Source organism: Mercurialis annua, linkage group LG7 (assembly GCF_937616625.2).
Source record: "Mercurialis annua linkage group LG7, ddMerAnnu1.2, whole genome shotgun sequence".
Lineage (NCBI taxonomy): Eukaryota > Viridiplantae > Streptophyta > Magnoliopsida > Malpighiales > Euphorbiaceae > Mercurialis > Mercurialis annua.
In genome coordinates this window covers 42,965,128-43,020,526 of record NC_065576.1, presented here as the reverse complement: position 1 = coordinate 43,020,526, position 55,399 = coordinate 42,965,128, and the positions used below count along the sequence as shown (strand labels likewise).

Genomic DNA, 55,399 nt, shown 5'->3' with positions numbered 1-55,399 from the left:
ATTTGTAATATTAAAATATGATTGTTTGTCTAATGAATTAAAGTAATCTTGTTTTTTTTTTTGAATATTTGGTATTATTAATTTAAATTTATATATTTTTATGCTTAATCATCAAAAAAATATTTTATTTTTTAATTTTCTATATTTATTACAAAATTTTAAAATAAAAGATATTAAAAAAACTACTGCTAATGATTAAATTTTTATTTAATTATTTAATTTTACGATAAATCTATACTATATATAAAAGTACAGATAAGGGGGATATGCACTTTTATCTTATAACTCTTTTTAAATTATTATTAATTTATAATATAATAAAGGTTAATTATTAGTTAGAATATTAAATAAATTAAACTACTAATATATTTTATAATTATTTTAAGTGATAGAGTACAATGAGAATATTCGTACTACTTTAATATTAGTAAATGGGTTCAATATTAAGTTAAGTATCACTAATAATATACTCCGTTTAAACTCACGTCTTCACTTATGCCATATGAGTTTTGTACCGACTAATTTGCGCATCGGGAAATCTGCCAAAATATTGTATTTATAACTTCATCATGTTCACTCATTTTCTTTTACTTAAATTTAAGAAGAAGAAAAAAAATTAAATGGTCCCACGTCATCATCTTCCAAACAATAGAAAAATGTTTAAAAGATTGCAACAAATTTCACCCACATTTTTCTTGCATTTTATGTTATGTCAAGTACACTAATTCCCTACATCTGAACACACATTTAAATTTCTACTCACCTTATCTATCTCTTCTCCAATCTCTGCCGTAGCCGCCGTGATAACAAACATGCTTACAACCATGTCCTCCTCCTCCTCCTCCTCGCAACCGCTACTACCGCCGACGCCAAAACTCTCCACCGGCGCTTCACCAGCCACCTCTCTGCCGGTACGTACAGTTCCAGGATCGCACGGATGGCCGGTGCTGGGACCTATATTGGACAGGCTAGACTATTCGTGGTTTCAAGGTCCTGAAACATTCTTCAGGAAGCGTATGGAGAAGTACAAATCCACTGTTTTCCGAACAAATATTCCGCCGACGTTTCCGCTGTTCACCGGAGTAAATCCGAATATTATCGCTGTTCTTGATTGCAAATCTTTTGCTCATCTTTTTGATATGGATATTGTAGAGAAGAAAAATGTACTTGTTGGTGATTTTATGCCTAGTTTGAGCTTTACTGGCAATATCAGAACTTCTGTTTATATGGATACTTCTGAACCTCGGCATGCTCAGGTAAATTATCTTTACGGAAAATTGTGGAGTTCTATTTTTCGGCATTTTTTTTCGTTTTTTTATTTAATATTTGCCAAATTTTAAATTTATTTTCTAAAATTATCATTTATTTTCATTGTTTAGCATCTTTCTTTCTTTCATTTAACTAAATCTTAAAAAATCATGATCTGGACTAATAATTTCAATTATATCCAAATATTTTTCATGATTATTATTTTTTGTAGACAAATTAAAGAACTTGTTAGATCATAATATCATATTATTATTTATGTAATTTACTAATGATATACTATATATTTAAATTTTTAACGCAAAACATATTCTATTTCGATTTATAATACTAGTATTATTTTCTTGTTAGCTTTTTATTATTATTTTATATTGATAGAAAACTTCAAAGATTTAGAAAGAAACATTTTTAACATTAATTAAAATTATATCATTCTAACTATAAGATTAGATTTTGGCTAAGTTTGATTTGATGTTTCAGTAGTTTATCATGTGGGAACTTCTTGTTTGTTTGTTTCATTTGCTTTGTGGTTCTAAGAATTTCATGTACTATTAAGAAGTAACACCTGGCTTGATTATTTCTTTCGTTTTTCACGGGATGATATTATAATAATTATTTTAGAATAAACTTTCAATAATCTTTTATAGATTTTAATTAATAGGTTAGGAAGTAAAATCCTTTCAAGTTCACTTCAATTTAAGGAGTAAGTTCAACGACTCTACATGATTCCTTATAAACTAAACGGTGCCAATCAACAATACTTCAATTTTAAATACATAAGTAAATTTAAATCATTCATTTTATAAAAAATAGTGCAGGTTTGTGAATTTTATCCTGAAATTGAAATGATCTTAAAAAAGACTTGATCCATGTAGAAGTGTGGAAAATGCATATTAAAATAAACTTGGCGATTTTAGAAGATTGTAGTAGAATCAAAAAGAGACCAGAAGGTGAAATATTAAGCCAACATTTAAATAATTAATAATAATTTATTAATATTTAAAACAATTAACAATAACTGTTTATATATTCTTTTTTGTCGTATATTTTTAATATTTTCGACTTGTCTAATATTTTTCATTATCTAATAATTTCTTGATTCATTAATGTAAAGGTGAAAAACTTTGCAATGGACATCTTGAAAAGAAGCTCAAAAGTATGGATAGAAGAGCTTTTAGGCAATCTGGACACATTTTGGGACCAAATTGAAAAGGAAGTTTCAGAAAAGGAAAGTTCAAGCTATTTATTCAGTCTTCAAGGGGCTCTTTTTAAGTTCTTGATGAAGTCCATTGCTGGGGCCGACACGTCAGCATCTCCAGAGATGGAGGAATCTGGCTATGCCATGTTGAACAGGTGGCTGGCTCTCCAGCTCCTCCCCACCGTACCTATCAGTGTGGCTCAGCCTCTTCCAGAAATATTTCTTCATTCTTTTGCCTACCCTTTTTTCCTTGTCAGTGGAGATTACTCAAAGTTGTACCACTTCATCAAAAATCAAGGTAATTTTCAATATTTCAATTAATATATATATTTAAATATTTTTGATAATTAAATCGATAATTTGTTCGATTTAAATCATTTCATCTCCTAAACTGTAACATCGAGTAAAGTTAAATCCAATTAGATAAAAAAAAACTGATTTCACATATGTATTAAATCTCAGTCAATTAAGTAAAAATGAAAGAATAATTGAGATTTAATTAGTTTTACTCGTAAATTTTAGTCTGATTTAAATATTTTAATCAATGAAGGTGATATTCACTATTTAGAAGCCAATAAACCTTTTAACTTGTACAAAATAGACGAGTTCTTAGACTATGACGACCAAATTTGAGGTTAATTGGTCTAAAAATACACAGTATCATTCTTAATTAATTAAAATATAAAACTAAATGAGAATATATTGACTATAATATAGTCAAATTTGATAAATTGTGGATTTGATTTAATTATTAGTCAACAGTAAAAACAACTATTTTGTGCTTTTTGCGAAACTATTTATCGATCATTTCGCCCTCAACCTTCATATGATTCTTAGATTTCGTATTTTTAAACAAAAGGAAACATCTATGCAAGTTGATGGGGTGAATCGATTCTTTCTACAATTCAAATTCAAATATTCTGAGTCAATATTTTACTGTTTCTTAAATAGGTAAAGAGGTGATACAACGAGGTGCAACCGAGTTTGGACTCAGTGAAGAAGAAGTCATACACAACATTCTCTTCGTAATGGGTTTCAATTCCTACGGCGGTTTCTCCATCTTCATACCTAATCTCATCAGCCGCATCGGAAGTGACACCACTGGTTTACAAGAAAAACTACGTAAAGAAGTTAGAGAAAAAGGCGGTCCGAGTTTAACCTTTGACTCAGTAAAACAAATGCCACTCGTTCAGTCACTCGTTTACGAAACTCTACGAATGAGTCCACCTGTCCCTCTTCAATTTGCCAGAGCCAGAAAAGATTTTCAACTAAGTTCCCATGACTCAGTCTTTGAGATCAAGAAAGGCGAGTTATTATGTGGTTTTCAACCTTTGGTGATGAGAGACTCTAAGATTTTTGATGACCCGGAGACTTTTAAACCAGACCGGTTCATGGGTTCGGGCAGTAAGTTACTGGATTACTTGTACTGGTCTAACGGTCCACAAACCGGGTCACCCAGTGAGTCAAATAAACAATGTGCAGCCAAGGATTACGTGACTCTTACGGCTTGTTTGATTGTGGCTCACTTGTTTACAAGGTTTGATTCTTTTACTGGGAGCTCTAGTTCAATTACTGCGGTTAAAAGTAAGTCCGAGTGATGTAAAGTGTAAGGGTGTTTTGGTGATTTGTGTGTTTATGTTAAGACTTAAGAGTGTATTAAGTTTTTTTATAATTAAAGGCAATGATATTGAGTCCCTATACTTTTATTTACTAGATTGAGTCCCTATAATTTTATGGGTTAATTTCATAAAAAATCATAACCTTTACACGAAATTTCATCTTAATCACGACTTTTATTTTACTCATTTTACAATTTCAGTGGCTAAATTTTCCATTACACTTTTAACATCAACACCAAAACAACCAAATAGAGACATAATAAGCAGTTTACCATGTGTTATTATTTGTCACATATTATCATTTCTTGATACAAAACATGCTGTGGCAACAAGTATTCTCTCCAAAGGATGGCGTTACGCTTGGACTTCTCTGTCCGATTTCAGTTTCGACGACAGATTAGTCCATGCTGATCAACTATATAGCTTCAGAAAATTCTTAAACTCGGTCTTGCTTAATCATTGTGGCACCCTTAAAAATTTAAAACTACACTTCGAAGAAGTACCCCATGATGACATAAATCGATATATTTGTGCCGCGATTATGCGGAATGTTGAGGGGCTTGATTTAACCACAAAGGCTAATCCTATGAAGTTTTTCTTCGACTTGCCCCCAATTTTTTGTTGGTTGCAAGACCATCAAGTATTTAAGGCTTTGTTCTGATGTTAAGTTAGTGGTTGAAATTGATGACTATGTGTTGTTTCCAAATCTCAAAGTTGTTCATCTATTTTATCTCACCAATTTTAATTATTTTACAATAGAAAAAATCGAGTTTCGCCTTTCGTTATAATTATTTTACAATAGAAAAAATCGAGTTCTTCATCTATTTTATCCATAATAAATATAATTACTATATTTGACGAGCACGAGCCATGTATAAAACATGTAGAACATCACTAGTACTTTTAAAAAGATTATAATTTAAGAGAATATAATTTATGGAGATCACAATGCCATTACCATATAAGGGCAAGTGGAAAACAAAAAGGAAGAACCAAAAATAAAGCTTCCAGCAGAGATCTAAGTAATTGGCATCCAAACAAAGTAAAATAATGAGCTTTTTTACTTCCAGATTTTACATTTAAAACATAACTACAAAAAGTATAACACCACAGAAATTTGGCCTTTGAAGCTTTTGCTTTGGTACACTCCTCACAGTGTGCTAATCATGTTCCGTGTTTACTCTTACACGAAGCATTTATGACCCGCATACCCGAAGAATTGCAGGTCTAGATAAACCCTATATATATCATGTCTGACTTTTTTGTTTAAGATTTTTCAACTTTGCAAGAAGAATCGATCAGATTGTATGATCTCTTACATGGACTCAACGTTTCCCAGAGACTGGGCATGAGACCTGGAAGTCCCTTCTTTCCATCCTCTCTGTCGAGCCCTCGACTCCCATAATACTGTCAATTTCTTTTGTGCTGCTAATGCAGCTTCGGATTTTTCCCGTGCTTCCTCGCAGGTTTCCATTCCTGAATTGCATTTGTCTGCTTCCTTTTGATACTGGGATGTCATTTTCTTTGCCTCTAGCAGAGCCATGTCAGCTCGCCGCTGATTCTCCAAAGCTTCACCCTCTCGCAGCTTCAGTTCCTCTGTCAGTAAGTCGGCAAAGTTCTTTTCTGTATCTTCACTCACCTCGGGATCACGCTTTGCACAATCTGCGTAATAAACAAAATTTGCAATTACAATCTGCGTAATAAACAAAATTTGCAATTAGGAACCTAGTTCCGCAATTATGTTTATCCCTACTGCCAAATGGCCCAAACCTTGAGATAAGCAATACTGAAGTTTTGAAGATAACAATGCTAAAACAACATGTCAAGTTCCATTAAATCTACTACTATTATTTAAAGCTCAATTTATGGATTACTAACAATAGAAAATAATTTAACACGTCCCAAAAAGAGAACCAATTAAGTTTCATTAAGACAAAATTAACAACAGAAAAGTGAAAGGGTTCTTCAAAGTGCATCTCAAGAATGCAGATTAGAATCAAATTCCACAATAAATTTGTACGTTATATCCTTTTTTTCTTTTCCCTATTGAGGCTTTTGGCTTCTACAACTTTCATTTAAAAGGAGTTAAATCGAAGAATCTGTCATCTAAGCAGAAGAATGAAAATGAGAAGCATAAAACTGATTAAGCTCTATGTCACCTTAAGTCCTGTTCATTAGATGCCAATAACTTTTCTAGTGGTATGACATGCCATAGAAAAAAAAATCATCACTGAGCTCTAAAATCATAAAAAAAGACATAAAAACCTAGGTTGCTCCTTCATGAGTCCCGAGTTATCACCTATAATGGTTAAAGTGGAGCAAAGAATACAATCTCAAGCATCTCCAGTAAACAAAAATTGAGCTTGCAACCACGTAATTTGGAAGGTAAAAAAATTTCAATTATATATATCTTAAAAAACTATAACTGAATATATACAAACTCTCACATAGGCGAGTTTATCACTGTCTCCAATTGGTGAGCAAATGTGTATGATTAATTCTTTTGCCAAATGTATGTAACAACTACAGCAAGGAATTATTGCCGTTACTCAAAATATAATGTTTGTCTTCCTAAGATTGATGGAGACTAATGTAATTTCGTCAAATGAAATGACTTGCAACAAAAGATATTGATGCACCATTAACTGAAAAGTTTCACTGCAAGCAAAGTGTAAAGAAGGATTTTCAACTTCTGTTTTGATGCATCTACTAGGATCAAAGATTAAGAAAGTGCTTAAAGTCAAAAGAACTATAAGAAAGAAGAGGAAAGTGCTTAAATTATTCAGTTTTACCATGAAAAGAAAACCATTAAGTCTAAAATAAGTCATGGTAGGGAAACTAACCAGCAAAGGAAGCATTGCTCAAACCTGCATGTCAAACAGAGAAAGAACATTAAGCATTTGCGTGAGTAATATATCTAGCAAATCAAACAATGAGCACAACCTGAGAAAAAAAGAACTGGTTTTCACACAAATGTGCACATAAACAATTAAATATTCAGAAATCTCGAAGGATAATTCACACAAATGAACATGTAATGCTACTCTAATCAAGAGCTTCATCAAAGCATGCGTATGTGCACCCACTAAGAAACACGCGGCGTGCTCATATGAGCGAACACATAACAAGAAATGTTTAAATAAGAAAAGCCCGGTTTGTGTAATGGTTAACGCCGGTATTCCAAGTTGGACGATTCCGAGGGCATAATGAAAATCCTATTCTCCTCTACCAGGTGACCGCAGCTTATGTAAGGAATAAGTTCAAATGCAATTTAACATGCATAGATCTGAAATTTCACAATCTCTCGATGCAAGCAGCTGAATCATATGTTAATAATTTGGAAATAGTTGAATGAAGGGCACCAGTGTTCCTTAATACACAATGTTCCATTGAAATCTAATCTAAATAAAGCTCTAGGAGAGTAGCAAACGTCAGAAAATCCTCAATACGTCATTACAGCATGGAATTGCCAGCCATCCCGGGGTATCCCGGGGTTTGACAGTGATCCTGTACTTTGGCTCGGGGGAGTGAGTCCTCATCACCAAAAAAATCCATTATCTAATAAAAAAACCTAACACAGCGTAATTTCATTTTCTACCATAATCAGCATAACAAATTGGAACTAAACAAAAAAAAATGAATCACTAAATATCACACCAAAGCCAGAGCCCACCATTTCAAAGAGCAATTAGAACAACAAAATGCTAAAATTTGCATAATAAAAAGCAAAAAATAAAAACAAATTAGGATCTAATCAGATCTAAAAATAGAAGGGACCTTGAGGAATGGTAAGAAGAGGCTGAGAGGAGCAATCACAAACGCAAGGCGAACATGAATAAGAGGAAGCAGAGTGGCTAACTGCGGCGGCTAATCCTTCTTTGAAATGCCAATAAAGAGGAGGACCCATTAAATATCCGGCCAAACTAAGCCCTAATAAAACCAAACCCACCTTCACCACCGTGCCTACTTGGTTCATGGTTTTGGTTTTAGCTTTCGATTGGAAAGAATGGGTATTGGGTTTTAGATCAGATCAGTAGAGATTAGTGGAGAAAATGGAGGTTTAAGGGTGTGTTGAAGATGAATTTGAGCTTTATAAAAGATGGCGGAGATTGGATCAGATCAGATGAGATGATTTTAATTGAAATTATTAGCAACTGTGGTGTGGACTGTGGAGATGTTCTTAATGGCAGTCGATGACACGGCTTTGCTTTCAAACCTTTTATTTTTATTCTTTATAGTTTATTCCCAACAAATTATGAATAATGATTATTTATATTAAAATTTTAACTTTTTGGATATTTTTATAATTAAAACACATTATTTAAAATATTTTGGCATAACAAAGTTTAATTTCTATGTTTTGGCATTTATGTCTCAAATGTTTATATGATGTCGTTTTAATCACTCAACACTCTAGAAACGAACAACGGGTCGGAGAGCGATATGCAGAATCGGAAGAATGCAAGAGTAGGATTAGAGGAGGGCTTCTCTAACATCAAAGGGCTAATCGAAAGTTTGAGACAAATATGAAGAATATGTTTAATTTTTTTGTGAACAAAAAATTTATTTTAAAAATTGAATACAATAAAAAGTGAAAGGTGAATTTTTTGGTTAAATATAATAATTTTACTGATATAATTAAAAATAGTCGGAAAGATAAGTGTTGTTTTAAGATATTTTGCCAATATAATTTTTTTAAAATGTTCATTTTATTTTTTATAAAATCTCAATGGAAAATGGAGAAAATGGACTAGGCCTATGCGAAATCTAGTCCAGTTAAGAAAAGCTAAAACGGCAGCGTTCCACTAATCATGATCCAAAAAACACCGGGAGGGAGCTAACATTTCAATTCTGCTAAAGATTGAAGCAGGTAAAAACAGCAACAATGGCGTACGAAATACCGTACGATCAGATAAGAGAATTACAGATCTCACTACGTAAACAAGCAGGTCTCGCATCATACAACCCAGACGAAGAAGATATTTCACTTCCCAATTTGCCCTCAATTAAAGACGCAATTTCCCAGCTCGACCCATCTCCTTCATATCTCAGATGCAAGCATTGTAATGGAAGATTACTCAGGGGGGTTAATTCTATCATTTGTGTCTTTTGTGGCAGACAGCAGAATAAGGAGGTCCCTCCCGACCCAGTTCAGTTTACTTCCACTTTTGGTTGCCGTTGGTTTCTTCATTCTCTTGACCTGGATGGCTCGGTAATGATTAATTTCAATTTATTTATTTATTTTGTACTTTTATTGAATTTTTGTTGAATTAAGGGTCGAATTAGTTTAATGATGTTATTTTGTTTCATTGTTGATGAATTTGTAAAGCTTGATTTGTTGCCCACGCGGGATTAGTCTAGTGATCTAAGTCTTAGCCATATGGGCGCCAATTGTCGGTTCAAACCCCGGCTATGCCCTTTCTATAGATGGAGTGGTTGGTATTGGGCTGCTGGCCATTATAACCTGGAATTGCCATGTATGAGGGCTTGTGGGCGGTTAACATTCCGGGATTTGACGTTGATCCTAGGCTTCGGCTCGGGGGAGTGAGTCCTTGTCACCCAAAAAAAGAAGCTTGATTTGTTTTTTTTTTTTGTGTTTTAGGTTAGATCTTATTATGTGGACGATGAATTTAAGCATTAAAGATTTAGGCTTTATACTGGAATTCTAGGCAGCACAACACAGATGTAGCAAAACAGTGTTATTTTAATTTAAGATTTACTATGTGAAAAAAAAAAAAGTTTCGTGTCCGAAACGGGACACTATTGATTGAATGAAGTGTCCGTGCTGCCTAGGTGGAATCTACAGGACCTTAAATGAGAAGATTCCCTTTAGTATTTTTGCCAATTTTGGGAGATGGTGTTGGTTTCCTTTTGGTGCTTTCATTGCTACATTTAATATGTTCTTGTAGCTCCTGTATGAGTTTGGTTTTTTTGTTATGATACTGTTTTTTGTAGAGAATGTGTTATATTGTTGTTTGTTTTTAATCCAAAGATAGGATTTTGTGGCATGTGGGGCTCCGAGTACAAAACATATTTGGTAATTAGTTTATTGTAATGTAGGAACTTGTGGCCCCGTCCATAGAAGGGAATGAATCTAGCAGAGGAAAGAATGCACCTGAAGTTGAGTTCCCGTTGTCTGATCTTTTGAATTTGGAAATAAGGTGGCCTTCTGAGCCTGATAAAATCGAGACTAGTGTTTCAGAAAAGACGCTAAATTTGGGAGGTGTTGATATTGACAACTATTTTGCTGAATCTAAAAATGAATCTGTTTCTGCATCTACTGAAAGACAATTTGCATTGAACAAACATGAGGATGCTAGTGGAAGTAATGCATTTCAAGGGCATGATAGTCTTAGCTTCTTTGAAAATGCCGAGCCTTCTAAAACAGCTGCGATGTACAAGGAAGATGAGAGTAGTGATTGGGAGCCTGATTTTCAATCTTCTAATTCTGGATCTCAACCTCAAGAACCCAAATTTTCTGACCCTTTTGTGGGATCTTCTTCAGTTGATCTTTCTTCTCATATGGATGCTGTCTTTGGATCTGGAAAAGATTTAACTAATGAAAAAATACAAGAAAACATGACTTCAGCGTCCAACATGAATGACTGGCTTGAAGGTGACATATGGAGTAATGCGAATGCTGGGGGTGCTTCTCAGAATTATGAGTTTGAAGTACCCGTAAATGATGAGGGTCAAGGAATAGTAGGAAAAGCAGACAATTTTCCTCCTATGAATGTGGATTGGATTCAAGGCAATCAGTGGGAAACTTCCGGCAACAGTCACAAGGAAGCTGATAAAAAAGCCATTAATGAAGATGATGACTCATTTGATGATTGGAATGATTTTACAAGCTCAAGTAATGCACAAGTTCCTTCTAGTGATGCTTTGAAGGATGATAATCAGACAGTGTCCTTTGTCGAGCAGGGATTGGGAATGAGCTTGTTCAGTGGAACTGATGACTCAAAGGATGCTTATTTCTCTAGCTTTCCATCAGATTTCATTTCGGCAGCTTCTAGCAATCAAAATGGTTCTACAGCTGTCAATAGTTTTATGCCAGAGACTTCTATTCCAAATAGGTGTGTACTCTTAGACTGCTATTTTTATTCTAAATTCTGAAGCAAGTCTCCAATAACTTGTTCGTATAGCTTCTAAAATAAATTGACTGGCTGCTAGATTTAGTGACGGTTGCCTAATATGTAAATTTTTGCCTGGTTTCTAAAGTAAAACTTCGTATTTGTTGAGATTAATGTTTTTCCTAAATTTTCTAATTATGGGAATGTTTTTTTTTTTGCTCAAAACGTCTTTTATATTTTTGGGCATCTTGATTTGTTTCTTCTTATAAATCACATTATTGGATATGATCTTGGTTATATCATGTAGCTAAATTTTCATTTCTCCTTTTAGCCTAAGTTTAAAAACAATTCATCAAGAAGTTTGTTGCATGCTTCAGGATGGCTAGTATAGAAGGAATTGATGGAGGAAGTTCTGAAGAATTCGGAGAAAGCAGAGATTTCTGTGATGGAAATACGAAGTCAAAAGCTAGTAATGTAGAAGCCTTGATGTCACAGATGCATGATCTCTCTTTTATGCTCGAAAGCAATCTTTCAGTGCCTCAAAAGAATGATCCACAGACGATAGATCCATTTAGTCCATTTACTAAAGATTAAGTTCCTTTTTTTTTCATTTTTAAAAAGTTTTGCCATATAAACTGTTCTTTTATCTGACTTGTAGTTTTGGTGTTCCTATAGGCATCTATGTTGTTACGATATTCTTTTAGAGGCCATGCGGTGTATTCTTTTTATTATTTCTTTAATCCGGTTGAACTCTACCCTGTATTCAGGTGGTTATATATCAGATGAGGCAGCTTATCTTTATATGTGGGTACTCTGCTCAGGAAAATTGTCTTTTCTTCCAATCTGTGATTCAGGATCTGTTAGCGTAACTATTGCAGGTAAAAAACTGCACTCTGTAGATGATCTGTTGGCATATTTCTTTGGCTTAGTGCTTTACATTCAACATGCACATAGTTGAACTTTTTGTTTGGTTCAATTCTACTATATTAGTTCATTTCATTTGCAAATGAATTCATTTCATTTGCAAATGAATTCATTTAGTAATTTCTGTTCTCTTCTGGAAAATCTCAACTTGATGAAACATTATGAGAAAATATGATTGTCAATTTGTTAGTCTTCGATAAAAAAAAGGTTCAACTAGTTTAGCAGTATCTATTTTCTATACGAATACGATGTACGTATATGTTATCTCTCTAGCACCTTGAATCTATTGTCTAATCAACCCCCATGTTTCTACCAGATTGGAGCCAATCTAGGCTAGGTCACTGTGTGGGTTCAATAATTTTAACTAACATCCGTAAGCGCTGCAATGTGTATTAATCATTCTGGAAAAGCAAATCACATCTAAGTATTAGTACTTACAGTTTGACAGAATAACTTATTGCATGCGTTCATGCTCAATCGGCACTAGGGATGCAATTGAGCAGAGTTGAGTCAATAATTGTCAAGCTCGACCCTAAAATTGGAAACTTGAAACTTCATTCGAACTCAATTGAGTTTATTTCTGAAAGTTTTAGTTTTAGAATAATTGAGTCGGCTCGAGTCGACCCAATTATCTATATAAACATTTAAAATCAAAAGTTAATATCAAAATAAGTGTATTAGAGAAAATATATATATTTATAAAGGATATAAAAGTAAATTGATTAGTTTGATTAGGCTCACAAATTTTTTGAATCGAGTATCTTGATGCTCAAACTCAACTCGGTAATTGACTCGAGTAGCTCAAACTCGAATTTGACTCGATTAACATTGAATCAACTTCTAACATTTTTGAGTCAATTCCGAAATGCTGGATTCGTGCACTGATATGTGCTCATATTATGTTGTGATGTGCTTGCGTCAGCCTTAGCGTATACATAGTCTGTAAAACTTGCCTGAAAGAGGTTAAGGAAGAATGGGTCTCGTAATATCACTGGAATGTATTCTACTGGTTGATGACATGCCCTGTATTTGATGTGATATTATTAGGTTTGCTCAAACATTTACCGATGGTCAAAAATGTCAACCGTCCAAAATTGACAAAGTGGGTTATTTTTTGTATCTATTTTACTAGTTTACAAGGTATCTACTTTCTGTGTGAATACAAGTATATGAATACGGATACGAATACAATGTGTGTATATGTTATCTCTCTAGCTAGCATCTTGAATCTATTGTCTAATCACCCCCCGTGCCCGCCCCGCCCCCCTGATTTGGCTGCACAGCTTGGTTAGGTGACTATAGGGGTGCAGCAATTTCAAGTAACTGGTGTAACTGCTGCAATGTGTTTGCATCATTCTGAAAAAGAAAATCACATCTAAGTATTGATACTGACAGTTAAACAAAATAGCTTATTGCATGCATTCATGCTAATTCATTGTAACTGAGTCGAGTCGACTCTAAAATTGAAAACTCGAAACTGCATTCGGGTTCGAATAAGTTTTATTTTAAGAGCTGAAATTCAGTAGAATAACTAAAGAATGAGACTCACTCGGGTCGACTCGATTATCCATAACCAAAGTTCGATTAGGTCCGTGAACTAGTCAATCTGAATATCTCAATAACTTGACTTAATAATTGATTTAAGTAGCTCATTTCGAGTTTCACTCAATTAATATCGACTCAGTTTCGAATATTTTTCGAGTCAATTAGAAAAGCTGAATTCGTGCACATGTATGCTAATTTCATGTGGTGTGTGCATGTGTGTGAACCTGAATCTATATATAGTCTTAAAAACTTGCCTGAAAGAGCTGAGAGAAATATGAGTGGCTTAATATCACCGGAAAGTATCTTTGTAGCCCAGGCACTGTCCTGCATTTGATGTGATTTTATGAATGAACATCGTATTTTAAAAAATATCAGTTTTATATATATATATATATATATGTCTAGTTGCCTACAATTAAAATGAACATATCGGAATTAGTTTAAAAGTTGAAATATAAATTAAAAAATCGAAAATGCTGAGGATATATTAACCTTGGATCTGCTGATAGCTTATGATAGCACCCGATTACGAATCTTAGGAGTTCCCATATCTCATGCCTGGCTGCAGCTCTATCGAATCCTAGAACGACCTGTCGTAGGGATTTTGCTAAGTAGATAAATCGGTTCGTTTGAGCACAGCAATGCTGTAAGCCCTCTTCATTGGCTAAGATATGCTGGACTATAAAAGTAGATGCCTGTATAAAATTTATATATACTTAGTAAAATTTCAAAGTATGTTTAAAACTTTTGATTTCTTTTTTTAGTTTTTAAAAGTAAAACCAAACCGACTAAAATATTTTTAAAATATATATAAAAAAATGGATCGAACTAATTATTTTCAGTTCGAAACGGTTCAATTCTTCGGTCGGTATCGTTGGGTCATGCATGCCAGTAAAAGCACAAAATGAAGCATAACAGGGTTAAAACTCACTGTTTTTGAAATTAAGCTGCCAACTTCAATGCAAAATATCAAACTATCGAACATGTTATCCTCGATAATTAAGTGGATAGCTTCTGCATCGGCATTCTGTAGGGACGACTAGGGAAACAAATAACGCAAATTAACAATTTTAAAAAAATTTAAATTTAAATGGAAACAATAAAAAAAAAATTGTTTTTAAATTAAATTTAGTATTAGAACTCTAATTTGGTTTCAAATTACCAATTAAAAAACATCTTTTACTTTAACCAATGGTACCTCTTTAATATTGGGACTGGATATAATATAACCATAGAATATATTATCTTGTTGGTTGTCATATCAATCATCATTTAACGTGCTCATATTCTTAAAATACACTGCTATTGATTTTTTTTTTTTGTCAAAGGTGATAATCGACTCTTTAGAGTCTCAATTGTTAGTTTGTTAATTATCAAGGCGTGGTCATATCAGTTTATTTTTGGAATAAAAATTTAAAATTTGATACAATTTTAATTATAAGATAAATAGAGTACCTTTACAAGAGCTGTAATTACTCTCAAGGCACTCGCTCTTAGTTCCTCGTGATTCCTTCCCGTCAATTTGTTGTCGAGAAAGGGTAGCATATAGAGATGCATTTTACCTAATGTAAAATAAATTAAATCATAATTTAATATGTCAGCAAACAACTACAAAGAAAAATTAAACAAAAAAGAGAAATATATTCGTAAAGATCGATTAACTCACAAGACATATTTTTAGTAATTTTAATCAATTAACTCCTATACTATACAAAAGAACGCGTTTACGAAGTGACCTAATTTGGAATATAATTGACCTAAATTAAAATGTATTGTTTTTAATTGATTAAAATGATTAAATACTAATTAATTGATTCACAAATTCGGAAATGATTTTTAAAAAAGAAAATCTTACTTTGGAGATAAAGCCTCTTTATACTGTAGTGTCCAGCTACCATCTGCATAAATCAAAAAGAAAAATATTTTCAGTTGCAGTGTCAATAGGAATTAAGATGTGGATTAAACCCATATTAAATATCTGGTTTATATATCAATTAATTATCAAAATATTAACTTTTATATCAGAATTAATCAAAAAAATTAAATAAAAAAGAGTTTATATATGTGAGTGACAAACATATTAAAAAAATACATTTCTATGTCGGCCATCACATTGTCAAATAACGAGACACGATAATCGACATGGTAATTTATTTTAAAAAATACTGAGATATCATCATCCACAAGAGAAATGAAATGTTTAATATTATTTTGATATGGAATTAAAATTTCAGTATTAAATTAAAATACGCTATATAAAAAGATTTGGTACGACTCGGGATTTTAATGAGAAGAAAATTCAGAGAAAGGACCTGAAATAAAGTAAGAACATTGCACAATCGATCTGTTAATTCATTTGTAAGTTGGTCGCCACACACTAAACGGTATGCGTTAGCCAGTTCCTGAGTGATGTGTTAGCAAATTAAAAGATTGTCTCAAACAAAATGTAAAACAGTATGCGTTTGTGAATTGTACCTGTATCAGCACTGTCATGATACATGGTGTGAACCACAATGTTGGTGCGAATGAGTCGCGACGTTGCGTACTTTCCGTCTGGATCAATGGAGCATCAGATTACGGGTGTGCAAAAACTGAATTAAACCGAATAATAGAATCGAACTAACAACTTCAGTTCAATTCTTGAGTTCTACATATGCATGATCACAAGAAAATGTTGAGTTGTACGGACTAAGTGAACAAGAAAATATTGCATTCAAGCAAATTTTGGATTGTGCAGACAGATGAACAAGAAAAGCTTGCATTCAAGAAAATCTCGAGCAGTTCGGATCAATGAACAAGAAAAGTTAGCCTGCAATCAAGAAAATCTTAAAGAGTTCAAGAAAATGTTACATTACATTCAAGAAAAGCACGGATAAAAGAAGAAGAAAAGCTTGAGTTGTAGAGATAGATGAACAAGAAATTGTGGCATTCATCAAGAAAATGTTGTAAAGATGAAGAAGTACCTCGTAAATTCTGATAAGTTCACGAAAAGTAAGGTCTCGATAGAGATTATCTGTAAGGGATGGAACCAAATAACTTAGCTTCCAAAATTCTGACATTGTATACAGATACGGTGCCAAGATCGAGAGTCTTTAGCCAACTAACAAACACTTTTCTTATTAATTCGTTGAGAGAGAGAGATCAGAGAGCACTGCCAGGGACAGAACGAGAAACTATATATAGGGGTCGATTTTCTTTTTTTCTTTTTGATAAAATAGAATGACATATTGTCAATGTTTTGATAATCGGACTAGGGAGCGAACCGGCTTCATCGGAGATTTATGGTTCAACCGATTAGATCAATTTTTTTAATTATAATAAATATGAATTATGTAAATTAAAAGTATATAATTTTATAGATAAAAGTATGTCAGTATATTTATATAGAAATAGCTTTTTAATTTTATTATGTAAAATGTAATTATAAATGATCAATGTTCAAAACTATATAGGATAGTTCTCTTTATGAGAAAAAAATAAGTTTTTCATTTTAATAATAATAGTTATCAGATTAAAATTAATTATTAAAATTAATTATTAAATTTTGAAAATATAATTCTAATTGATCAAGATTTAAGTGTGTATAAAATAATTAAATTATATGAAAAAATAAATTTTAAATTTTTACAAATAGTAATTATTAAATCGAGTTGTCAAATTAATGAATAAAAAATGTGTTAACAAAATGTAGTAAATTATAATATGTGAAATATATTATTGATAGTAAGGCTAATAATCACTCACTGCACCTCAATTTAGGGTTTCCTATCACAAAGTCCTCTAAATTTTCAAAACGATCTCTAAACTCCCCGAGTTCAATAGCGGCGCTCACTAAATTCCTTTTTTTCCTAAAAAATGACAGACACTGATCTTAAAAATACATATTTAAAAAAAATAACATAACGCAATCAACCCAATCCATTCCAATCAAATATGAAATAAAAATAAACGAAACTAATAAAAAACGATTTTATGATAATTTTATTATTCAAAAATTAGGCAAACATAATTTTTAAATTAATTTATTAAAAATATCAGTTATTTTTTTTAATTCAAGTTTATAAATCTATTTCTTTTTCCTGAAAAGGAAATAAATTTAGTTTAGATGAAAGATGGATAAATGATCAAAACACTTAAATTTGTTTTTATAATTATACATTTTGCCATCTCATCAAACAAACAAAAAAAACCAATCGTCTCCATTTTGACCCCAAAAATCTCATCTTAATCGAAAACCAAAATTTGCAACCTAATCTGAAAAAATACCAGCTCAACTATTAGTCGGATTTATTGGATCAACAATCAATGAGTTTAAGGTGACGTATATACTCTTTTTTTTTATTTGAGGGCTATATTTGCTTCATTCTCAAACATACGTGGTGTTATTATACCTTTTGCCATTAAATTAAATCACCGCCAAAACGACAATATTCCCGCATCCAATTGATTGTCGTTTTGTTGGTAAAAACAACCCGATGGATATATTTATTTCTCTATTAAAGAACTGTTCTAGGGTTCGAACACAGGTTCTTAAATTGAAAAGCCAAAAACGGCAGTTGCTGTTTAGTTTTTCAAATTACCGTTTGATGCGAATTCCCACCAAATTAAACGAATTCAATGGAGGGAGATGGAGAACACAAAATTAGGGTTTCAATTTTTGATAATTCAATTGAGAATCACTTCACGGCAATCGATACAATTTCTAAGCTATGCGGAGAATCAGAAACAGTTACTGATTCTCCTGAACTTCAACAATTATCTTCATCGATTACGTTCTTAAGGTAACTTTATCACTTAACTCAGTCCATTAGTAGTCGTTTGGGTTCTAATTGTGTTTTGTTTAATAATTAGAGAATGGAAACATTATAATTATGAAGCGAAAACAGTTAGGTTTGCTTCTGAAGTTGAAAGCTGTGGGATTAAAGATAAGGAAATTCTTGGGCAAGTGAATCTGCCTCATTTTTCTTCAGCTGCTGTTCCTGAGGTAATTAAAGAAATATTCATTTGTAATTTTATTTTTTTCGATTCGAGTTGTGTTTTTTTAGAGTTTGGTGTTCTTGTTATAGAAAGAGGAGCTATATGGAGGCAACGGAGCTTTGAAATCCAGGTTTTGATTTTATGACTTTTCTTTGTAAATTTTCTTTTAATGGCTTGATAACCAATACTTATAAAATCGTCTCATTTAGCTTAATTTGTTATTTGTCGTGTTGATTATAGCGATTTTTGAAAATTATTTGAAATTTTACTAGTCGTGACTCGTGTCATAGATGATTCAGTATATCTTAATCAAAAGTGTTGATATGTCACTTAGGTTTTTTATATTTTAATAACGAGTACGTGAAGAAAGATTCGGTTTGGATATTTTTTTCGGGTTGAGTGAGAGATGGTTTGGTTCGGTTTAAGTGGCATGTTAGCATTTTTGGTGGAAAAACGCTGAGTCATGTGACATGAGGTAAAATTTTGAAGCATTTTTTAAAATTGCTCTAATTGGCACAACAAATATCAAATTAGGCTAAATCAGACTATTTTGAAAGTATTGGTTATATTTGATCTCACCTGCAACATTTTGGCTTTTTGAATACACTAAGCCTTTTTAATTTAGTTTAATCATAGTCGGATTTTTTTTGGCAATGAGGTGTGACAAGCTTTGCAATGTGCTCTTTCAAACTTATTTATTTCCTTCTTACTGTAGCAAAGACTTTGTTATGCATGTTGGAGGGTCTGTTTGGGGATTAGATTGGTGTCCCAGGGATCAAGAAAGGTCTGCTGGTCATGTTAATTGTGAGGTATTAATTTTCTGCTTTCTCATTTTCTGGTGGATGTGATTTCTTGTAAAGTACTTAAGCTGCCATACCGTACAAATTATGGCAACTATATGTCGTTGTGGGTTTGTCTTAATATCACTCTTATTTATGCCATATACCTACTATATCCTTTTCTCTTTTAGTTTGTTGCTGTTGCTGCTCATCCTCCCGACTCTTGTTACCACGAGATAGGTGTGCCGGTTGCTGGAAGGGGTGTTGTTCAGATATGGTGTATTTTAAATGTCAGTGGAGATGATGAAAAGACATCAGTTCAGCTACAAAGGTCAAAACAGGTGGCTAAAAAGAGCAATGACAAGTCTATTATTGTAAAGCGACCCCAAGGACGACCTAGAAAGACACAACTAGAAGAAAATTCGGATGGTAAGGCTACAAACCAGAACTGCACTCAGATCAAGAGGCCAATAGGTAGACCTAGGAAGAAGCCAATAGAAGAAACTCTTAATGATGAAACCACACAGGATAATTCAACTCAATTTAAGAAGCCAAGAGGCCGACCCAGAAAGAAGGCAAATGATGAATCTCTTCAAGCCCTTGCTGTTCAATACCCAGAAGATTCCTCTCAAGTGCTTGCTATAGAACCGGTTTCGAAGAATACCGAAGAACATATGGTACTTAAAAACAAGGGAAACAAACGTAAAAGTGCTACTAAAGCACTGTCTGCAAGTATTTCAACTCATGAAACTACAAAGAAATGCAGAAGATTGAAAAGTAAGGCAACTGTTCAATATTCAGAAGATGGGTGTCAATTTCTTGCTATAGAAGGGGTTTGTGAGTTTAACCAAGAACAGGCCCTGCAGAAACACAAGGGGAAGAAGCAAAAAGGTTTTTCCAAAGCACTTTCAGCATGTAGTTTAACTGTTAAACCTGTTGGTCAAATCAAAGGAGGGAAAAGTAAAGCAAAGGCTGGTGGTAATTGTTCTGGTTTTTCATGTCCACCATTATTGGCTCGAAGTGAAGATGATCAATCTTTTTCTATAAACCACCGAATACAGGAGAACACATCAAAGGATGTTGCAGTGCTTGATTGTGGTTTAGATAATGTTTCCGGGGTTATCAACTCGGATTCTTGTATTATTCCAGCAGATGTTGCTTTGCCAAGAGTTTTGTTATGCCTGGCTCATGATGGAAAAGTTGTATGGGATGTAAAATGGCGGCCGTGTTATGGATCCGACTCCAAACGCAAGCATCGAATGGGTTATCTTGCTGTCTTGCTAGGAAACGGATTTCTAGAAGTGTAAGTCTATGTTTAACTTATGATTTACTATGTGAGTTCTTATGTAATTTCCTAATATGAATCATTAAGGATAATAGAAAATAAGGATATTTATTGTCCTAACTTGCAGGCTGCAAATTTATTGGATTTAATGCGTTCATCGTGAAGTTTTATAGAACTTGGAAAATGTCACAGAGACTATATTACTTCTATAGTTTAATGTTCGGAATGAATAGATGGGTGATAAATATGATGAATTTGAAAAGTGGTATTTGGAATATGCATCAAACTGTATGACTGCATTTATTCTATTTCCTTTTATTATCAATATTATTGACGTTTTCATAAATGGTAGCCTTGGTTTTTAGGTGTGCCAGTCCCTATGAGTTGGTTTCCATTTTATTTTACTTGCTAGTAGCTCATGGTCTCCGTTTTAATTTGCAGATGGGATGTTCCTCTTCCTCATGTAACAAAAGTTATTTATTCTTCTTCTCATAGAGAAGGTACTGATCCTCGATTTGTTAAATTGGAGCCTGTATTTAAAGGCTTAATCAGCAACCACGGGCATATGCAGAGGTAACTTACTTGCATATCTAGGTAATTTTACTTTCTTTATCAGATAGTCAATCAACCCAAAAGTTTAAACTATTTGGTGAGTCTAAACAATAGTTTTATCATCTCTAACACACTCTGTGCCTATGAAGCACCGACACTCCGTCGGAGTGCCGTATCTAGGGAGTCGACACGGGGACACGCGGGGGACACGGCGGGGATACGTACCCGATACGCCACGTGGCGTGTCCCCGTACCTTTGACTGGTCAAAGGGGGGGACACGCCGGGGACACTTCGGGGACACTTCTAGTGTCATTTTAGTTATTTTTAAATTTTCTTTTGTATGGATTTTCTTTCATAAAAAAATTAAATAAATAGGTTCAAACCCAAATACAATTAGATAATAACATAAACTAAACCCTATTTTTAATTCAAAAAAAATACAGCAGCCCTATTTTGAAAAAATTACAGTAAAAAAAAGAACCCTAACTTCTATATGTTGGAATTGTTAGTTCAACTAACTTACGTATTACTTACGCATCTTATGACATAATATTTATTGTTTTTGCATTTTGAAACTTTATATACGAGTAAATATATATTTTAAAAAAAATAAAAAAATTGCCGTGTCCCCGCCGTACCCGTGTCTTATTTTTTTCTAAAATGCCGTTCCCCGTACCCGTACCCGTGTCGGTACCCGTACCCGTACCCGTATCGGTGCTTCATAGCTCTGTGCACATGAATGCCGTCTTGACGCGTGAACAAGCATAGGTGCACCTTACCTTGTGCTCAAATATTTTACTTTCCAAATGGGGGTTACCAATTATCGAACTCTAGACTTTTTGATCATAGTGACTTTGATACCCTGTCAAATAACAATCACTTCAACTATGATTTTATTATCTCCAACTCACATTCTCTATCTACTATCTTCTTGATATTTCTCTGGAATTTAGTTGTGATTGAGGAATTGTTCTTTTCTAGATCTAGTAAAGTTAATTAATCCTTTCATTTCTCATGTGTTAGCCTGTTACAGTAATAGAGGTATGGAATGTCATACATGAAAGCTAGGATAGTAAGCTATTGTGTTATAGTTTCCATTGCAAATTAGAATTAGAATCTTATGTTAAAGATTCCAGAAATTTCGTTATATAAATCAAGCTTCCATGGTGCATGGTCTGAAAAAAATTCACATAGAAATTGAGGAGAACAAAGTTTATATCTTTTCCCTTATTGATGAGCTAGCAGACCATATATTCATTAACCATAATGTGGCAATGTTTATCTGTTTTGTTGTAATTTCTGAACACTACTTTCTGTGCAGCGTCCCATTGACAGTAGAGTGGTCAACTTCATACCCCCACGATTACTTACTTGTTGGATGCCATGATGGAACGGTAATTTATTGATTATTTATTTTGTTATCATATTTAATAATATCATGCTTTGGTCTGCATCTTAGTGATTAGAAGACTGCTGTTGGTTGCTGTCGTAATTGTGCATGTAGTTTGAATAATATATTAGATGGTCAGGTGTGTCTTTGAACAAGGGTAATATGCTAAATGTGTTTATTATCATTTATCAACAGGTATTCCATCCTTTAAATTGGCCTATGCAGTGAACACTAATATGTTTTTCTAGATCTTATTGGTTGACTCGGTTCCATTTTTCAGCTTTAAGCAATCTTATCTTACTTGAGGTGCATAACCCCAAAAGTTAATAAACCATTTTAATACTTGGTTTATGTCGGAAGCTAATAAATGATGTGCATAACCCCAAAAGTTTCCCAAGTTTGGTTTCAATTTAGAAATTTTGACACCGAGGAAGTTTAAGAATGATAAGGAATATGCTTACAAGGCAACAAATGATAAAGCAATTGTCAAATTTTTAGAATTGGAGTTTCATATTTACATGGATGAAGGCTGATATGTTGACATTTATACACAGAAAAAATTGTGAGAAAGGTGAAGAAAGAGATTAAGAGAGTGAAAGAGAATACCATGCAAAGCAACAAACTTTACTGCCAGCAAATATTATCGGCAGCCTTGAAAACTTTTAAATTAATGAATGATAGCACTAAAAACATCAACTATTAAATTAATTAAAGTTACGATAAAGCTTCTTTATTAAGTAGCTATAAAGACCAATGTGAATGATCAAAATTTGAACTTTCTAATGAACTCGAAGATTCTAGTAACTTGGTTAAAACTATCAGACTTATAGCAATTTTGTCAACTTCCAGGTTGCTTTATGGAAGTTCTCTGCAAGTGGTACATCTGGAGGTAATGACTTGAATATTTTAGTGCTTATATTGTCAAGATATGTTTTATGTCAAGTCTTATACTTTTTGCGAAAATTGTACTTATTGCTTCATTATGCCATTTTTACTTTTCAGATACAAGACCTTTTTTGTGTTTCAGTGCAGATACAGCTGCTATTAGAGCAGTCGCATGGGCTCCATATGGAAGGTCAGTGATTTGAATATTAAAGTTTTCTAATTTTCTCTATTATATATTTTTAGTTTTTTTTTTATTGCAAATCAGTGATGCTGGTGTTTTTATTTGGTAATCTGCCAAAATAGTCTCACTGGGCCATGCTATATACAAAGGCCATTAAAATATATCCAGCTTTTGGCTAAAGTTTATTTTGGAAATTTTCAGTGATCAAGAGAGCGGAAATATTATACTCACAGGTGGACATGGAGGTCTGAAGTTTTGGGACTTACGGTAAATCTTTTGTTTGCTTTTTGAGGTTCTTAATTACGTGCTTTCTGATGGTGCTGTTCCTAACTATATAATTTTCCTTTTGATAAAAGATTCATGTTTTTATTTTCACCTTATTGAGATGGGATTTTTTTCTTTCAGTTGCAGGACTTAATTGAACCTTTTCAAAAGAAAAGCCAATACTCACTTGTTTTTTTCTTCGAACGAGGCATTCAAAGCTTACCTAATTTGGATTCTTTGAATTTGTCGTGGAATTTGTTTATGTTTTTGCCTCTAGTTTGTATTATGTATTCATCTTGTACAGGGCATAGAGTGTCCAGAGACTCTGGGAGTCATTTAAAAAATTTAGGGTTAATGTCAAAAAAAATCACGAACTTTACACGTTTTCTCATTTTAATCACGCAGTTTAAATTTTCTCATTTTCTTGCACGAACTACCACTTTTTATGACATTAACCCAAAAATTTATGTACGGTTTTATTACATGCCACACTAATGACATAACTTTGGGCTTATTCAGTGATCCATTCCGACCTTTATGGGATCTCCATCCAGCACCAAGATTCATTTATAGTCTCGATTGGCTGCCAGATCCAAGGTGTACTATCTATCTTTCTTTCGTTTTTGTTTACTTTGATTGGATGTTTCCTGTTTATTATACTTCTTATTGCAATTAAGTTGTTCATTGTTCACATTTTCAGAGGTATTATCCTATCATTTGATGATGGAACAATGAGACTCCTTGGCTTGGCGAAGGCTGCAAATGATGCTCATATACAGCTTTCCCTTGAGCCTAAACAACCAGGAATGCATAATATATCAAATTTTTCATCCCATGCTATTTGGAGCGTTCAAGTGTCGAGAAAAACAGGTATGTCCCATGTGCTTCCAATTCTATTTTTTCATACTTATAGAGCATGCACTTTTGAAGGAAGGTGATAGGAGTGCCAATAGTTACGTTTCTTTAATGCATATTGGCATGAAGATTTTGTTATAAGCTGAAAACAGTATTGCCCTGCCATTTAAATTTTAGTTGCTATATGAACAATACTGAGCTTAAGTACGTTCTCTCTCAGGCTTTCATGAGGGCGCTGCAAATGTCTAAGTTGCATATGCTTGTTGCAATTATGTAGCACGGCAGCGGAAACACTAAATAGAAAATGGGAAAACAATATATATTTTATAAGAATAAGTTATAAATATTGAGTACTGCAGCTCTAGAAGCGTCTCTATAAAACAGAAACGAAACATTAAACGTAGGACTCGAGAAGTTTACGTGCAACATAGCTGCACAAGATATGTATGTTTGCCTTGGCCTCCTAGGCTTTTGAATTGGCTCAGAAAAGGATGCTTCTATCTATAAATGCTTTCATCAATTCTTTTTTACTTGACCACTTTTTTTTTTTTTTAATTTGATCCATTCAATGGCCAGCACCACTATATTGCCAACTATAATTCTGTAAGCAGCATTTTGCTTGCATGTAAGATAAGTTTCTGCTGAAAATAGTTGTGGAGTTATAACCTTTTATTGAAAATTATGGATGGATTTATTATATACTGTTCCTATTCAATATAAGCTGAAATAGTTGAACTTGCTTAGTTTTTATTGTTTATAAGTTTGGTCATCATCTGATAAGTTTTTTTTATAAATTTCTATAGGCTTGGTTGCATATTGCAGTGCAGATGGTACTGTTTGCCGCTTCCAGGTTAGTTGATTTTTATATTCTTTATAACTTATTAACCCCTATAAATGCAACCCATCCGACATGATATCAGTGGTTGGTCCATAAAAGAACCTATTTCTATGAATTCATATTGTGAGTTGGGACTACTTATGCAGTATTTTATTTTACTTTCAAAAATTTGAAATCTTCTAACTTTTTCTTGGTTGACATTTTCTCTATTTATGCATGTTTACTAAAGAAAAGTTACTCTTATTGAGTCCATCTGTTAAAAAAAATTATATATTGTGTTCTATCTATAATCAGCTCGCAACAAAATCAGTAGAGAAAGTGAAAGACCCATCAAGGAATCGAACTCCACATTTTATGATTGGGTTCATGAGTAAAGACAAGGCGGCTATTACGGTTAACAGTCCATCACCAGACATCCCTTTGAATTTTAAGAAGCCAGTTGTTGGGAACAAACAAAGATCAATGAAGGATTTAGCAAAATCGTGTCAGGAAAAAAAACGTATTCGATTGCTTGGTATGTTTAAGCAGTTTCATTTCATTACTACATTTAATCTTTTATCTCTTTCACTAAGATCATTTTGTCAAACTCGGGCAGCCATATCCGATGGAAATGATGATCAAACGCAATGTGAATTGGACGAAACACTAGGAGCTCTCAGAAGTCGAAATAAAGAAAAATCTAAAAATGTCAGCAAGAAAACGACAGGAGAGATTTCAGCATTGGTTTGCATCGATGAAAATCGAGATGACAGATTGCGTAAAGAAACGGGAAAAGGAGAAGCCGTGAGTGAAGTTGAAGTGATGCCTCCAAAGATTATAGCAATGCATAGAGTTAGATGGAATATGAATAAAGGTAGTGAGAGATGGTTGTGCTCTGGAGGAGCAGCTGGAATTGTAAGGTGTCAAAAAATTATGTTGTCTGATACAGATAAATTTTTGGCTAGAAAATGGAAAGCTAACAAAATTTTATAATTGGTTATAAAATGTCACTATAGTTTATTTACAGATGAGCATGGGTAATGTTCATAAGCTTTCTTCAAGCTGATGCTCGAAATTGACTGCAGTTCATTTTATTGGGTATACGTATTTTGGTGAAAGCACCGCTCAGCTCCTACTCGATTAAATTAGGCGTGCGCATTCAGTTCAAGTTGAATTGAGTGCAATCGGTTTTTTTTTAGTGGAGCTGATCTGATTTTATGAGAAATTTAAAAAAACAAAAACTGATTCTTCGGTTCGATTCTTTTTTTTTTTTTTTTGGATATTAATGTTTAGGTTATAGCAAAGTCAGCTCCTGTGTGACCATTGACAATGCAGGCAGATCTTCGGTAATAAATCTAAGTGGATTAATCGAATCACCATATCCAAAGAGTAAGCTATTGATGAAGTTTGTCTTGTTCATTAGGTTTTAATAGGAATGAGAATAAAAATAATTTTGGGGATAATTATTATAGTGGGCAAAATGCATAACTGAATTCATGCACTTGTTCAATTTTTGACATTAAATCCCTACATTTTTAATTTTGTAGATGTTAGGTCTCTCTGTCACATAAATAAAACGCGTGATGTACACTTCCATTCTTTTTCTTTTAGTAATTGAGCTTAAAAAAGCAACTGAAATGTTGCCATAGCTCAAAAGCACCACAAATGAATGACAATAGAAAAAAGAACTGCAGAGATTTACTAATGCCAGAGAAACAATGCTGGAAAAAACAAGATCATGCTCTAGATACAACAGTTCTCTTCATCTTTCCTCAATATTTATACACCGATCGACGAACAATGCAAGATACTTGATGAAAAAAGGCACATTTGATAGCAATATTTCACGTTGGATTAGACCCAAGACAAGATACAAAAACACTACATATGAGTAGAAATGGCCAAACACAAGTAACGAGTAAAATTTTTCCTTATCGACGCCCCTTTTTAGCATCAAAGTGATGCTTCTTCAACTTCTTCTTGCGCAGCAAAGTGGTGGCACCACCAGTACTTACTCTAAATGGCATCCCCATGAGTGCCAACAGCTTCTGGCCTTCTTGGTCAGTTTTAGCTGTGGTTGTAATGCAGACGTCCATTCCTCTTGGCTTACCAAGTGCGTCATACCTGATTTCGGGAAATACACTCTGCTCGCGAACTCCAACGCTGTAATTCCCATGTCCATCAAAGCTGTTGGCTGTCACACCTTGGAAATCCCTTGTCCTGGGAAGCCCAAGATTAATAAGACGATCTAAAAACGAGTACATCACCTGCGCACGTATATACAGCACAATAAGTTAATAGAAAAGACGTATTAAACTTCAGTTAACTCTTCACATATACAGAAATGATAATGCTACACAAGTAGATTATATAAAACATGATACTGGAAACTTACTAAGCCTTATTTGGTTCAATTATACTCTAGAATTCAATTCGTTTAGCCGTTCATTTGACTTAACAATAACCAATTCAACAACATTAAATGAAATTTCTAATAGCTTTTTAAATAAACAAAACATAACTATATTCATTTGCAAATGATAATGTAAAAAATCATTTGAGTCAAACACGATACATTTCCACGGAGAGTATTAGTACTCAGCCTTGGTTTGGTTCAATTCTACTCTAAAATTCAATTTACTTGCAAATAAATTCATTAGCAATTCATTTGACATAACCATAACCAATTATACAAAATTCCTAGATAACTTTTCAAATAAACAAAGCATAACGAAATTAATTTGCAAACGATAACGTAAAACTCATTTGAATCAAACTTACATTTCCACGGAGAGTGGCAGCAATTCCAAGCGGTTGACCTTCCCTAATTTTAAAGGTGGCAACAGAGTTTCTTGCTCTTGTCTTAATAGGTCTCTGTCCTATAATCAAAGCCAAATCACCCATTGCTGCTTCTAAACCCTTGGCATTCTGTGCAGCCTCTCCAATCCCACAATTCACTACTATCTTCTCAATTTTCGGAACCTAAATATAAAGAAAACATAAACAATTCATACATAGCAATACACAGCTGAACAACACGGACACGGATGCCAAAAACATGACACTTGAACACAGACATGGCAAAAAAGTGTTATTCTAAGGTTTCCTATGTTAGTGTCTCAAACACATTTCCAAAACGGAAAATGTTTATTGAATGAAGTGCTCATGCTACTTTTTTTTTAATTTTATCAAATTACATTAAATCGAATCCAAAACGTTTACATTTGTAAGAAATTCAGAAAAACTTAAAAAAATTAAAGCCGATAACCTAACATGGAACAGACAATTTACGCTCACATGTGTTATCTGATTCACATATCTACTTAGGAAAATAAAAAACAAATTTTCAATTGTTTCGCAATAAAGTGCAGTGCTCGAACAAACTAAACTAACTAACAAAAAGGGTACTACTATATAAATAGTTCAAACATAGAACTACCCAAACTAAATAAAAATGTACCTAATTAACAAGCCAAGAACTTTAATTATACCATACAATTACAAGAATCCCAAACAAATGAAATTAACAAAACTGGGTACTTTACTTGATGAATATTAGTGTAAGAAAATTCTTCCATAAGTAACGGAACAATTTTTTCAAGATAAGTGGTTTTAAGCCGATGGGTTTTTTCTGATTCTGATTTGTCCACCAGCACTATTTCTTCAGTAGTGCTGACGGCTCTCACAACTCCAGATTTTCCGGACGGCGGAGTGAGTCTTACGGACGGTGAAGTAATGGGGAATTGGCCGCGGAACGACGCCGTCGCTGCTACTGAGGAGGACTGTAAAAGCCATGAGGATGACATTTTGGAGCTGAGAGTGAGAGTATCAGTGGGTTTTTTTTTCTTTCGTTATTTGGTGAATGAATGAGATAGGATAAGTGGGATTTAATTTTTCTTTTGGCCCCTTTGGTTTTGTTGTTTTTTAGATTTACCCCTCTTTCTTTGTTTATGAATATTAAAGTTTTGTTTTGAGTAAAGGGTCGATTCGGTTCAGAAATTTATGTACCGAGTTTAAATTACTCATTTTTTTAATGGATTTTATCAGTTAAGTTCAGAAGTCTAAAATTGAGTTATTTAAATTCGGTTCAATGTTAAAAAGAGTACTTATATTTATTGTACTCTAAAAATAAGTTTATTGATTTATAGAATTGCGTAGCGAATAATCAAGAGGAACTTACTGGTCGTGGGCTAATAATCACCCATGGCCCCTCAACTTTAGGGGTACGGGCGCTAAATCCCTGATGTTTAAAAACGGGCGCTAAACCCCCTAAGTTTTGTGTCGGCGCTCACAAAACCCCTTTTGGACGAAATATGACCAAAATACCCCTGGCGCCGTTTTTTCAGTCAACTGACATTTTTAAAAAAAAAATCTGACACTGTCATATCATCTGACACGTCAGAAATATATCTTAAAAATTTGAAAAACCCAAAATACCCCTAATTTAATTTTAAAAAAAAAAATCAAACCAACCCAATTTAATATAAACCAATCTATCAACCCAAAAACCGACCCAACCACCACCCCACCAACCGACCCGCCACCCGACCACCGCCGGAAAATTTTCCGGTCATCTTCTCCATTTTGAAGATGACCGGAAATTTTCCGGTCATCTTTATCTGTTCCTCTGAGGAACAGATCGCCGGACTTGTTCCTCAGAGGAACAGATCTGGATCTGTTCCTTTCCTCAGTTGAGGAACAGACGGATCTGTTCCTCAGTGAGGAACGATCTGTTCCTCAGTTGAGGAACAGATCCGTCGGATCTGTTCCTCATCTGTTCCTCACTGAGGAACACATCTGATCTGTTCCTCAGTGAGGAACAGATCTGGTGGTGATGACCGGAAATTTTCCGGTCATCTTCGAATCGGAGAAGATGACCGGAAAATTTCCCGGCGGCGGCGGTGGTGGTGGCGGTTCGGGTGAAAATGGTTTGGTTGGATGTCATTGGGTTTGATTTGATTGGGTTGGGTGTTTTAGGGGTATTTTAGGTGTTTTAATTTTTTAGGGTAGTTTGGTGACGTGGCAGCTGACGTGGCGCCACTATTTATTTATTTTTTTTTTGAAAAAAAGTCAGTTGACCAGGAAAAACGGCGCCAGGGGTATTTTGGTCATATTTCGTCCAAAAGGGGTTTTGTGAGCGCCGACACAAAGTTTAGGGGGTTTAGCGCCCGTTTTTAAACATCAGGGGGTTTAGCGCCCGTACCCCTAAAGTTGAGGTGCCATGGGTGATTATTAGCACTGGTCGTGGGATTAGAAATCCTGAAAATAAGTTCCAATCACTCTCATTCTCTCGACCAATTTCTTACCCATTTCATGAATGGGGTTTTTAAAATTTTAAATCATGGTAGCTAACTCTACATCTTCGTATTTGTAAATTCATGTCCAACCTATTTAAGAACATGTAATCAAATTTCCCATGCTGTACGACCTATAAAAAAAAGGCTTGATCACTCAAAAAACCGCCATTTTTTTTTTCAATTGCACCCTTACATAGGAAGATTCTCTCAAAACCCCTCCATCTTTATATTCTTTTTCAATTGTACCCCAAAGTATTAAATTGACGTCTTTTCACATGAAAAAAAATTTAAAATAATATTTCATTTTTAATCTATATTCTAATTAAACACTAATTTTATTAATAATATAAAAAATCATATTTCCTAAAATTATATCCAATAACTTTTTAAAATCAAAACCATAAAAATTTCCAATTTAGGGTACAATTGAAAAGAGATCTAAAGGTGGGGGAATTTTGAGAGAATTTGCCTACGTCTGGGTGCAATTGCAATGGAATTTAAAGGTGGGAGGGTTTTGAGAGAGTTTTTCAACGTCAGGGTGCAATTGAAAAAAAAATTAAAGGTAGAAGGTTTTTGAGTGATTAAGCCAAAAAAAATAGATCGTCCAAAAATTAGTCTTTACTGAAATAGCATAAAAACCTCAGTAAATGATTGTCAAAGTTTGCGAGCATAATTTATGAATACCTTGCAAATGTTATAGCACTAGTCGTAGGCTCGCGCATTTGCGCGAAATCAATTTCATATTCTATATAAATAATAATATTTTTATTTAAAAAATTAATAGAATGCCAAAATAATTATAATAAATAGTATGGAAACTAATAATATTAAATAAAATAAAAATACATTCTAATAGTTTTTGTAATAAATTTTTCTAAAGTATATGAATATCTATAATATATATTTTTTTCATTTTATATTCTTATATTTTTTTTGTATTAGAGTTTTATACATGATGCTACTTCTCATAATAAATATGGGCTGGATACCATAATAATCAATAATTTACAATATTTATAAAAATTTCTTATGCAGTTTGATTTTTTTACATTGATAATAAAAAGATTATTGTTCATTTTCTATTAGAAAACATGTGTTTAATTATTACATTGGCAAAAGTTGCATATTTATTTTTCTTCTCATCATAATGCTTTATAGTGACGAATTCTAATAGTACTATTTTTCCTACGAATAAATAGAGTATATATTTTAATATTAATATATTGAGTTTTTTTATATTATATATAATTTTATAATGAAATTTTAAAAAGTTATAGTTATTTTTCGAATGATTTTCAAGAATGATTTTGAATTTTTCATAATTTGAAAATAAAGCACCCTGAATCTATCAATATAATAAATAATAAATTGATATGATTAGAATGAATATCATAGAAATTAGATGAAATTAATTTTTAAAAAATATGAGTGGAATGAAATCAATTTTTACCTTAAAGTATCTTATCTTTAAGTCACTATCTAAAGTAATTTATTAATTTATAACTGGGGTGCAACACTTTAAATTAGCTACAATTATGAGTCTCGTCGTAAAAGAAAAATTATCTAATAGATCATTAATTAGCTCTTAAGAGAAATAAAAAAACGCGTGACGATTTAGCACAATATCTGGAGGTATGATCCTCTACCTACCAATTTTAAAGTAATTATTCTTAGTCCTAATCTTAATTGTGTTCAACTAATTAATGAAGGTTTTTAATAATTATACACACGTACATTTACTAATCTAATGCTAAGGGAAATTAACTAACATATGCATACTTTCTAGCAAGGGACTTAGATTTGAGTTAGTCTATGACTATACCATATATTAGTGGGTACGTGTTCCATTCATCATTGCAAGGAGATTAGATATGTGTATATAGCACACTCATAATGAACAAAACAATACTAACTGTTCACAGTATATGCAAGTTATCTCTATCATATATAAGATTTGCTGTAAAAAAAAATGATACCTTCTTGGAATATTAATCGCACCAGTAGTTAGAATAAAATTGCTGAATAGAATTGCTGAATAGAATTATTCATGTAAATTAAAAGTACATCGGTAGAGTTTATATAGATTGAAATTTGACGAATTGTATTTAACTTGAAACTTATCACTTTCTCAACAACTCAACTATTGAATACTTATCTATATATATATATTATAATACTAATTTAAATTAAATTCATGATAACAATTTATCTAAAATAATTAAATTAGAATAAGTAGTTTAAAAAAATTGGAGACTACCAGAATGCTCTATTTGGTGAGAATCAATGAGAGAGCTCCGTTGGTCCTCTCAATTATATAATATATAGATACTAAACCAATCTAAAGTTTATAAAACGAGAAAAATAAATATCCAACTTTAGTTTTTTATCATTATACTGCCCTCTGCCTGGTTGTTGATTATAAAGATATATGCATGTTTAACACCAATTTGCTTGTTTTTATAACTTTCTAATACTTAAGCCATTATTATCTTGATTCTAGTTTCCCTTACATTCTATACCCAAGTTTCCAAGTCACTTGTCTAGTAAACCATATTTATTTAAGAAAATATGATAAGCCATATGAACATATTTTTAAATGGTTAAAATAGCTCTTTAATTGCTTTTAAAAAGAACACTTTAGCTCTTTAATTTTTTTTACACACTTAATAAAACTCACTCATTGAAATTGAAAAAATAAATAAATAAACAATTGAATTGAATTATTTAGATGGAATTCAGAACAAAACTTTCGTTTTTTATTGAATTAATCGATCAACTTGCCTCCCTCATTTTTCTAATTATTTATATGGTACATTTTTTTTTTTCACGTGAAATTTATTTGAACCATTTAAAAATATAAGAAATATAAATGGCAAAAATAAATTTAAAAGAGTTTATGTGTTCCTTCTAAATAATTTAAAGGGTTTGTTTTACCTTCCACCTAAATTAAAATAAAAAATATGCAAAAAAAACAAAGATCAGGTCACATTGGAGTGCGTATCTTTTCTTTATTTTAAGAAATCAAGACGAAGGATTTCAGAAGTTTGAAGATTGGATGGAGAAAAATTAAGATATGGGTTTTGAATAACGTTGAAAAGGGTATCTGTAAAGCTTCTCTAGTGTAATCCCGGAGTGCGAGCGCCGCCGAGGCAACCACCGGCGCATTGAATGTTCAGTTAGGGCACAAACAAACAGAATAAAAATGAGCAGTGGCGATGAATTGAAGTCAGCAAGCTCCGAATTGGAATTGGATCGACCTAATATTGAAGATTATCTTCCTTCTGGATCCTCCATTCATCCAGAACCGCTCGGCAAGCTTCGCCTGTATGTTTTTCATTTTTTTTTCCAATTTGATTCATTTTTCATTCATTCTCTTATTTTTTTTACTTGTTCAATTAGGCGCGATTTGCTGGACATTTCACCGGCACTAACTGAGGCTGCTGGTGCCATTGTTGATGTGAGTTTTTTTTCTTTATTTTGTGGAATTTTGTTGTTTTTGCATGATTAAAGCATAATTTAATCATTTTAGTGTTGAATCATTTGTAAGCTTATTCATTGAATGAATTTGATAATATGAACTTACTGCTTAAATTGAATTATTGTATTTTTGGAGTGTGATACTACAGACTAAGCCTTTCAACTCAATCTAATTAGGGTGAGCTATTTGTATTTTTCAGGTAATTTCAATTTGCTTTAAGCACTCATAAACTATTCCATTTATCAGTGAAAAGAAACAAGAAAATAAGTAAAAAGGACATCTCTTTGACATATCCTTTTGATCTTTTTTCGGAATTGATCATATACAAGAGCTCTATTGAATCACATTCTTAAGAAAACCATATATTCTTTTTCATGATTTCACCCTTTTTTTTTGGGTTGAAAGAATGAATTCTTGAAATTATGTACTCTCCCTAGTCGATTAATTGTCCTTTTTTTTTATGTTATGGTGATTTTGTAACAGGATTCTTTTACACGATGTTTCAAGTCGATTCATTCTGAACCATGGAATTGGAATATGTATCTGTTTCCCATGTGGTGTTGCGGCGTCATAATTCGATATGGGATTTTGTTCCCGATCAGGTATTCTTTTTGGTTCTGAAGGAAGTTTTATTTTATGATTCTAATAAGTACTGGAGTGAAGCTTGTACATTTTGATGTTTATTTGCAATTATGGAGCCCTGACTTCATACAAATAGGTGACCTTGTAATATTGTTAGAGATAATAAAACCATATTTGGAGTCTCACTAACAGTTTAAGATTTTTGATAGATTAGTTAATTGATATGATATTAAAATTTCTATAACCAAAACGTCTAGAATTTGGCTGTCTAATGTTTCTTATTACTCTTCAGGGTTTTGGTACTTCTGATAGGGTGGATAATCTTCCTCTCAGCGTACATTCCTGTGCATTTTCTACTCAAAGGCCACGAGAAGTTGAGAAAAAACTTAGAGGTACCAATAAATAATTTATGTATTTTTCCCCAACTCTTTTATTTTGTACCATTTTCTTTTTCTTGAATGTTTGTTAATATGAACATGTGAGAGGCTGAGAGCTGGGAACTTTGGTAACTTATTAGAATGTTGTGAGATTTTATACGAGGACTACTTTACTTTAAGCCTTTCAAAAGAGCCAATAATTTTACAATCTGAGAATGTTGTGTGCAATATTTTCTGGAATGAACTTTATATAATGTGCTGATAATCAGATAATTTCTTTTGGTTGTGCAATCATCTTATGCATTAATCATTTGATAACATATTAGGAACACGTGGAAGATGCCAAAGCGTTCTTATAGTTCGGATATGTGTGTGTAAGAATTTGACAGCACGCACGGTCATCTGCAAATTATGCATGTTTTTTATGTGTGCGCCGGAAAGGGCTAAATCCACTAATTTTCCTCTTATACTTAAACATTTATCCTAGAAGAATCAAAATGTATCAAAGAATTAAATATCAAGGAGGGAGAGTAGGAAATGATCATAGTCCTGTCTATTTGATCTTCAATCATTTTTTGGAAAGGTTTTCCAGTGTCTTTCTAATAGTTAGTTTTTGCCTTTGTTGCTCTTACCTCCTACCGCTGTGCATATTCTTTGATGACTTGGTAATTTATTGGCAAATTAGTGAGTTAAAGAATAAGTAGAATAATTTTTAATGGCTTCCAGACTTCCAGTTTAGTGTAAGATACATAAAATGAAAGAAGCTTACTTGCTAAAGGTTTATATCTTTGGCTTTTACTTTCTATTGAATTGAAGAAGTAGATAGAGCACAATAATTTTTATCACATCTCAGTTTACTGTGATTTACATAATATGAAAGAATCTCACTTGTTAACGATAGAGCAAATATTTTTTGTCGCATGCCAGTTTGATGTTGTAATTTTATTGTAAGTTCCTGATGCTGTTTATTGCACAGAGGTGTTTGGTGGAGTTAATTTGCAGCTTCTTTGTGGCATCATGGACTGGAGTTGTCAAGTACCATGGGCCACGTCCTAGTATCCGGCCCAAACAGGTTCATATAAATTCTGCTTCTTATTTTTGTCTCTTCTGATTATATGCATTTTTGCATAATGTTTTAACTTCTTATCATTTTGAATCTAAGCATCTCAAGCATTTATATATTAATTAGTAGTTGGTTATCATAAATTGAACAGGTTTTTGTTGCAAATCATACCTCCATGATTGATTTCATCATCTTAGAACAGATGACGGCGTTCGCTGTTATTATGCAAAAGCATCCTGGCTGGGTTGGTAAGTGAACATCTATAACTAAGATGTTTGAAGTAATGTTTTTTCATTAATGATTAATATTAATCATCCATAAATTGTTTTAAATAATAAATTCCACCAAATTGATGTTATTTTAAACTTAAAAGGCTATAACATAAAGTTATTGAATTGTTTGTGTATTTGCTTTGATGACTTTGGACTGAAAGAACAATTTTGACGTAAGGTAATCTGGATATAATGGAAGCTCAGCTTGTCTTTCTTGATTTTGTTAAATGGACTATAGTGGTAAAGAGCACTCAAATTTATTTTTCTCTTCATGTAGGACTTTTGCAAAGCACTATACTAGAGGGTGTTGGATGTATATGGTTCAATCGTTCAGAGGCATCGGATCGTGTAATTGTAGCAAAAAAGTAATTTTTGATGCATTGGGAAAAATAAAGAGTATAAATTTCCGGTGATATATGCATCATGTTCACATTTAGAATGATGTTTAATGTTTAGGTTACGGGATCATGTTCAGGGGGCTGACAATAATCCTCTTCTCATCTTTCCTGAGGGGACCTGTGTAAATAACCACTACACTGTAATGTTCAAGAAGGTACTAAAAATTTGCGATAAAGTCACTTTTTTTCAAATGCTTCATTGTGCTTATTTTTCCATTGGCTTGTGTTTCCTTTGTGATGTTAGGGTGCATTTGAACTGGGCTGTACTGTGTGCCCGATTGCAATCAAATACAATAAAATTTTTGTTGATGCTTTTTGGAACAGCCGGAAGTAAGTATCTTCACTTTGTATTTCTGGTTTTTCATCTCTACACTTGTGGTAAAGTCTTGCATAGGCACATTAGATCTATTCGTTCCTTGAATAAAAGCTATTGTTGTTAGCAATAAAATTCAAGTTCTTTGGTAGTCAAGAAGGTACTTTGACCATGTCTAAGATAATTTGCCTAAACTCTTCAGAAACAACAAGGATAACGTACTTCCTAATATGTTTCTAAAGAGTTATTTGTTGAGTCTGTAAAACCAAAGCATTTATCATTTATTAAGTTCAGAAACTATGCGATGTGAGTCCCAATAACAAAGATATTGCTTGTTTTAAAGCTGAGAGTGAGTAATCATAAACACAGACGCCCACTGCTGCTCCCTGCATAATCCACAGGCTTACTGAAATGGTTTAGTACACAACTTGCTGGAAAATTTGTTAGCGAGTTAATGTTTTGGTTGTATTGAGTTATTTGGGGAAGGCCATATTTCTCTCTTCTTTAAGCTAAAAATCAGGTGCATCTTATTACTGATTAGTATTATCACATGCATCATGCATCAATATGTGTGCATTTGGTGACACCATTTTGATAACAAGATTATGTGCCTCTTTTGCAGGCAGTCTTTCACAACGCATCTGCTACAACTCATGACATCATGGGCTGTTGTTTGCGATGTGTGGTACTTGGAGCCACAAAACCTGAAACCTGGAGAAACAGCCATTGAGTTTGCAGAGAGGTAAAACTACCGTCTCTAGTTAGCAAGTGTTGTAAAGTTGTGTTACCCTTGCACATAACTTTTTTTCTTTCTAAAATATTTTTGACAATACCCTTGGTTCATTTTATTGCAGGGTCAGGGACATAATATCTGTACGAGCAGGTCTTAAAAAGGTTCCTTGGGATGGATATCTGAAGTATTCTCGCCCTAGCCCAAAACATAGAGAGGGAAAGTAAGTAAAATGCCTTTCACCATTTTCTTTTCTTATGTCTATCCAAAAATGATATAATTGCCCTGTTCTCTTCTTCATTTTTAAAATATCTCCCTAAAACTCTATCCGAGTCTTATTTACTCATATGAAACAAGAATTAATCTATACTAGCATATCACAATATGATTATTTCTCCTGACTTTAAAGGCTTCTCTTGCCTATAGTTTTTTGCCTTTTTATAAGTTAATGCTGATAGTCATAAGTTGTTAAAGGCGAGATGCCCAGGCAGATATGGGTCTTACTTCCCGAGCTGCGAGGTGGGGCACGCGCTTTTTGGAGGAAAGAACCAGAAAAAAAAATTACTCAAAAAAACTTATTAAAGGCTTAAAGTAAATATTAATATATGCATTGATGTTCTCTAATTAAATTAAATAAATACAAACATGTATGAATTAGATCATTTTTCTTTAATGGATTAACCATGCGATAATACTTTCATCCCTCCATCCAGAATATTTTCTATTTGTAGGAGGATACTATACTATTACTTTCTTCCATTTATTTGAAAAGTAAGAATAAAAAAATAAGTGCATAGTTAACTCCCTTCCGCATAATTTCAATATGCACTAGAATTGTACTAAGGCTCCTTAATGAGTTATTTCTTTTTGTTGAATGATTGAGGTTGATTTTTGTTTTCGTTTTGGGTTGAAAAGCAGCATTTTGGATGTTATTGTTATGAGGTGTTTGAAACAACATAGTAGAAGGAGCTTTCATGATCAAACCTTGTTAAACTTACCTTAAAAACAGAATTGAATTCTTTTTATGTAACATTCAGTACAATACTTTTTTTTAAATAATCGATAGTATAATATATTTTCTATCTTTATTTTACCCTTTCCGTCATTTAAATGCAACATATTTTGCACATTTGAGTCTTGCCGTTGTCCTAGATTTTATCCGTGTGACATTTTTTGATGTGTTTAATAGTTGAATTCGTTTTTTTACTAGAGAATATTTGGAATATCATTCTCAATAATATATGGTGTTGAATTTGACATCTGCCGATTTTGTATGCCAGGCAACAAAGCTTTGCCGAGTCAGTGCTACGACGCTTGGAGGAGAAGTGATTAAATATTTGTGGTTTTGGTCTTTTGTAGTAGTGTTTAAACCAAATAGGGTCAGATTTGGGCATTTGGCATACTTGTTATCTAAGTGCAGACTTGGATCCTTACCAACAAATCGCTTGTTTGGGATTTTACTTTCTCAAGTACACAATGGAATTTCTCAAAAGTCTCGATTTTTCCTCAGTTTTGTGCAGGAGTGGATTTCATAGCAGGGTACTTGCCTGGTATTCTTAATAAATCTTGAGCATCTACTGCTCCTAATGATGGCCGTTCCGGATAAAAGCCGTCAAAGGTTTTTTTTTCTTTTTTATTATTATTTTAATTTTTGATTATAGGTCTCAACTATTATACTCTTTAGAAGTGTAATGTATATATTTAATTAATAGGGAGAAAGAGTAATGAATTATAGTATAATAAAATGAAGACGTGACCGACTTGCCCTCTCAATGGCAGGAAGGAACCTGTCTATATTACATTTTTGTTGTAATTTATAATTGTTTTATAAGGTGCAGAAAACTATAAAGTCATATATTTTTTAATAATTTTATAAAAATGGGTAAACTAAACCTTTAAGGTGGGCAAATAAATTAATTAATCACAAAGAATCTCAAAGTAGAATAACAAATACTTCATGGATGCCATCATAAGAGTTTTTACATATTTTGCTTCCTTCTTCTTTCTTTGTGTGTGAGTGCTTGTGTATGTTTTGCCAATATATTTATGTTGGTAAATTGAGTTATTCAAATAAGGTTCAATGCTGAAAAGATTATTTATATTTTATTGTTATTTTTATTTTGAACTAAATGAAGACTAGCTCTCAAGACATTGTTAAGATGACAAAATTATTTATTTCATCAGTCGTGCGTTATTTAAAAAAAGGAATCAATATAATTTATAAAATACTTAAATCTTCATTGTATATTTATAATAAAAAAAATTAGGATTGAGATTCTTTTAAGTTAATTGAATATGATCTATCATGTTCATTCAATGTACACCATTCATTACAAAATGAATGACATATATTAAAAAACTTCTAAACTATACGAAGTTAATTCACACCATTCATTTTATAATGAATAACGTAGATTAATTGAATATGATGAGTCATGTTTAATCATCTTGAGATGATTTCAATCCAAAAAATTATAACATTCAACACATTTTATTGATTTATTATTAGAATAATATGTCACAACGTGCAATAAAATGATTAAAAAATTGTTGAATCAATACTAAAATGACATAAATATAAAGTAGTCAAAAATAATTTATAAAAACGTGATAAGAAATTTCAAACAATAACGCCAGCAAATGTTGCAGGACCACAATACTTATGTAGCACAGACATAGATATGTAAAAACAGAATACTTGGACATTGACACGGCAAAAAAGTGTTTATTTTGAAATGTTTTACGTTAAAAATAAAATTTTGCATCCGAAATGCCAAATTTCCAACACCTTTCCTAAATAAAAACCGTTGATTGAAATGTTTGTGCTACTTAGCATAACACAATGCTACCGCTTCTGGAAATTGAACAACTTGATAGAATCTGTAAAAGTAAGTGCAAAGACTACAAATCCAAGAACCATATCTGCAACTAATCCAAGAAAATCATGTCCGAAGAATCCTTAATAATAGCTCACAAAATCTTCGACAGTTATTATTATTCTGACCACATGAGCTTATCAGTACCTTTTGCCTTGCTATTATTATTGTGAATTGAAAGAAACTACTCCCTCTATTTTTTTTTTAGTTGTCACTTTAGGCAAATGTATTTTTCTATCAATAGTTGTCCATTTAGAAATTTAAGATGATTTTAATCTTTATTTCCAAATTTACCCATGCCTCATAAATGACTCCATATTTTACTTTAGAAAGCATTTATTAACTAGTGGGGTTATATTAGTATTTTTCTTTGTAATTTAAGACAAAATGAGCATTGTCTTGGTATGTGTAACTTTTTCTAAATGGACAACTAAAAAAAATGGAGGGAGTAAGTAAGACATTTTTAAGATGAACAATTAGTTCGTTCATCAATGGTGTGTCATTAAAAAAAACTAATTAGAATGTATAAAATATTAAAGATCTTTAACGATTTTATAATAAAAAAAAATATTATAACATTCAACACATCAGATTAATTTATTATAAGAACTAGTCGTAACCCGCGCATTTGCGCGGAATTAAATTAGATTCAATTTAAATATTAATTTATTTAAAAAATATATGGAAAATGTAAAAAATCATAATTTGCAAACTAATAAAATAAATAATAAAATAAATACATATTATAATATTCCAACAATGAATTTTTTTATTTGATATATGATACATTTTTTCTAATTTATATTCCATTTGTATTATAAAATATAATACAAAATATGTGCTTAATAATAAAGGGCTGCAAATTTATTCTTTCTTTTATAAGACTTTTTCGGATTATAAAATACTTGCACTAATTATACAAAAAATATGTTCAAAAAAGTTTATTCACTTCAATTATTGCACACTCTAATTGATATAATATTTAGATCAAATAGGTTTAATTGCTATAATATGGACGTTTGCAGGTGAAGTAAGAATGAACAATTTATCTTAAAAAAACAATTTATAAATACCTATTTTAAATAAAACACTTATTTTATTAAAATATTTTTACTAATGGATATTAAAGAGTCCCACATATGAAAAAAGGTCATAAATAGAGTTGAACCGAATAATATTATTACTAATAGAACACCTATTTATTCTCTAACCAATCTGAATAAAATACCTATTTACTCTCTAATTTCTCTAACAATGAAACTTTGCAGCACAACTCATACAAATCTTATTTCCACGGTTCTTTATTTGCTTCAATGGATAGCTACACAAAGTATGGTTTTCGACATTAGTTGTCAATAAGGAAAAATTACAAGCTAATAAAAATATTTCAGTATGGTATTCCTAAAAACTATACCTTCCCTTTATTAATTGGCAAATAACAATCCTATTTAAAAGATTATTTTGTCTAACTTTAATTAAAAGCTTATTTTATCTAACTTTAATTATTTATCCATGTCTAGAAAAGCATGAAAGAAGAGTTCTAATGGTATACAATTTATAATATATGAGATTGACTTGAGATCCAATTCCATTATACCAAATATATTAAAAAAATATGTAAATACCATTTAAACAATTAAATTAATTAAAATAAATATTTTGAAAAAAATAAAAATGATTTATTTGGTGAGAATCAATGAAACTTCTAATTTCTTCCATATTTTATTTTCTTCTTGACATGAAAATTAACGAAGCTCATCAAATAATTCAGAAAATACACATTAAAAGAAAATCAATGAACCAAAACTATAAAGCCATCCCTATAAATTAAATCTCAAATCTCAAGAATACAAAATATAATTAAATACATTCATTTTAATTGGGAACAGATTAGATAAATTTTTAAATCAGTGCCCATTAAAGAACGATGGAACAATTCATAGAAAAGAACAATGGAAAAAAAGAAACAACATAAGGAAAATAAATAAATGATGTGTTAATAAAGAAGTTAATCAAAACTCAACACACTTATATGATACAAATATTATAAAAAAACTCAATATCTGATTGAAATAAAAAGATGAAACCTTGAAAGAAAAAATTTACATTTGTAAACAATATAACAAAAGTGATGGAGCATTAATTAGTTTAGACTCTTTGATCTTCATTTATGAGAACTAATAAAAGATTTTTTGTTTAGTGAAACTACAATGAAAGGCGGACGGATAAACATTTATATAAATTAATATGAAGAAACAATTTATATAAATTAAGAATTTAAGTGTAAGTTAAATAGCCATTTAAGAATTAAATTTAAATAGGTGTTAATATAAATTAAGAAGTTTTGTGTAAGTTAAATAGTCATTTAAAAATAAATTTAAATAGGTGTTAATATAAATTAAGAAGTTTTGTGTAAATTAAATAGTCATTTAAAAATTAAATTTAAATAGATGTTTTTAAAAAAGTAAGTTAAATAGCCATTTAAGAATTAAATTTAAATAAGTGTTAATATAAATAGCCATTTAAGAATTAAATTTAAATAGATGTTTTTAAAAAAGTGGGAACTCACCAAAAAACTGTATTTGGTGAGAATGAATGAGAGGTCTTCGTTGGTCCTTTCAATTATAAAAGAACAAATCAAAATTATTAACTCATGATTAATTTTTTCTAAAAACTTATAGATTATATTAAAACAAATAAAAACTATGATAATAATAAATTCAAAGAACTTTTTGGTCTAAATTTTTTGATTAAATAGATGTTTTTAAAAAAGTAAGTTAAATAGCCATTTAAGAATTAAATTTAAATAGGTGTTAATATAAATAGCCATTTAAGAATTAAATTTAAATAGATGTTTTTAAAAAAGTGGGAACTCACCAAAAAGCTGTATTTGGTGAGAATGAATGAGAGGCCTCCGTTGGTCCTCTCAATTATATAATATACTAGTCGTAATCCCGCGCATTTGCGCGGAATCAAGTTAATACTTAACCTAAGTATGATTTTTTTTAAAACAATTAATACAAAAAAAATATTTAAAAAATCCTAATTGTGAAACTACTAAAATAAAAAATCTATCAATATTCTAACAATAAAGTTTTTAAAGTATTGGTATTTGATGCATTTTATATTTTATATATTTTTTGTGTCGGAATTTAATCTTTTTCTTTCCCATAATTGTTTTTATGTTTTCTCGAAAATTTGCATCCAATTACTTATAATGATAAAATATGAACCAGATAGCATAACTTTTCATATTTTATTATCTTCCTCGAATATGCTTGTGTGATATGGTTATCTTAAAACTATTAATAAAATTAATTTTTTTTGTGAGACTTATTTTTTTATATTATAAAACATGTGTTTAATACCTACACAGACAAAGGTAGCATATTTATTTCTTCTTTTATAAGAGTGGTTTAGATTACAAAATCTTTGTACTACTTTTATTACGAAAAAATATCGATAATTATAATATTCGATAGAGCATTATCTTTAGATTTTTTATATTCTAGCATTGCATCGTATTGATTTTCTAATATTTTATTTGATTTTCTAAAGTTGAATTGAGTTATCAAACATCTTCAACTCTAAAGTTAAGTGTTTGATAACTCAATTTAACACTTAACTTTTAAAGAAATTAATTTTTTTAATATTTAATAATTTTTACTAAATACTTTTAATTTGATTTATATTTATAAAATTATTATTTTTTGCTGGTGACAAAAATTATTGTTGTTATTTTCTTTGTATATTTCTCATAAATGAATAATATAAATTGAAATTTAATTATTAAAATAACCCAACTTAATTTTAAATAAATATATAGACATTAACAAAAATGTAGAGTCCACCATATTTAAATTATCAGATTCATATATAATATATATTAGTAATTATTTATTAATAATCGTTGTTTTAAATTATCTAAATTAGAAATTCATGAGAATGGTTTTTTAGCCGTCTCAAAATACCAAACTATCTTTCGGTGAAAAATACCGACATAAACATTATAATATACATTGGTCGGTAGCCACATCATTATTTTTCCAATAAAAAAATATGTCGATTTTATAATTTGACAAAATAGAAAAGGCAAAATAAAAGTATCTCCCCACAACTATAATTTTTTTGCCAAATATACCATAATTTTTAAAGTTTGCCAGTTTGATCCGTCATCTATTCAATTTTTGCCAATATACCAAAGACTTGAATATATTTGAGTATATTTGGTAAAATCCAAATGAGTCTTGGATATATTTGGTAAAGATTGACTAAATGACATATCAAATTGGCAAACTTCAAAGATCATGATATATTCGGTAAAAAGACTATAATTGTGAGTAGATAAGTTCATTTTGCCAATAAAATATACACAAAGTGAGAACTAATTTACTAACCAAATTGAAAGTACGATCGTCAATTTTGTTTTAACAACCATAACCATAAATTGCAATATTATATAATCAAGGTATAACCAAACCGAAAGAATTATTTGGAATGATCGTTTATCACCCAAATACCCAAAATTCATATTAATACTAATTTTTAAAAAAATTATATTGATGTTAATTAAAAGAAAAAATCACATCGAAGTTGTGTAATTTTTTTAAAAAAATATCTTATTTTTTAAAGAAAATACATGAAAACAATATCATATATATTTTCCAAATTAATCGAACATGATAAATTAATAATTGTATTTGAAAATTATTAACTATAATCAAACTGAATTAATAAAAAACCGAAGCAAATCAAAACATTAATTTGATTTAATTGATTAATTCAATTATTCAAATAGTGGACATTCCTATTCCCGTTTCTGTGAAAATAGTCTAAACATTTTCTGTAAGAACTAAAGAAACTAATGCTCTATTCCTAGAACTGAGAAACTAATAAAGCTAAAACAAATGGGTAAGGTTATTCTCTACCAATTAATGGAGGTATAGTTATGTAGAAAGACCATTCTATCAAAGCTAGTGTATGTAACTATCCATTTAAGCAAAATAAAAGTATAAAAAATCGTAGAACATAAGAGCTGTGCTGGAAAAATGGTAGAGAATATAGGAATAAATCAAAAACATTTATTTAATATTTAATTTATTAAGAATATTAAAAAATTGTCAAATTTTTAGTTTTATAAATAATTTATTTAATATTTAATTTATTTAGAATATTAAAAAATTGTCAAATTTTTAATTTTTAATTTAAATTTAGAATATTAAAAAATTGTCAAATTTTTAATTTTTAATTTAAATTTAAATCTTAACATTTTTTGGCATGTAAAGCTTCAAGATGTATTAAAACAAAACTTTTTATCTAAATACATGTATAATTTATCTTTACTTTTGTATTTGGTAGTCAAAGAATATCATGCAGTAATTATAATATGCTAATAATGTATTTGTGGATTGTGATCCATTTTAACTTCATTACATGGTTTACTGATTGAAGTTGAAAATTTTGGCAATGATTATATATATGTTTCAGTGTTTTTAGTTAAGTTAAATTACAATACGAACAATAGTAGTAGTTTGGTGAGAGTTTGTATAGTATTAGGAGTAGATGTTTTATATAAATAAAAATAAAAATAAGTTATTTAAAAAAATTGGAGACTGTAAAAATGCTCTATTTGTGAGAATCAATGAGAGAGCTCCGTTGGTCCTCTCAATTATATAATATATACTAGCCGTAAACCCCGCGCAATTGCGCGAAATTAAATTTATTTTAAATTTAGATAATGATCTAAATAAAAAATTAGTAGTTTTTAAACTAATAAAGCAAAATAAAATATCAATATTTCCTAATAATCCTATCAATGAATTATTTTAAAATATCGAATATTATGAAGTATGGACCAAGTATCATATTTTATAAATCTTATTATGTGGTATGGTCTTTTGCAATTAAAATAAGTATTTTATTTTTTGCTCTTATATTTTAGTATCATACTATATGGGAAAACAGAATAAATAGGTACTTCTTGACCCTCGAAAGTAAATTTTACATTTTCTATCATATAGTAATGAGTATTAGATCGGTTTGATTAAAATAAATTCAAACTATTGCTACTCAATTATTTTAACTCTTTTTTTTGAACTAACTGAATTAACTAAATTAAAGGAATACAGTCGACCCTCTAATAGTTAATATTCTATAAATTAATAATTCTAATAATTAATAGAAAATTGAGAGAACCAACTTCGTTCCACGTCGGATAATTAATAATTCTATTATTTAATAATTAATAAAATTTAAAATATATACTACATGAATATTAATTATTAGAGAGATTTTTTTAAAGAAATATATAACAATTAATGATTTATTTAAGGCAATACTAACCTTAATTCATAAAGTGAAAGTTAAAATACAATAAATTATGACTTTTTTATTCTTTTAAGAAATTTTAAAAGAAGTCATTAGATAAATAAATTAAAGTAAGTAAAGTATCTCTAATATAAAAAATATTAAAAATATTTTACTCTATGAATACAACTTCTTAATAATTATTTTTTAGTTTGATATCAATTGATATTTTTTAAATTGAATATAAAATTATTATTTTTAAATTGAGTGATTGTAAAGTGTATTTAGTTAGTTGTTCAATCATATAATATTAATATTAGGTCTATTAATGTAGATGTTTTAAAATATTTTTTATACTTTTCTTGATACAAATTCAATAAATTAATAATTCTAATAATTAATAATTTTTTGATCCACCATGTGTATTAATTATCAGAGGGTCGACTGTACATAATAGAACTTAAAGATTAAATAACAATCAACCCAATAAATAAGTTAATTCAATGAAGCTGATAAAATTCGGGGTCCACCAATATAGCTTTAAAGTAGTATAATGAGAAATTTAGCATCAAGGTAAGCCGGATAATAATAGCTTATAAAAGCTTGTCATTTTGCTCAACCTAATTTTTGAGTTAATTAGAGGTTTGAGCCCTTATACAGTAATTCAAATAAAAATTCTGTTCAAATTTTTGAATTTTTCTGAGTATTCCATCATTATATCTCTACAAATTGAATAAGATGATAACCACCACCTATTTTAATATAAAAAAAACTACTTAATTACTCTGTTTCTGTGTTAGTCCAGAAATTATTCACATTAGTCTAGTTCTAATGTTAATGTAGTTGGGTTTTTTTTAAAAAAAAAAAACTAATCTAGTTGGAAAGTTGAGTAATTGATGTTGAGAGTTAGTGAACTTTTCAAAATTATAGAATGGGTAATGAACTTTAAAACATAATAAAATAGTTACTAAATTTTTAAATTTGTGGTTCCAAAAGGTTTTTAAGTGATTTTCGATTATATTGTAATCAATTTCTGATTATTTATGATAAATAATATTTGAAACTTTATATACACATAACCAACTAAAAATTGACTCAATTTTTTTTTAATGACCAAAAATTCTTTTTCTTAACATAAAATATAATTTAGCAACCACTTTGTCACGGTTAAAAAAATAAAATTCAGATAAAGTTGTCAAATTTTGAAACTAATACTATTATTTTGAAAGGATCAAATAACTCTAAAAAAAATGGAGGTAAATTAGAACAATTTGTTACCTATCCCCCACAAAAGGGTGAATTTACATGAGCAACAAATTCATCAATACGTTAATTCATCAAATCATTCTAATTTCTTGATAATAAAATCAATCAATTAGTTGCAAACCGGATGCAATTTTTGAGGATCAATCTCACACTGTAGAATATTTGTTGCTATAATCTTCGTTTGCCTAGGTGCCCTATGAAAAGAAAGGACCAGATTGAAAAAACTAAAAAGATAATAAAATAATCCAAAATCATATCGAAAGTATTAATAATTTTAGAAAACATATTATTAAATCTTTGATAAAGTAGAGTGAAAAGATCATATTGTTAAAATTTGTCATATGACTCTTTTGATTGTACTTTGATCTTATTTTAATGGATTCTAATTTTGGGAGAAAAAAAATCAATTGAAAATTAATTAATATAAAACAGAGCACATGATTTTTGTTTGACCTGATGTTTATGCATGATTTTTATCATCATAATCGCAACATAATTCTTAAGAAACTCGAAAGGAAAAATGATTGCTAATACAGACCAAGAAATCACCAAACCTCTGAATAAGTAAATTAAACATTTAAGATAAACTATAATTGAGAATTTCCGTATAAGAGGACTCATGACCGACTATAACTTACAATTTACTATATCAAATGGACACATATAGCATTGAAAAAAGTTAGAGATCAAACCTGCTGAGAGAAATAAATTCATACCATCTTTAGATTATATATAACTATTTTGCTAACCAAAATAATATTGTTGGGTCCGGCAGTAGCTCAAGAGGGGGGGTGAATTGAGACTTTAAAAACTTTTCTGAAATAATACTATACTGAAATACTTATCAAGCTGGTTGATTAGAAACCTTTCAAAAGCTAATCAAATATAAGCTAACTAAAGTCTTTTAGAAAACTGTTTTGATAAACACTTTAGTAAGTTAAAAGTCCAAGCTAATATAACTTGTAAAGCATTTCAGAGTAATGGTATAAAACATTTAAAGTCTTTCAGAAAATCCTTTTGTAAAACAGTAAGCTAGAAAAACAGCAAGCTAATGAAACAGTAAGCTAATAGAGCAGTATTGAAAGCATAAAGAAAGAACACCAGATTTATAGTGGTTCGGCAACCCTGCCTACATCCACTCCTTAAGGACCTCATCCTTAAGTATTTAACTTGCACTTCAATCTCTATTACAGGCTAGAGATAAGCCTTGAAAGGATACAGCCCTAGTTCTACCCAGAACCTAATCTGCTTCCCTTCCTACTGGTTTTGATTAGTTCCAGCAAACTAATAGGTTCACAGCCTTAGCTTTACCCAAAACCAATCTGCTCCCCAATCACTGGTTTTCATTAGCTCCAGCAAACTAACGGGCTACAGACAGTTTTACCCAAAACTAATCTGCTCCCCCGAACCACTGGTTTTCATTAGCTCCAGCAACTACCAGGTCACAGCTTCAGCTTCACCCAAAACTAATCTGCTCCCTGAACCACTGGTTTTCATTAGCTCCAGCAACTAACATGTGACAGCCTAATTCTACCCAGAACTAGTCTGCTACCCACAAGCTATTCTCACAAGGTGCTTGAAACCTTCTCACAAATACATATAAAATGGTGGTGTTTACTCTCTCATTTAATACATGATAAACCCCTAAAGATAGAGAGAGAAACCGAAAATGAAGCTCCTTTTGGTGGTGCTTTGATGCTCTCACATTCCACTCACAATACAATGAGTGAAGTCTTCCTTTTATAGAGAGAATAGAATATTCTAGAATTAGTGCTGAGTCATCCTCCTATTTTCTTCAATTCTTATCCTCAAGGCAAGGTGTACAAGGTGACAAAAGGAGGAGCCTATTCTAGGCTGACTCGGCCAATCAGGTTGTGCTCACTTTTGTTTGCTAGTGCTGGCAGCCTGATTTGTGTAGTACAAGGTACACTGCCAGCCTGTTCTTGTCTGCTGAGCTGGAGATCCTCATGCTAATTCCGAAAATGCCCTCTAGGCAATATGCTTGATCTTCAAGATAGAATATTCTAGACTCTTCTAGAATGTGGGCCTTGCAAGCACTCAAATCAATATGGGCCTTCAATATTTTCTTTGTCCATAACCATATGTGTGCAAGATGACAAATCACTAGTCTGCTGACGAGCTAATAGAGCCGTTGAGCTATTTCTGTCTTATTCTGGCAGAGGTTGATTTGTCCGTACGAATGGCAGACTGACGAGTCAGGTTGTCTGGTCTGGTGTCAGAGACCGTTGAGCTAATTTTGTCTTCTTCTAGAAAGGCTGATCTGTCCGTACGATTGCCAGACTGATATGTCAGTTGTCAGGTCTAGTGTCACAGACCGTTGAGCTAATTTTATCTTCTTCTGGCAAAGGCTGATTTGTGCGTACAATTGGTAGGCTGTTGGATTAGGTTGAGAGACCGTTAAGCTAATCCTTTAGCTTACTGATGAATTATGTTTTCCCCCTTTAAGGTCTTTGCTTCTCCTTTGTTGCACATGGATGATATGTCATTGTGCTCTCCATAGATGGCATATTCATTGATATTCCTCCAAGGATATATTAACCATTTGATTATCGAAATGCCCTTCTAGGTTTGGCTTAGCCTCCAAGCTAGTAGCTTTATGAAACTTGTAGAACCTTCATTACCTAATGTATCCTTCACAAACACTTGATAGAAACATTAGTGAATATTTTGTTATCATCAAAACATGGGCCTTAGAGCTAGGGCCTTTAGCCAACAAATATCACCACACAAGCTATCGTGAAACAAAAGAATATTAGCAAATATTTTAGTTATGGATGATGGATGTTTTTTTAGTAGTTTATCGCGATATATATGGATGTGAGATGTTGTTAATTGTAAAGAGGTCACTTAGAGATAAACAATATTTTAAATCAGTAGTTTAAAAAAAGTGGGAACTGATGAGAATTTTTTATTTGGTGAGAATTAATAAGAAAAATTCATTTGGTGAGATTGAATGAGAGGGCTCCGTTGGTCCTCTCAATTATATAAGTATATAGATTTTTTCTAAAAACTTATAGATTATATTAAAACAAATAAAAACTATGATAATAATAAATTCAAAGAACTTTTTGGTCTAAATTTTTTGATTAAATAGATGTTTTTAAAAAAGTAAGTTAAATAGCCATTTAAGAATTAAATTTAAATAGGTGTTAATATAAATAGCCATTTAAGAATTAAATTTAAATAGATGTTTTTAAAAAAGTGGGAACTCACCAAAAAGCTGTATTTGGTGAGAATGAATGAGAGGCCTCCGTTGGTCCTCTCAATTATATAATATATAGATATAGATAGATATAGATGACATGGCGCAACACATGCAGCCTAATAATTACTCTGTTAAGTTATTGCTGAATCAATACTAAAATGGCATACGCATGAAGTAGTCAAAAATGATTTTAGAAAACATAGATAAATAACACCAGCAGATGCTACGAGACTGTAACACTTATGTAGCACGGATACACATATGGGAAAACATAACACTTGGACACTGACACCACAAAAATGTATTATTTTAAAATTTCCTATGTTAAAAATGAAGTTTTTCATTCGCAAGATCAAATTTCCGATACGTTTCTCAAAAGGAAAATATTGATTGAAATGTCAGTGCTATCGCTTCTGGAAATTGAACAACTTGATAGAAACTGCAAATGTAAATGCAAATAGTAGTGCAAATCCAAGAACAATAACTGCAACTACTCCAAGAAAATCATGTCTGAATCCGAAATAATCCCTCACAAAATCTTCAACAGTTACACCCGTTTCGAGTCTCTCTTTTACATCTCCGAACTGCGATACAACCAATCCGTATAGAGTCCAAGCTACGGGACATATCCAACAATACCATCTCCACCACACAGGCGTCCGCTGTTATAATGCAGCAGTTGAAGAGTATTAATGCGCTCTAAAAATAAATTTATCAATTTAAAGAATTGTGTAGCGGATAATCAAGAGGAACTTACTGGCCGTGGGATTACGAATCCTCAAAATAGGTTCCAAATTGCGTAGAATGCAGAAGCAATTATAGAGGCGATTTGGTGGTTTGGTGAAACAGCAACGGTCATCATGCCATAGAAGGTGAAATATAATAATGTGAAGTACATGAAAAATAAATACCAAAAGAACTTTGATACGCTCCATTCAAATCCAGTCATTGCATAAACTATTACACCATAAACTGTAGCTTGCACAAGTATATAAGGCAGCTCGATCGCAACCTGCAAGAAATGGCAGCATTTTTTCAACATTACAGAACCACAGCTATGGATGTGCAAAAATCGAACCAAACTATGGCGGAAAATTCAGTTTGCCATTATCAGAAAATGGTTTTTCAGTTCTGTTCTATTCGGTTTCGGAAGTGAAAAAACTTCACTTTGTGATGTTTATGCAGTTCTTTACCTGTCCAAAGGCATATGGCAATGCAGAATACATTCCGGCAGCTCTTTCTCTGTAAAACACTGTCCGTTCGACGGCCACTACAGGCTGTACGGATGAAGCATTTTGGATGCCAAGGAATAGAACAGCAGCGTACATTGAACCCATCGCGTTAAAAAGATCTTGCTGCTTTGTACTACAGTTTTTCATTTGAAAATGACATAAGAGAATATAGAACAAGATATAACAACTTTTTAATGAAGTCAAACTTGTTTAGCAGTTCTAGATATGTGACTTGCTTACAATTTGGAGCCAAGATTCCAGAACATCGTTCCGAAGATCAAGCCTATGAAGGTCGTAAAGAGAAATCTCACTGCGGTATATGGTGGATTACGCCAGTACGATAATTGCTGCTTCCATAAACAAGCCAAAAACTGGCCGATAAATGAGAGTGAGTACTGATTAGGGAAGTAGAGATCCTTGGAACGGGGAGCTGGCGTGCTTAAATCCGTAATAAGTGCTTTGTTTCTCCTGAAAAAAAGTTACTACTAATGAATTCTCAATCTGATGAAGTAACCAAATCTACCAGTTTTTATCTATACATTACCTATACAATTCTGAGTTTTTGTAGATATCACCAAAATCAACATCTAATGCTATTTCTTGAGCTGCAGAGGTAATTTCCAACATCCAAGTTGCTGGATTATAACCGTCCTTAATTTTGCTTACTCCTTCGATTCCCTTTATTTTGGATATATACACATGAGCTTGATATAACACTGTAAATTTTTTAATAGTACCTATCGGAGCTAGCGTTACCGTACCTCGAAATAGTTGATGAGATGGCAGGAATGGCGACCGAGAGGCCCTACATATATCTCTTGTCCTCCTCTTTTGAGTAGGAATAGCTGTATATCATGTTAACTCAAACATGTCAAGTCCATATCTATGTCTACGTTGCATGTAAACTTATCGAGTTGTGTGTTTCAGCATTTCGTTTCCATTATCAGAAATGCTTCTGAAAACGTAAACAAAATGCTGAAACTCTGAAATTTCAACTTTGTAACCTATTATTGTGAAGATATCATTTTTTCGTTTCAGTATTATTCCATTTCCGTTCAACATGGTCGGCTTTAAACTTGATCATAATAACATTCTTACCTCGTCAAAAGCTTCAAAAATGTCGATACTTGGCTGATGGATGGTGCATACAACTGTTCTTCCTGTGTCCACTGTGTTCCTAACTGTTCTCATGACAATTGCAGCAGCCCTTGCATCAAGCCCTGAAGTTGGCTCATCCATGAATATAATTGATGGATTAGCTACTAGCTCAACAGCAATTGTTAAACGCTTGCGTTGCTCAGTTGATAGACCATTAACACCAGGCAGACCAACTAGTGCTTGCCTCAGTGGATTCAGTTCCACTAGCTCCATAACCTCCTCAATGAACATCTGCACCATCATCAGAATCCGAAACTTAAAAACTGTTTCACAAACCCGGTTTCAACAAAGATATTGTAAACTGAAGTACCTTTCTGGTTTCAGGTTTTACTTCAGAGGGAAGACGAAGCCAAGCTGAGAAGAGAACTGACTCGAGAACAGTAATATGCGGAGAATGGATGTCGTTTTGCTCACAGTAGCCAGAAATTCTAGCAAATGTTTCTTGTTTTTTCGGATAACCAGAAACTGTAATGTTTCCTTCAATATAGCCAGAAGTTTTCCTGCCTGCTAGAACATCCATAAGAGTGGTTTTACCAGCACCACTCACACCCATAAGAGCAGTAAGAACACCAGGCCTAAAAGAACCACTCACATTCTTCAATAGTACCAGTTTATCTTCATGGACTCCCTCATTCTTCATTGCCTGATTAATCCAATTCAAAAATGAATATGTCAATTAACTAATCAGCCTAAAAGCTAAATATGTTAAATGCAAATTAGATCACGAATGTTAGCGTGATTCACAAATAAAATATGAATTTTAAAACTTGGCAAAATCATTTATCAACTTTTATATTTTGACAAATCGGAACATTAAGCTATATTCTGTTAAAGAAAGGCTAATGTGGACACCAGAATATACATTGTTCTGTAAACCACATCAGCAGTTTTTTTAAAGGAAAATAAGTAGGTTTACTGATTTGCCAAAAAAAATAGTTGGTGACTAATTTTGTCAAGTTTTAAAATTTGTGTTGAACTGCAAAACACATTAAAGTTCATGATTCTTATTGCAGTTAATCCTTTTATTATCTATATCACACGCCGCACACAAATGCCTATTGCACTTGAAGCATGAACAACATATCCTTCTTATCTTATACTCAAATATTTAATTAATCAGACTGTAATTTGTAATTCAAAATTTGCAAAGTTATGTTACCTGAGGCATGTCTACAGAGTAGATAATTTCATCAAATGTAATGGAATGTGGTTCA

General features: G+C 31.8%; 8 protein-coding genes across 13 annotated transcripts in view; 4 read left to right on the top strand and 4 right to left on the bottom strand.

Moving 5' to 3' along the window:
• The first annotated feature begins 578 nt into the window (after positions 1–578).
• Positions 579–4,174, top strand: LOC126656539 (fatty acid hydroperoxide lyase, chloroplastic). The gene is made up of 3 exons (XM_050351129.2): positions 579–1,256; positions 2,381–2,762; positions 3,416–4,174. Exons 1-3 carry the CDS (start codon positions 813–815, stop codon positions 4,060–4,062), a joined length of 1,473 nt encoding a protein of 490 aa, XP_050207086.1. The 5' UTR covers positions 579–812; the 3' UTR covers positions 4,063–4,174.
• Positions 4,175–5,126: 952 nt separating this feature from the next.
• LOC126656272 (uncharacterized) lies at positions 5,127–8,308 on the bottom strand. The gene is made up of 3 exons (XM_050350791.2): positions 7,861–8,308; positions 6,927–6,950; positions 5,127–5,745 (listed from the first exon to the last, which is right to left on the bottom strand). Exons 1-3 carry the CDS (start codon positions 8,057–8,059, stop codon positions 5,399–5,401), a joined length of 570 nt encoding a protein of 189 aa, XP_050206748.1. The 5' UTR covers positions 8,060–8,308; the 3' UTR covers positions 5,127–5,398.
• A 604-nt stretch (positions 8,309–8,912) lies between these two features.
• LOC126657427 (uncharacterized) lies at positions 8,913–11,957 on the top strand. The gene is made up of 3 exons (XM_050352109.2): positions 8,913–9,295; positions 10,144–11,159; positions 11,534–11,957. The coding sequence occupies exons 1-3, from the start codon at positions 8,969–8,971 to the stop codon at positions 11,748–11,750; spliced, it is 1,560 nt and encodes a 519-aa protein (XP_050208066.1). The 5' UTR covers positions 8,913–8,968; the 3' UTR covers positions 11,751–11,957.
• Positions 11,958–13,074: 1,117 nt separating this feature from the next.
• Positions 13,075–16,797, bottom strand: LOC126657428 (cell differentiation protein rcd1-like). Of its 3 annotated transcripts, none has more exons than XM_050352112.2 (9): positions 16,589–16,794; positions 16,101–16,178; positions 15,938–16,027; positions 15,481–15,523; positions 15,081–15,187; positions 14,557–14,664; positions 14,118–14,320; positions 13,880–13,944; positions 13,077–13,436 (listed from the first exon to the last, which is right to left on the bottom strand). In XM_050352112.2, the coding sequence occupies exons 1-9, from the start codon at positions 16,682–16,684 to the stop codon at positions 13,432–13,434; spliced, it is 795 nt and encodes a 264-aa protein (XP_050208069.1). In that variant the 5' UTR covers positions 16,685–16,794; the 3' UTR covers positions 13,077–13,431. The 3 variants fall into 3 exon arrangements, with proteins under 3 accessions (XP_050208070.1, XP_050208069.1, XP_050208067.1); XM_050352110.2 differs by having other exon boundaries at positions 13,079–13,436; positions 13,880–13,949; positions 16,589–16,793; XM_050352113.2 differs by lacking the exon at positions 14,557–14,664 and having other exon boundaries at positions 13,075–13,436; positions 13,880–13,949; positions 16,589–16,797.
• Positions 16,798–18,150: 1,353 nt separating this feature from the next.
• Positions 18,151–26,637, top strand: LOC126655853 (uncharacterized). Of its 4 annotated transcripts, none has more exons than XM_050350188.2 (15): positions 18,151–18,406; positions 18,477–18,609; positions 18,692–18,732; positions 19,318–19,411; positions 19,573–20,684; positions 21,108–21,239; positions 22,541–22,613; positions 23,459–23,498; positions 23,612–23,684; positions 23,877–23,942; positions 24,459–24,536; positions 24,640–24,809; positions 25,598–25,644; positions 25,927–26,146; positions 26,228–26,637. In XM_050350188.2, exons 1-15 carry the CDS (start codon positions 18,243–18,245, stop codon positions 26,602–26,604), a joined length of 2,820 nt encoding a protein of 939 aa, XP_050206145.1. In that variant the 5' UTR covers positions 18,151–18,242; the 3' UTR covers positions 26,605–26,637. The 4 variants fall into 4 exon arrangements, with proteins under 4 accessions (XP_050206145.1, XP_050206147.1, XP_055959565.1 ...); XM_050350190.2 differs by having other exon boundaries at positions 18,315–18,406; positions 18,512–18,609; positions 19,323–19,411; XM_056103590.1 differs by having other exon boundaries at positions 18,315–18,406; positions 18,512–18,609.
• Positions 26,638–27,355: 718 nt separating this feature from the next.
• Positions 27,356–29,476, bottom strand: LOC126657454 (50S ribosomal protein L5, chloroplastic). The gene is made up of 3 exons (XM_050352144.2): positions 29,157–29,476; positions 28,393–28,593; positions 27,356–27,878 (listed from the first exon to the last, which is right to left on the bottom strand). Exons 1-3 carry the CDS (start codon positions 29,415–29,417, stop codon positions 27,543–27,545), a joined length of 798 nt encoding a protein of 265 aa, XP_050208101.1. The 5' UTR covers positions 29,418–29,476; the 3' UTR covers positions 27,356–27,542.
• A 4,405-nt stretch (positions 29,477–33,881) lies between these two features.
• Positions 33,882–39,630, top strand: LOC126656322 (glycerol-3-phosphate acyltransferase 9). The gene is made up of 12 exons (XM_050350861.2): positions 33,882–34,232; positions 34,308–34,365; positions 34,870–34,988; positions 35,261–35,360; positions 36,322–36,417; positions 36,560–36,656; positions 36,958–37,045; positions 37,137–37,233; positions 37,323–37,408; positions 38,014–38,133; positions 38,246–38,344; positions 39,402–39,630. Exons 1-12 carry the CDS (start codon positions 34,111–34,113, stop codon positions 39,448–39,450), a joined length of 1,131 nt encoding a protein of 376 aa, XP_050206818.1. The 5' UTR covers positions 33,882–34,110; the 3' UTR covers positions 39,451–39,630.
• Positions 39,631–51,970: 12,340 nt separating this feature from the next.
• The window catches only part of LOC126656569 (pleiotropic drug resistance protein 1-like), a 9,254-nt gene continuing 5,825 nt past the window's right edge, over positions 51,971–55,399 (bottom strand). Inside the window, 9 exon segments of the mRNA XM_050351164.2 lie at positions 51,971–52,457; positions 52,553–52,807; positions 52,989–53,160; positions 53,268–53,495; positions 53,572–53,705; positions 53,789–53,872; positions 54,126–54,416; positions 54,496–54,828; positions 55,345–55,399. The exon segment at positions 55,345–55,399 is cut by the window's right edge and continues 82 nt beyond it. Of these exon segments, the coding sequence (XP_050207121.2) occupies positions 52,200–52,457; positions 52,553–52,807; positions 52,989–53,160; positions 53,268–53,495; positions 53,572–53,705; positions 53,789–53,872; positions 54,126–54,416; positions 54,496–54,828; positions 55,345–55,399 (1,810 nt within the window). The 3' untranslated portion in view covers positions 51,971–52,199.

Excerpts from the sequence above, each read along its gene's own strand:
- LOC126656539 (XM_050351129.2), top strand. The coding sequence starts at position 813 with ATGCTTACAACCATGTCCTCCTCCTCCTCCTCCTCGCAACCGCTACTA. Across the intron at positions 1,257-2,380 it reads CTGAACCTCGGCATGCTCAG|GTGAAAAACTTTGCAATGGA; the intron begins GTAAATTATCTT and ends ATTAATGTAAAG. Across the intron at positions 2,763-3,415 it reads CCACTTCATCAAAAATCAAG|GTAAAGAGGTGATACAACGA; the intron begins GTAATTTTCAAT and ends TTTCTTAAATAG.
- LOC126656272 (XM_050350791.2), bottom strand. The coding sequence starts at position 8,059 with ATGAACCAAGTAGGCACGGTGGTGAAGGTGGGTTTGGTTTTATTAGGG. Across the intron at positions 6,951-7,860 it reads TCTTCTTACCATTCCTCAAG|GTTTGAGCAATGCTTCCTTT; the intron begins GTCCCTTCTATT and ends TTTGACATGCAG. Across the intron at positions 5,746-6,926 it reads GAGCAATGCTTCCTTTGCTG|ATTGTGCAAAGCGTGATCCC; the intron begins GTTAGTTTCCCT and ends TTTATTACGCAG.
- LOC126657427 (XM_050352109.2), top strand. The coding sequence starts at position 8,969 with ATGGCGTACGAAATACCGTACGATCAGATAAGAGAATTACAGATCTCA. Across the intron at positions 9,296-10,143 it reads CTCTTGACCTGGATGGCTCG|GAACTTGTGGCCCCGTCCAT; the intron begins GTAATGATTAAT and ends ATTGTAATGTAG. Across the intron at positions 11,160-11,533 it reads GAGACTTCTATTCCAAATAG|GATGGCTAGTATAGAAGGAA; the intron begins GTGTGTACTCTT and ends TGCATGCTTCAG.
- LOC126657428 (XM_050352110.2), bottom strand. The coding sequence starts at position 16,684 with ATGTCAGAATTTTGGAAGCTAAGTTATTTGGTTCCATCCCTTACAGAT. Across the intron at positions 16,028-16,100 it reads TCATGACAGTGCTGATACAG|GAACTGGCTAACGCATACCG; the intron begins GTACAATTCACA and ends CACATCACTCAG. Across the intron at positions 13,437-13,879 it reads ATTTCTCTCAGCTCTTTCAG|AATGATGCAAACACATTGCA; the intron begins GCAAGTTTTTAA and ends TTTCTTTTTCAG.
- LOC126655853 (XM_050350188.2), top strand. The coding sequence starts at position 18,243 with ATGGAGGGAGATGGAGAACACAAAATTAGGGTTTCAATTTTTGATAAT. Across the intron at positions 18,610-18,691 it reads CTTCAGCTGCTGTTCCTGAG|AAAGAGGAGCTATATGGAGG; the intron begins GTAATTAAAGAA and ends TTCTTGTTATAG. Across the intron at positions 18,733-19,317 it reads AACGGAGCTTTGAAATCCAG|CAAAGACTTTGTTATGCATG; the intron begins GTTTTGATTTTA and ends TTCTTACTGTAG.
- LOC126657454 (XM_050352144.2), bottom strand. The coding sequence starts at position 29,417 with ATGTCATCCTCATGGCTTTTACAGTCCTCCTCAGTAGCAGCGACGGCG. Across the intron at positions 28,594-29,156 it reads CTTACACTAATATTCATCAA|GTTCCGAAAATTGAGAAGAT; the intron begins GTAAAGTACCCA and ends CTTTATATTTAG. Across the intron at positions 27,879-28,392 it reads CTGCCACTCTCCGTGGAAAT|GTGATGTACTCGTTTTTAGA; the intron begins GTAAGTTTGATT and ends ATACGTGCGCAG.
- LOC126656322 (XM_050350861.2), top strand. The coding sequence starts at position 34,111 with ATGAGCAGTGGCGATGAATTGAAGTCAGCAAGCTCCGAATTGGAATTG. Across the intron at positions 34,233-34,307 it reads CCGCTCGGCAAGCTTCGCCT|GCGCGATTTGCTGGACATTT; the intron begins GTATGTTTTTCA and ends TTGTTCAATTAG. Across the intron at positions 36,418-36,559 it reads CTAGTATCCGGCCCAAACAG|GTTTTTGTTGCAAATCATAC; the intron begins GTTCATATAAAT and ends TAAATTGAACAG.